At 37.8% G+C, this 72,089-nt stretch overlaps 3 protein-coding genes across 3 annotated transcripts; 2 read left to right on the forward strand and 1 right to left on the reverse strand.

The window, feature by feature from the left end:
• Positions 1–20,103: 20,103 nt before the first annotated feature.
• On the reverse strand, positions 20,104–21,320 carry LOC110899947. The gene is made up of 3 exons (XM_035981689.1): positions 21,290–21,320; positions 20,734–20,821; positions 20,104–20,338 (listed from the first exon to the last, which is right to left on the reverse strand). The coding sequence occupies exons 1-3, from the start codon at positions 21,290–21,292 to the stop codon at positions 20,112–20,114; spliced, it is 318 nt and encodes a 105-aa protein (XP_035837582.1). The 5' UTR covers positions 21,293–21,320; the 3' UTR covers positions 20,104–20,111.
• A 4,522-nt stretch (positions 21,321–25,842) lies between these two features.
• On the forward strand, positions 25,843–26,502 carry LOC110902105. The gene has a single exon (XM_022148840.1). It carries the CDS (start codon positions 25,843–25,845, stop codon positions 26,500–26,502), a length of 660 nt encoding a protein of 219 aa, XP_022004532.1.
• Positions 26,503–66,821: 40,319 nt separating this feature from the next.
• On the forward strand, positions 66,822–67,289 carry LOC110902106. The gene has a single exon (XM_022148841.1). It carries the CDS (start codon positions 66,822–66,824, stop codon positions 67,287–67,289), a length of 468 nt encoding a protein of 155 aa, XP_022004533.1.
• Positions 67,290–72,089: the final 4,800 nt, after the last annotated feature.

Genomic DNA, 72,089 nt, shown 5'->3' on the forward strand with positions numbered 1-72,089 from the left:
ATGAGGAGGAGCCAGCAGGCGGTGATGGAGAAGGTGATGATGACGGCGGAGATGGTGATCAACCTGAATAGGAATTGAAGGCTTTGTGCCTTGTATTTTTTGTTTAGTTTTTTTGAATGTATCGTGTTGCGCGGTCGCGCTTCACTTAGAATGGATGCTTGGTTTTATGTAACCGTTGCGTGTTTGCGCTTATTTGAATATGATGTTTAGGTTCTTGTTTATTCTGTCCTGTTACAATTATTGCACTGTTGTTAGAAACTTTGGTTAAGTTAGCGCGAATAAATGTAAGTGTAGCTCTTGTGCGAGAGTAACTGCTCGGTCTCGCGCTATGTTCGCGGAGGACCTTATAAGCATAAATTCAAGAGCTGGTAATTCACTGAAGTGTTTTCGTGCTAATCAAAAGTTTAACATGCATTTGTAACTCATGAAGCAATATGGTAGTAGGAAAACATATCGTATGTTTTCATTAATTTGGAAACAGGCTCTTAGGCCAATCATACATTGTGGATAAATACATATAGGGCGTTTAGCCAACATAGGAAATCAAGTAGGTGCGTGGCCCTCATGAGAGGAAGGCGCATGGCCTAAAGTAGTTACATATAGCACTTGCGCAGTTGTTGCGCATTCCACGTGCGCGGGATGATATGGCCATCCAATGTTCGCAATTTGTATGCCCCATTTCCTAGCACTTCATGGACCAAGTATGGGCCTTCCCCATTTGGGTGCTAGTTTTCCTGGGCGTTCGGCGTTCGAAGCTTCGTTGTCTCGGAAAACGTATTCTCCAGGAGTGAAGATACAAATGCGGACTCTCGCATTGTAGTACCTTTCCAGTTGTGTCTTGTATTTCGCTTCCTTAATACGCGCAATCTCGCGTCTTTCTTCCAAGAGGTCCAGATCGAGACGGCGCTCTGCTTCATTATCAACCGTGTTGACTGCTGTCAAGCGTGGTGAGGGGAGTCCAGCTTCTGCCGGGATAACTGCTTTCGAGCCGTATACTAGGCTGAAAGGAGTTTCGCCGGTGCTTGTCTTTGGCATGCTTCGATGAGCCCATAGGATGCTTGGGAGCTCATCTACCGAGCCTCTTCGCTTTGTGCCCAATTGGGCTTTTATCCCCTCTACAATACTTTTGTTGACGCTTTCCACTTAACCGTTGCCTTGAGGATGCGCAACGGACGAGAAGGTATGCTCGATCTTCATTTCCTTCATCCAGTTTTGGTGATCCTCCGAAGCAAAATTGGTACCGTTGTCTGTGACGATTTTGAGTGGAAGACCAAATCTACAGATGATGTGCTCTCAGATAAACTTGCGCACCATCATCGCGGTGGTTGATGCGAGGGCTTTGGCCTCCACCCACTTGGTGAAATAGTCAACAGCCACGATTATAAATTTTACGGCTCCCGGGGCATCTGGGAAAGGTCCTACCATATCAATCCCCCACTGTTGGAAAGGCTAAGTAGTGGATACTGGGATAAGATCATTTTTGGGACGCTGGGTCTTTGGAGAATGCCGCTGACAAGAGTCGCATTTGCGCAGCTCTTTCAGGGCGTCGATGTGCATCCCTGGCCAACAATATCCGGCGTTCATAATCTTCGCAACAACCATGCGTGGTCCTGCATGGATGCCACAGATCCATTCGTGGATTTCTCTGATTAAGTAGGTCACGTCCTGGGGGTCTACGCAGCGCAGTAAGGGCCCCAAGAAGGACTTCCGATATAGAATACCATCATTCATTTCATAATGTAGGGCTTTGTGTTGGATTTTCCTTGCCTCTGCTTTGTTTTCCGGGAGTATCCCTTCCTGCAGATACTGGATTATAGGGGTCATCCAAGATGGCTGCCCTATTTCGATCACATTCACCTGGCGCAGCAGGACTGATGGGTTTTTGAGTACTTCAATCCTTACCTCCTTTGCGAGATGCTGAAAGGAAGTTGACGCAAGCTTGCTTAAAGCGTATGCCTGTTTGTTTTCGGAGCGATTGATGTGTACCACCCTGTATGACGTGAATTTCTGAAGCATCTCTTTTGCTTGATCCAGATATAAGGCCATAACGTTGCCTTTTGCATCATAGAATCCGTTGACTTGACTGGCGATCAAAAGTGAATCAACGTGCGCTTGCAGATTTTTAGCTCCCATTTTAATGGCGAGGCGCAAGCCTGCCAGAAATGCCTCGTACTCTGCTTCGTTGTTGGTATTTTTAAATTCCAACCTGATAGCGTATGTAAATTCATGTTTTTCAGGGCTCACAAGGCGCAATCCGGCTCCTGCGCCGTCCTCGTTTGAGGAACCATCTGTGTATAACAACCATAATCCCTCTGATGTATCTTTCATGGGAGTTTCGACAATCTCATAATCTTTGACCTTTTCCGCTGGGACTTCTATGATAAAGTCTGCAAGGACTTGACCCTTGATGGCTGGGCGCGGCCTATACAAAATGTTATGGCCCCCAGCTCGATCGCCCACTTCGCTAATCGCCTGGATGTCTCCGGTTTTTGTAATATCGTCCCAATGTGGAAATTGGTGAGTACGGTGATGACGTGGCGTGTGAAGTATCGGCACAGCCTTCTGGAGGCATGTAGCAACGCCAGTACCAGTTTCTCCATCATTGAATATCTCGTTTCTGGGTCTGTAAGCATTCTACTAACATCGTAGATTGGCGTCTGAACACCATTTCTTTCCACAAGCAATACCGAACCCACTGCCTTGTCTGATGATGACAAGTACAAGATGAGCAGCTCCTTTTCGAACGGTGCGGTCAGGGTTGGGAGTTCGATCAAACACTCCTTCATTTGCTGAAAAGCGCTCTCTGCCTCAGGCGTCCACCTGAACTCTTGCTTCTTCACACAGTTGCGCAAGGTACTTATGAAAGGGTACGACTTTGCAGCGCGATTTGACAGGAAGCGGTTAAGCGCGGCTAAGCGGCCGGCCAACCTTTGCATCTCTTTGATTGTTCTTGGTGACAGCATCCGTTCGATCGCTTGGACCTTTTCTGGATTCACCTTAAATCCGCCATTTGTGACTTTGAAGCCCAAAAATTTCCCTTCCTCCATACCGAAGGAACATTTAGCCGGATTTAATTTCATATTCACGCTACTCAATGAGTTGAATGTTTTCTCGATGTCCTTCAACATTTGGTCCTCTTCAGGACTTTTTACCACCAGATCATCAATGTATACTTCGATATGCTTTCCAATGTCACCGGCGAAGGTCTTGTCCATCAAGCGTTGGTATGTGGCGCCGGCGTTTTTGAGACCGAATGGCATCTTTGTATAACAGAAGATCCCGAGATCGGTCCTAAAAGCCGTCTTGTCTTCGTCTTCAAGCTTCATTTGAACCTGATGGTAACCCTTGTAACAATCCAAGAAGCATTTCCATCTGTATGGTGTGAGTGAGTCTATTTTTTTGTCGATCTCAGGCAAAGAATAACAATCTTTTGGGCATGCCTTATTGAGATCAGTATAATCAACGCACATTCGCCATCCTCCGCTAGACTTCTCCACCATTACTGGGTTCGCGACCCAACTTTGATAACGTACTTAGCGCAAGATTCCAGCTTTGAGTAGCTCGCATACTTTCTCATTCATTGCTTTGGTTTTGTCTGCCCCTAAGCTGCACCTTCTTTGGACTTTCGGCTCAACAGAGGGGTAGGTGTTTAAACAGTGCTCCGTAATGTCGCGCGGGACACCGGTCATATCTGCCGGGGTCCAGGCGAAGATATCCATATTCTTGAATAGGAGTTGCTTTAGATGCGTTCTGATTTCTAGTGAGATTGCGTGGCCTATCCTCATTGTTTGCTCTAGGTATTTGCGGTTTAGCACCCATTTCTCTGGCTCGGTCGCTGAAACCTTCGCCGCTTTTGTTGGGCGCATCTCTTCAGTTGCCATCACTTCTTTCTTGGCATAGATAATTGCCACCCCCGTCTTGGTTGGAAACCCTATCGCTGAGTGGGGGGTGGAAGTTACCATGTTTAACTCGCCATGGGTTTCTCTCCCAATCAACACGTCATGCCTCGATTTGACAGGCATCACCATTAAGTTTACATTTGTTGTTCTTGAATGCTTCCCGTCCGAGAGCGTGACGGGGAAGCTGATTTGACCTAGCGGGAAAACCATTTCGTTGCAAAATCCAGACAGCGGATAATCAACTGGCTCGAGTCTCGCTTTGTCATCTTCATCAAACTGATTAAAACACTGCTCATATATGATATCAGCTGTACTTCCTGGGTCAATGAAGACATATTCCGTTTCTTAATGGCCGATAATACCGGTAATGACGACGGGTCGAGTAGCGCAAGGATCGCCGCGTACTAACGGGAAAATGACCTGTTGCTCTTGCCATGAGGGTTTGTAAGCACGCTTGCCCTTCTCCTTTGCGCTGTATCTTGGTTCGTTGACCATATGGGTTTCTAGGCATCGGACCTTCTTGTGATTTCCCTCATCATGGCGTTGAATCTGTCGAGTTTCTTTGCGCACGTTTTTTACTAGGTGGCTTAGCTTCCCGCTTTTTAGCGCTTTCTCAATCTCTTGACGTAGGCTGTAGCAATCATCTGTCAGGTGCCCCGTGTCTTTGTGGAAGTCGCAGTACAGGTTGGGGTCCTGCCCCTTCTTGTTCGTCATAGGCCTTGGAGCCTTGAAATCATGGTTCTCCGTCATCAACACCTCTTTTGGTGTTTTTATGAGCGGAGTCAAGTGCTTTTCTCGATTATCATCTCTGACTGCTTTTCGATAGCCGATTCTATCGATAGTGTCGTGGGTATCTTCTCTATAGCGCGGCCTCTCTTCATGACCCCTTGATCTTCCGGATTTCTAATCATTTCCTTTGTACTTGTTGCGCTTGTTGTGGTCGCGCGATTTTCCTTTGGAAAATCGGTATCCAGAATAGTAATTCTTGTTTCCGGTGAGTGACTCTTCAGTTTTCGCGACTATCTTTGCGGCTTCCATTAGTTTATCCCACTCTTTGGGCATTCCATCTTTCCGAGTGATAGTTCTAATGAGAGTATCACAGCGAATTGCTTTTTTGAAGTGGCAACGCATGAGTTGTTCTCTTACGCCGCCGATTTCCAAGCACTCCTTGTTAAAGCGAGTGATGAAATCTTCCAAACCCTCACCATCTCTTCGCCAAATGTCTTCTACCTCGGCAGTGTCACGCTGGTAACGTCGTTGTTGATGTTGACTGAAGTAACTCAAGAACTGTGTCTTGAAATCTACCCATGACTTGATCTTTCCCGGAGGAAGGCTGTCGAACCAGGCGCGAGCAGCCCCTGTAAGAGTTTGAATAAACAGATGGCACCACATAGGCATATTCCATCCTCCCATACAACCTATGCTTGTGAAAGTTCTGACGTGATCATCGGGATCAGTCAATCCGTTAAACTTTCCAACTGTCGGAGGTAACTTCTCTCTTGAAAGTGGTGCCAGCGCAATTTTTGGAATGAACTTTGAATATTCTGCAGCCTCAGCTGGTCGATAGGCGAGGCGAAAATCTCTTTCCGCCTCTTCGGTGTACTCGACGTGCTGTCTTGGTTTGAAGTACTCATGGTTTCTCTGCAAGCGATTGAAGACTGACGAACCCTCGTCATCCTGCCAAGTTGGGTCGTTCAGATCAGTATCTTCCCATTCATTGTTCATGTTGCGCGGCATGAGCCGGCTATGAACTGGACCTTTTTGGATGTGTGATGGGTAGTCATAGTAACTCTCTGTCTCTCCCCGTGTATCACGCGTGTCATGCACGCTTAGTCGTCTGGTAGGGGGAGGTCTATTGATTCTGCCTTGGAGATTTGGCTGTGGGGGTATCTGGCGCGCCCCCCGACTCTGTGCTTGAGGAGTGACCAAGGACGGTTCTGCCGTTAAGACTGCTTGTTGTGCGATCAGAGATTGATACGCTGCGTTAATGGTGGCAATATTCTTGGCGTACCACGAGGCTGGCGTTTCGCCCTCTGGTAGCCCTAGTAGCGCCGAAACGTTCTGAGGTGGGGTTGGGTTTGAAGGTCCCTCGCCGTTGTTTCCTGGGGTGACCGTCTGAGTGATGCGGGTGATGCTCCCGCGCGGTCCCCCAGTGTTGGTTACCTCGATTTCACCAATTTCTTCAATGTGTTGGGGTTGGACGTTTTATTTACACTCGCCCAACACCGCATTAGAGTTTGCTCTGAAACCAAACTCGGGAATGATTCCTTGACCACCCATGATCAAATGAAGGAAAAAACGACGAAAATCTCAGACAAAAGAAGATGAAAGTGGTTGTAGAAAAACCGGTGGGCGCCAATGAAGAAACACAGAACTAATTATGGGCCTAATTAGTTGGGTTTATGCTTCTACCATAGAGGTTAATCTTCTAATGATTATCTAAGCCTCGTCTTGAGCGTCTAATCCTGCAAAACAGAACACCGTTACTCGTTAAGAGGGGAATATGGGGGTTTCCCTCTTAACCGGGCTCTGGCGTGAGAATAAGCGACTGTTTCGGTGGAGATAATTAAGTATTAAGAGTGAGAGTAGAGGGAATGGAATGTTTAACCTGTGAAGTGAGGTCTCTATTTATAGCCGGAAAGGTGCAAGAGGATGCGGGCTGATAGGCCTTGGGCCGGAAGGCGACAACATAGCGGATATGCTCCTTGTCTCACTGGTGTCGACCGTTAGTGGCTTCTAGAAGTTCTCCGGCGCTGGCACGCCTTGATTGGAGCCATGTGTCGCTGTTGTCGGCCTTGTTGTCCTTCTGCCATCAGCAGACAAGTGGAAATCATGGGGCAGATGTCTCTGCCCTTTGATTGGTGCCACGTAGGCGTCCTTAGGTACTTTTCGTCTTCTGCACGTCAGACGATCGTGGCGCACGATTGAACAGAGCCTGCAGGATGCAGATTGGCTCCTTTTTCCTGCCACTTGTACCTTTTGTACCTTCCGACTTTGGTCTTGCGCTGCAACCTTTATGCGATTTTTGCTGGGCATGGAACTAGGCTCCACATTTTTACAGGTAGTGAAGACTCTTATCAGATTGCTAAGTGTCGTAATTGTTGTTCTCTTCTGGCTGGACTTCGCGCCTCTTCATGGAATGTGGCGTAACTCGCGCGAGCTTGCCAGTAAGAGAATTGTTGAATAAGGAGTATGGCCTTGCGCGCAGCCTTGATGAAGGCTTGCGCGGCTTTTTTGGGGCCATACCCCTTCAACAAGCAAAGTAAGTAACAACATTAGTAACTCAATGGATACCATACCTTAGATTTGGAATAAGTTTAACGGCAACACAATGGTTCTTAAGCACACCCTTTTTACACAAAGCTCTACAAGTATACCCAAAATGCCCTATCCTAATCTCTTTCCCCAACTCATATTATTCCATATATAAATAAGCAAGTTTCTTTGTGCATAATCACTTGTACCTTGTGTTTCGGGAGTTTTTCAAAAAAAAAAAACTTGATTTTTTACTTTTAAACCAAAAGTTTTTAGCTTTTGTAATTTTAACCATACATAATTTGTTTTTTAACTTTAACCCAAAAATAAACTTGATTTTTACTTTTAACGCAGGGTTTTTAGCTTTTGCAATTTTCTTCTTACATAATTTGTTTTTTTAACTTTAACCCTAAACTTTTCATTATTTTTAATTTAACTTCACAACTTTTGTCACTTATACTTCTCAACGTTTTTACCTTTAATTTTTCATGTTTGATAGGTTCGTCGCAACACTCAGATCCTAGGTCGAGTCAGTGTTGGTGATCGATGACGGTTGTGTGACATTAGTACTATTAGACACCGTTTTACGCCCCACCGCAATGCGGGGTGTGCTCTGGGGGGTTTCTAAAGAAAAAATGGTTATGCATATGGTTGTGGTGACCTTGGTTTTGGGGGTTTTCCAAAAAAACTGATTTTTTCCTTTTCACCAAAAAGTATTTCATAAATTACTTTTAACCCAAAACTATTTGTTTTTTTTTACTTTTAACCCAAAACTTTTTATCTTTTGCAATCTATCCTTGCAACTTTTTTTATTTTCAACTTTGGTCCTTTACAGTTTTCGTTTTCCGCAAATTTTTCGTTTTATGCTTGGTTCTAAATTTTGTGACTTAACACATCGCAACGTGCGTCTTTGGTTTAACGTTTTTACGTTTCGTTCTAAATTTTGCGAGTTAACACGACGCAACGTGCGTGTATGGGTGAACATTTTTACATCGTCTATTTTTTTCTCGTTTGACAGGTTCAACATAACGTACACTAAATCGACTTAGTTATAACTAAAGAATCCCCGCCGCATTGCGGCGGGTCTCAATTCTAGTTTCCCCTTAAAATTCGTCAAAAAACCAAAACTTTTATCCAACGTTACCTCCCCTTCACCTTCCACCTTCCCTTTCTTCATCTCCATCTGTTTCCTTACCGCCGTCATGATCGGCTTTGGCATGGACTTAAACACCCTACTCGGCGTCCCACCTCCCTCCGGCCACCGAATCTGCCATGGACTGCCGGTAAAAGACACCACCAGAGTTTCATTTCCAACACCGTTGAAACACCTGCCGGAGCACCAGTAGAAGGTGGTTTCTGGCGGTGTTTGGTGTTATCTTCTCCGGTGTTTGGTCGTCGAAGGTTTTTGGGGATATTGCTTTTATAGGGTTAATGGAGAGTTCAAATGAGAAGAATTAAAAATTAAGAATAAAAAGAATAAAGGATACAAAGGTAATTTGAACAAATCATTTAATGAGTCTATTATTTATGTTTACTAGTCAAATTAATGAACTCTAATAATTTAATAAGCCTATCTTATAAAATAGTTGTGCACCTTACACAATAAAAATATTCTTGAACAAGATCTTACATTTTCAACGTTTCCTACACAATTAAAACAATATTTTGGTGTAGGATACATAATGTGTAGGACTCAAACACTTTTAAATAATTTTGCGACTCATAATAAAATATGTGCAGGACACAAAATTTTTAAATAATTTTGTCACTTCTAATAAAATATGTATAGGAGCTAATACATTAATGATGGTGGTGAAAGAGTAATTTATGGTTGCATTAATAAGACTTGAGTAACCCTTTAAAATATTTATTAATATTCTATATCAAAATGTCTATACTACCCTTAGTAATTAAAGTATTAATTAAGAGTGGACAAAAATGATATCTTGATTCACAACCATTGATCAAAAAAATATACGGTCTAGATTAATTTATTTTTTCTTCTTTTAAGAAGATTATTCTCAAATAAACCTCCCCTATAGGGTTAAGGGTAAAGTGATATTTAATTTAATTAATAATGTGTTATAACAAATTTATATTAACCATTTTGCCCCTGAGAAAAAGGACAAAATAATAAGATTTTATTAGGGTGGTTTCATTTTTGGACTAAAATGACAATAAAAGTGAAACCACAGGGACCCAAAATTAAAAAGTTTGAGTTTTGGACTAAAGTGGCAAAAGTGATCAAACCCCAGGGACCAAAATGGCAGTTTGCACTTTTTTAACTTTTTTATTATTTATTATATAAAATTACATTTATGCAGTTCGTGTAATACACAGAGTTCAAACCTAGTATTATATATAAAATATTATTATTATTATATATATATATATGGTATAGAAGGGGTTAGAAATAACATTTAAGAAAGTTGAGGTGCATTGGTTATCGGTGGAAAACCCACCACCGACAGTGCTTTTTAAGAATATCTGGAAAATGGTTTATGGAGTTATATTCTAAGAATTTTCAAAAAAAAAAAATACTTTTTAATACTAACAGAAAAAGCTTTTCAATTAACTTTTAACTAGTTATAAAATGTAACATTTCGTATTTTTGTACTTTCTTTTTTTTAGCAAGTCGTATTAAACTTTCTAATTTTAGTCAGTGTACTCTCATCTTATCCTATTTTGTAATTCGAGACTTGATCATAATGAAAAAGTGCATTGTTTTGATCATACGTTTGTTTTAATACTATGTTATATTATTACATGTTAAAACACGTTAAACTATGTCAAGCACGTAAAAACAGTGGAAAGATATTCTAATCTTGGCTCTCGAAACAAGTACTAGCAAGAGATTACCCTAAACCAGACAAAATCGGGAATTCGTACGTTAATTCGATTAATAACCAGACTTTTGGGGCTAAATCAAATAATTATATATATATTTTTAGTTAAATATAACATTTATATTAATTTAATTAATTAAATAAAAAAAATTATTAAAAGGTTTACTAAGTTTTTGTAAAGTTGGTTAGTTAAACCTAATCTAGTTAGTTAAAATCCATTTATATGCTAACTAGGTTAGCTATTTTGTAACATAAGGTTAATTATGTTAGTTTTTGTAAAGGAATAACTAACTGAGTTAGAAAACTCAGTTAGTTCAGTTAAGTCTAACAAAAAGAATCAAAAAGGGGGTCTCCTGGGTGAGAACCGCCCTTATACGGATTCGAACTCGGGACCTTAACCTTCACAAACAAACGACTAACCAACCGGCCGGGAATGCCACATCCAAACAAATCAGGAAAGCTATTTCTTTTATGCGCTATTTAGAGTAAATTGAATTTAAATTAACCGCCTAAAACCCAACGCGTTTTCTCGGTCAATCTTTCCTTTTTGGCCACCATTACACCTCCGGCAATCAATCCCGACTTGATTGCCGGTTACCTTCTTTAGACCTCTGTTTCCTTAATCCGACCGACCGTTAACACCCTCCGAGCCTATATAACCCGACACCCTTCACCATTCCGAAATCACACACCTCACATCCTCTCCCTCGCCGGAAGTTAACACTCACCGGAAGTCGTTACTGTTTGCCGGAGAAGACGACCCAAATCGCCGGAATCGCTGCTGTTCGCCGGTTGCCGGTAACCGTCTCCCCCTCCGACTTCCTTCCCTCTTTTTTTTTCTTTTTATGGCCACTGTATATATATGCATATATATATTACTTGTTAATAATATGTTAGTATTATTATATAAACCTAACAGAAACGATATGTATATATTTAATTAAAAAAAAAACAGAAATAAAACTCACACAATTATTAGTAGTATTTTGATCAAAATTAATATTTTTTTTATATATAATCAGATATATTAATTTTACCCAGAAATATTACTAATATTATAATCACAAATTGGTATTAATAATAATCAGAATTTTAATTTCGGAATTCTATATATATATTGTTATAATAAAAAAATCAGCTTGGTTATTAATAATGTTAGTATTATAATTTATAAATTTATACTTCTATAATCGGATCTATATACATATATATATACATATCAAAATTTATATTTTTATATCAGTTTTTATATATTATTTCGGAATAATCAGAAAATTCTGTTATTATAAAATCAGAATATTCAGAATTTTCATTGATATATTAATCAGATTATTCATTACTATTAATCTACATTTTTATTAATATATATATACATCAGAATATAAAATCAGAAAATAATATTATTTTACAATTATTATTATTTATCATTTTAAATTATTACTATTTAATTTCCATAATATTATCATTCAATTTTTATTTTATATAGAATCAGTTATATTACTATTATTATTTACCATTGTTATTATCACTATATATTATAAACTATAAAATCAGAAGTTAAACTATTATTATTTCTCATTATTCCAAACATTTCTATTCTTATTATTATAAATTTTATTATTATCAATTTCACTAAAAGTTCCTTTACCACCTTAGTCGTTTTACCAATTTAACGAATTCCCAAATCAAATAGGGTAAATCTCTTGCAATCTCTTGGATTCAACAATACTCTCGTAATTCCTTACCAAGAAACACGCAACGCACTCTAAGGTGAGTATACATGACCCATTTTCTATTTTCCACTTTTGGGTGCAATATGTATTCTATATCAAACATCACAATCACGTTAAACATTTTATGCACACTCTATCCTTACTCTATGTGATACATTTTAATCATGTTGGACATGTTATGCTATTGTAAACACTCATGACTATGTGTTCATTAACTTTGCAAGCCTCCCCTAACAATGGTAGCGCTATAGGTTGAGAAGCGCCCCTCTCGTTCTATGAACGAGTATTGTTAGGTCAAACTATGTTAAAACCACCCTGTAGACTTTGGGTTGGACACTTTAATTGCGTTAAACTTTGGTTTGGACACGTAGAGTAACATCGTTTCGAGTATATACTGTCAATATGATATTGTATTTCACATTTGGATATGAGCAACATTTTAAACACGTACTATGCTATGTATGAAAACTTGTATACTCGCCAACATGCTTTTGTTGACTTTATTTTAATACATATTGCAGGTTGATGTTCAAGAAATAAAGAAATCAAGCTAGGATGGAATTAGAAACCCATTTTAGCATTTTAGTTAATGTTGGAATTTATGTTTACTATTTGAAACAATGTATTATTCTTTAGTTTTAATAAAATGATTAAATTCATATTGTCACATTTAGTGTTATGTTGTTTTGAGCAATTTGTACGTCTCATCCCGATGTTTCCGCCATCGGTTGGGGTGTGACAGATTGGTATCAGAGCCATAACTATAGGGAATTAGGTAGGATTGCCTTACTTTTTCCTAGTCTATAGTAGGAATACTCTGATACCAGATTGGTATCAGAGCCATAACTATAGGGAATTAGGAATGCCTTGCCTAGTCTATAGTTTAGGAGCTTTCTCACTATGTGTTGCTTAAAACAACTTCCTTTCTACTTCACTTGCTTCTCTCTACTTTCTTTTGGACTCTTAATATACATGCCTTTCCTAAGGCTAACACAATACACACTTGGAGACTTTGAAGACACTCTTACAACACAATCGAAATGACTTATCAAGATAGGGGTGATTCCCATACTTGGTGATGATTTTCACTCAGCTATACTTTGATTTTGCACGAAATCTACCCTCAAGTTAGGAGTGATATCCAAACCTTGTTGGGAATTTTCCATTTCATATTCTAGTGGACCCTTATCTTAGGATAAGTACTAACCACATTAGGGTACGATGTTAACAAGTTAGAGGTGATACTCGCATCTTGTTAACTAGTCCCACTCCTCGATTTTCGCTCTCGCCAAAGTCTCGATTTCCCAATCGATTAAGAACGTGTAGTAACTGGAAGGGTTAGGTACCGGTAGTCGGGGCGTCCTGTCTAGGCTTGGCATTCGTATAAATCCATTAAGGACCCGTTGCCTACCTGGGGACCATCGATGAGAGTACTAATACCTATTAGGCCAAAGCACGTTTCCTTAATTCGAGAAAGTCTTCGATTCACTTTGGAAGTGTCGTATGTTACGTTCCGTGACAATCCATATTTTACGTTAAATCTCTTTTATGTTATCTCAATTTCTGTGTGATTTTACATTGAACGTTATCTTCATTTCAAGCTAGGAAGTCACAATTTACACTATTGTCGCAATCTAAAACGATTAATGATACTCTTTCATGAACAAATTAAATTTATTATGCTTTTATCATACATGTTACCCTATGTGAAAAATTTCATGTCACTTTATTCATGTTATATACTATGTGAAATTCTATGTGAAACAAGGTGCTATATGGTGCATTCACGAAAACAAGTTTTTTTTTTTTCCTAAACAAACATTATGATCAAGGTCTTATCTATTCTCGTTTAAAAAAAAAAAAAAATATTTCTAAAGTCTTTCCTCTAAGATTTCGAGGACGAAATCTCCTAAAGTAGGGGAGACTGTAACATTTCGTATTTTTGTACTTTCTATTTTTTTAGCAAGTCGTATTAAACTTTCTAATTTTAGTCAGTGTACTCTCATCTTATCCTATTTTGTAATTCGAGACTTGATCATAATGAAAAAGTACATTGTTTTGATCATACGCTTGTTTTAATACTATGTTATATTATTACATGTTAAAACACGTTAAACTATGTCAAGCACGTAAAAACAGTGGAAAGATATTCTAATCTTGGCTCTCGAAACAAGTACTAGCAAGAGATTACCCTAAACCAGACAAAATCGGGAATTCGTACGTTAATTCGATTAATAACCAGACTTTTGGGGCTAAATCAAATAATTATATATATATTTTTAGTTAAATATAACATTTATATTAATTTAATTAATTAAATAAAAAAAATTATTAAAAGGTTTACTAAGTTTTTGTAAAGTTGGTTAGTTAAACCTAATCTAGTTAGTTAAAATCCATTTATATGCTAACTAGGTTAGCTATTTTGTAACATAAGGTTAATTATGTTAGTTTTTGTAAAGGAATAACTAACTGAGTTAGAAAACTCAGTTAGTTCAGTTAAGTCTAACAAAAAGAATCAAAAAGGGGGTCTCCTGGGTGAGAACCGCCCTTATACGAATTCGAACTCGGGACCTTAACCTTCACAAACAAACGACTAACCAACCGGCCGGGAATGCCACATCCAAACAAATCAGGAAAGCTATTTCTTTTATGCGCTGTTTAGAGTAAATTGAATTTAAATTAACCGCCTAAAACCCAACGCGTTTTCTCGGTCAATCTTTCCTTTTTGGCCACCATTACACCTCCGGCAATCAATCCCGACTTGATTGCCGGTTACCTTCTTTAGACCTCTGTTTCCTTAATCCGACCGACCGTTAACACCCTCCGAGCCTATATAACCCGACACCCTTCACCATTCCGAAATCACACACCTCACATCCTCTCCCTCGCCGGAAGTTAACACTCACCGGAAGTCGTTACTGTTCGCCGGAGAAGACGACCCAAATCGCCGGAATTGCTGCTGTTCGCCGGTTGCCGGTAACCGTCTCCCCCTCGGACTTCCTTCCCTCTTTTTTTTTTCTTTTTATGGCCACTGTATATATATGCATATATATATTACTTGTTAATAATATGTTAGTATTATTATATAAACCTAACAGAAACGATATGTATATATTTAATTAAAAAAAAAAACAGAAATAAAACTCACACAATTATTAGTAGTATTTTGATCAAAATTAATATTTTTTTATATATAATCAGATATATTAATTTTACCCAGAAATATTACTAATATTATAATCACAAATTGGTATTAATAATAATCAGAATTTTAATTTCGGAATTCTATATATATATTGTTATAATAAAAAATCAGCTTGGTTATTAATAATGTTAGTATTATAATTTATAAATTTATACTTCTATAATCCGATCTATATACATATATATATACATATCAAAATTTATATTTTTATATCAGTTTTTATATATTATTTCGGAATAATCAGAAAATTCTGTTATTATAAAATCAGAATATTCAGAATTTTCATTGATATATTAATCAGATTATTCATTACTATTAATCTACATTTTTATTAATATATATATACATCAGAATATAAAATCAGAAAATAATATTATTTTACAATTATTATTATTTATCATTTTAAATTATTACTATTTAATTTCCATAATATTATCATTCAATTTTTATTTTATATAGAATCAGTTATATTACTGTTATTATTTACCATTGTTATTATCACTATATATTATAAACTATAAAATCAGAAGTTAAACTATTATTATTTCTCATTATTCCAAACATTTCTATTCTTATTATTATAAAATTTATTATTATCAATTTCACTAAAAGTTCCTTTATCACCTTAGTCGTTTTACCAATTTAACGAATTCCCAAATCAAATAGGGTAAATCTCTTGCAATCTCTTGGATTCAACAATACTCTCGTAATTCCTTACCAAGAAACACGCAACGCACTCTAAGGTGAGTATACATGACCCATTTTCTATTTTCCACTTTTGGGTGCAATATGTATTCTATATCAAACATCACAATCACGTTAAACATTTTATGCACACTCTATCCTTACTCTATGTGATACATTTTAATCATGTTGGACATGTTATGCTATTGTAAACACTCATGACTATGTGTTCATTAACTTTGCAAGCCTCCCCTAACAATGGTAGCGCTATAGGTTGAGAAACGCCCCTCTCGTTCTATGAACGAGTATTGTTAGGTCAAACTATGTTAAAACCACCCTGTAGACTTTGGGTTGGACACTTTAATTGCGTTAAACTTTGGTTTGGACACGTAGAGTAACATCGTTTCGAGTATATACTGTCAATATGATATTGTATTTCACATTTGGATATGAGCAACATTTTAAACACGTACTATGCTATGTATGAAAACTTGTATACTCGCCAACATGCTTTTGTTGACTTTATTTTAATACATATTGCAGGTTGATGTTCAAGAAATATAGAAATCAAGCTAGGATGGAATTAGAAACCCATTTTAGCATTTTAGTTAATGTTGGAATTTATGTTTACTATTTGAAACAATGTATTATTCTTTAGTTTTAATAAAATGATTAAATTCATATTGTCACATTTAGTGTTATGTTGTTTTGAGCAATTTGTTCGTCTCATCCCGATGTTTCCGCCATCGGTTGGGGTGTGACATAAAAACTGTCGGCGCGTTGCGGCGAACTTATTTTGTTATTTAGTTTGTGTTTATATGTGTTTGAAATTAATACAAACGCATTACACACGGAACCACTGACAATAATAAAAAGAAAATGTAGAAAAAACACTAAAAAATAACCGAAAAAAAATCAACTAAATAGTTGTATGGTAATGATGTTGTTCGATAAAAACTGTAGTCAGAGATGAGCAAATAGTAATGGGTACCGGTACCGAATTTCCTGAATCAAAAGATCCTAAGTACCAGTTCGGTACTGACGTTTGGTGTTCCTGGTACCGGTTCGCTACCGGTTTTTACATTCATATACCGATACCGTAACCGGGGTATCAGTTGGCACCGAGCTCATCTCTACCCCTGAAACTAAAAAAAGGTGTACGATACACAAGTCATTTGGAATTATAGCCAGACCTCTGAATGATCTTATGAAGAAAGATGGGTTCAAGTGGAACAATGATGCACAAGTGGCATTTGATCAGTTGAAAAAGGCCCTAACCACTGCTCTTGTTTTGGCTCTACCCAACTTTTCTAAAGAGTTCATAGTTGAAACTGATGCTTCAGCTAAAGGATTGGGGGCGGTATTGATGCAGGAAGGGCACCCTATAGCTTTCATAAGTAAGGCTTTGTCTATCAAGCAACAGTCTTTATCCGTGTATGAAAAAGAACTATTAGCAATTCTTATGGCAGTCAAAACTTGGCATCATTATCTGATAACTAAGAAATTTCTCATTAAGACTGATCAGAAGAGTCTAAAGTATTTGCTTGATCAGAAAATCACCACTCCTTTACAGCAAACATGGTTAGCCAAGTTGATGGGGTATGAATATGAGATATTTTATAAGAAAGGGGCTGAAAATGTGGTAGCTGATGGGCTATCCAGAGTACAGGGCTTGGTACTGTCTGAGTTAGGAATGAGTTCAGTCAATCCACTGTTGTTGGACAGGATTAAAGGTACATGGCAGACTGATGAGAAGTTACAAGATATCATTAAACAAATTGACCAAGGCAAAGTAATTCCTCATGTCACGTGGGATGGTCAATTGTTGAAAAGAAAGAATAAGTTGTGGGTAGGCAATGATGTGCAGCTGCAGAATGATATAATTCAATTGTTTCACTCATCTCCTATAGGAGGGCATTCTGGGTATTATCCTACTTTGCAAAAGATAAAAGCTTTTTTTATTATTGGAAGGGATGCTATAAGCAGGTGTTTCAATAGGTCAAAGAATGTTCTCAATGCCAGCAGGCCAAGTATGAACCAGTGGCTAGCCCTGGCCATTTGCAACCACTGCCAATTCCAACACATGTTTTTACAGATGTGTCTATGGATTTTGTGTCTGGACTTCCTAAAGTTCAGGGAAAAGATACAATTTTCGTGGTGGTGGACCACCTAACTAAATATGCTCACTTCATGCCTATATCTCATCCTTATACAGCTTCTCAAGTGGCCCAGATTTTTACAGGTAACATTCTTAAACTGCATGGTTGTCCTATGACCATAGTATCAGATAGGGATCCAGTTTTTCTAAGCAGTTTTTCGAAAGAGTTTATGAGATTGCAAGGCGTTCAGTTGGCCTATTCCACTGCTTATCACCCTCAAAGTGATGGTCAAACAGAGGTATTGAACAGATGTTTGGAGACTTATCTGAGGTGTATATGTGTGCATTCTACCAAACAGTGGTTGAAATGGCTTAGCTTGGCTGAATGGTGGTATAATACGACCTATCACTCCGCAATAAAAATGAGCCCTTTTGAGGCCTTGTATGGATTCCCACCTCCCACTCACATTCCCTATATTCCTTATGATACAACAGTGGATGCAGTGGAATTTGTATATAGGGACAGGGAGGCCATGATTAATCTTTTGAAGGAGACATTAAGTCAAACAAGAAATAGAATGAAGCAATACGCTGATGCTAATAGGAGTGAGAGAATATTTCAAAATGGACATTGGGTGTATCTTAAATTGCATCCTTTTGTGCAGAATTCACTGCGAAATCAGAAACATTCAAAGCTTGGACCTAAATATTTTGGGCCATTTTTTGGTGATTGAAAAGATTGGAAAAGTTGCTTACAAATTAGACTTACCAACTGATGCACAGCTTCATCCTGTGTTCCATGTTTCCTTGTTGAAGAAAGCTTTTGGTCAACATGCCCCAATTGTTCCTCTGCCAACCGATTCTCGCTTCCTGTTACAACCCAGATCAATTGTGGATCGGCGTTTGGTTCGAAAGGGTAATCGTATGGTTAATCAGGTGTTGGTTCATTGGCAAGGCTTACCGTTGGAGGACTCGTCATGGGAGGATTTAGCTGAATTTGAATTGAGATTTCCAGGCTTTAATTCTTGAGGTCAAGAATTCAGAATAAGGGGAGAGTATTGTTAGGTTAATAATGAGTCAGGGACTGGAAATGTAATATTGTGTTAGTAAAGGGTCTTAGTGTTAAATAGTTGTTAGAAGTTAGTTAGTAACAGTTAGTGTTGGTTAGCTGCCTATAACTACTTGTAATCATTGTTAGAGGAGATTAGCTATGATATTGTTGATTCTTCCCTCTCTTTCGTTTCTTCTTCAATTTGTAGCTAACACTTAACAAGAGTTGGAAGAAGCCCATCTCCATCACATGTTATGATTTTAATAGATGATTCAAATAAAACTTTTGACTTTAATTTAATAACATCGATGATAATAACTATAGATTCAACAAAATATACCTAGTGGTATACATGTACGGTGGACGGGTATTTTTTTTTTATGTTGTAAAGACGAGTTTTTATTTACATTTACATGTATAATATGAACTCATCATCAAATAAGTTCACTGACATGTAAAATATGCATAAAACGAAAAAGTTAGGTTGGAGACAATCTAAATAACTAAGATTCCAAGCCGATATTGATCTGTCACCAGCCGATGTGGGAATTGTGCCCTCATCGGTGTTCACCTCTCCTGTATAAATGACAAGATCCATCTCTTCTTAATTCTCAACAAATGGTTGAGTTATTAAAAAAACATTACAAATAGAAAAAAAAAAGTTATCGGTAAGAGAATATCTGCACAATGTTTAAAAAAATATAATTGTTAGTAACAAAAAAAAATATAATAACCTATTGGAATAATATTCTTTTTATTGGGAATAATATTCTTTTTATTGGAAATAATAAATCAATTAATAAATGTCAACAAATGATCAAAGAAATTCAACACAAATGCTTTATAATTGTCTGTCTGTACTGGTCCAAAGATTTCATCTTTTGCTGTTAGCATGTCATCCAGCTTAGTATATAAAGAATAAGATTATCTACATTTGATTAAAATTTAATAAAAATGACGCGTTTTTGTTCCAGTGTGGTTGAAAATGTTACCTGAACATTTGAGAAAACAGTTGGTTGGATATAATATTCATTTGAGCCAAATCTTTGGCCTCCAGTTTCAAGAGTAGCACCACTATCAACCCTTTATCTAATATCTTATCAAATTGCTCCGAATCAACCTGGCAATAATCACAAAAATAAATCAAATTTGTTTTTTTTTTTTTTTGAGAAATTACTATAAATCAAATTTGTTTTTTTTTTTTTTTGAGAAATTACTATAAATCAAATTTGTTTTTTTTTTTTTTTTTTTTTGAGAAATTACTAATAGGTAATACCTGGGAATCTACTGACCCAACTTTTTATGCACCAATTGACGTTTCTTCATATGCAGTAAACAAATTAACCAATTAGAACTTTACGTTCTATTTGATTATTTGGTTTATGTGTCGGATGCAATAGTATGGTCGATGTTACGCCTAGTGGCATCACCAAATCCAATGTTTGAAGAGTACAAAGGATTATCCAAATGTCCATTGGCAAACACAATATCTGTTCGATGTGCCGTTCCAGCTCCAGCTTCTCGCGGTTAGACACACAAACACCGTCCTTCTCACAATCACAGTCATCTACATCCACAATCACAAATATTGATCTGAAACATGATCCACTAATAAGATTGCCATATAGAAACCAATACATGTATTTACAAGAGTTAGTTACTGTTTTCATCCCCGTGGTTTGTCAAAAATCACTATTTTAGTCCATTAGTTTAAAAATTGTGATTTCAGTCCCCGTGGTTTCACTTTCATAACCATTTCAGTCCACCTCGAAACCATTTCGGTCCCTGTACTAACAGAATAAATGGATTGAAATGGTTACGAAAGTGAAACCACAGGGACTGAAATCGCAAATTTTGAACTAATGGACTGAAATAGTGATTTTTGACAAACCAAGGGACGAAAACAGTAATTAACTCTATTTACAAAAAATACCATTATCAAAATGACATTCTTGTTTATACCAAACCATGTAAATGACATTCTGCTGCAGCTCTCGGTATCTGCCTCACAACGATTGCAACATCTTTCTCTGTGTAATGACTTCCTTTCCTGAAGAAAAAAACATTTAATATGTTGGTCTTGTTTATATGGTACAAACAAAAACAAATATATGATAATGTGTCCCATAGTATCAAATAATGGCGATAATAGTATTTTCGAATGGCGCCTAAATATCCAGATTCAATATCACATATCTTTGCATAAACATTCATTTGACTTATGAAGTCAAACAGAGTGGTGTTCAGTTTAAAAAGTATACATTTGCCAAAATCTTTTCACAGAACTTTCAATACCATGTGCTTAATCTAAACGAATTACAACTAAAATAAGAGCTCTAGTTTTAATACTCTTGATAAATATGTATTCTTTCTCAATCTGGGAGATTAAAGTCTTGACCTCAAAAGTCAACACACAGCATAAGAAATATTAGATTGTATACAAATATAAATATATACATATCTTTGTGATTATTTCATCGATTGGATGTGTTGTCAGTGATCATACAATACAACTCACCATAGTTAGACCTGGCAAACGGGTCGGTTCGGGTCATGGGTCAAAATGGGTTCGGGTCAAAACGGGTCAATTACAAAAAAGGGTTGTTTTGGTTCGGGTTGAAACGGGTCCGGGTCAAAACGGGTTTCGGGTCGGGTTGGTTAAAAATTGCTTTCTTTAAAAAAAAACCAGAACGAAACAAAAAACCGAAAGGATTGAAACCGATCCGAACGAAACCGGAAAGACCATCAAAACGAAACAAAAGATCAAAACCGAACCGAAACAAAACCGAATAAATGACCAAACAGAAACAAAAAAAACCGAAACCGAAACGAAACACAAAAAAAAACTGAAAAGATCGAAACCGATTCGAAATGAAACAAAAATAATGACAAAATTGAAAGCAATCCTAAACGAAACCAAAAAAAATGGATCAAAACGAAATAAAAAATCAAAACCGACCAAAACGAGACAAAAGAACCGAACTGAAGCGAAACAAAAAACCGAAAAGATCAAAACCGATCCGAAATGAGACAAAAAAAAACTGATTAAAACGAAACTAAAAATCAAAACTCAACCGAAACGAAACCGAAAAAACCGACCAAACCGAAACAAAAACCGAAATCAAACCGAAACCCGTCCCAACCCGAAACTTGTCCCGTGCGGAAACTCGTGTTCGCCTAAAACCCGTTGTGATCCGAAACCCGTCCCTTGCGGAAATTCGTGTCGGCCTAAAACCCGTTGCGATCCGAAACCCATCCCGTGTGGAACCCGTGTCGGCCCGAACCCGATCGGAGCCGACCCGTTCCGATCCAAAACCCGCCCCGTGCCAAAACCCTTCTTGGTCCGAAACTCAATTCGAACTGAAACCGTTCCGATCCAAAAGTTGTTTCTTGCCATAACCCGTCTTGTGCGGATTCTTGTGCCGGCCCGAAACCCATTCTGATCCGAAACCTGTCCCGTTTTTTTAAGGTGCTAACCCACATCGACCCATTTCTTTAAAGTTGTCGACCTGCTTTGACCCGAAAATAACAAGATGGAATTTCAATTGACCCGTTGTGACCCATTTAGTTAAAATATCTTACCCAAACTAACTCATATAATTTTAAAAGCAACCCAAATTAACCCACTTGAAAGCCTTTGGGTCAAGATTGCCACCTCTAAGTTAAAGAATTGAGTAAACTGCAATTTTACCCCTGGGATTAGAGCCCATTGGCACTCTAACCCCTACCAGGAAAATTTTGTTGTATGACCCCCCAACTAATGAAAAACTCTGCAATATTACCCCCTGCTGTCAAATAACTTAACAGTTCTGTTAAATGGTATGTTAAATGACTATATTACCCTTTCATATTACCCCCTATGCTTTGTTGTAAGCAAACATATTACCCCCGGTGTTAAATGACTATATTACCCTTTCTTATTACCCCCAATGCTTTGTTGTAAGAAAACGTATTACACCCCTCATCCCCTCTTCTTCTTCAAGCCATCACCCATCATCCTCCAACCCTTCTCCGGCGACCTTCTGAACCGACCAGCCAAGAACTCAGGTCACCACCAAACCTACACCTTCACCATCGCAACCGTCGTTGCCGCTGATGTCTCCCTTTCTCTGTTCAAGTGTCGCAGATCTGAATCGTTAGTGTCTACAGAGCCGGAGTCGTGTTTTCTCTGTTCAGAGACAATGCTGCTTTAGAGACCATGGATCAGAAGATTTATGTTCTTCTGTTCAAGACTGCTGTTCAAAGAGCACACTGATGATGAAAAAATAACTTGCTTAATAGAAAAAAAAAAAAAAAAAACTGTACAATTTTTGTTGTAGCCAATTGTATCTGATGCTTCAATAGTTGTATTTTATGCCTCTGAATGGATTATAGCATGCATGTTTCCACATCACTCAACAATCGGTGCCATAATTTCAGTTTCAGGGTTAAACTTGGTATTTAACATGATTAATGAGAGCCTTAAGTTTAACCTCAAACATCATTTCAATTCTTTCTAATATTGAATTTGAAAAGTCTTCCCTTCGACTAACAGAATTTTATAGCAATTAAATTAAGAACTGAAATGAAGCAAAACTTCCTCATAATGTGCAAGAACATATGTTGAATTTTATAGTCAAAAGTTTTGACTCAAAACTGACGTTAGGTCCTTATCAACTATCCCACATGTTGTGACATACAAATCTGGTTTGATGATGGAAAAACTACATTGTTTTACAAGAATTCCAACAAAAATGTCTCAACCTCAAGGAATAATTTCCTGGGCCGCTGAGGTAATAGGGATGAAACCCGATGGTGATACTAGAGCATCTATGGAAACATCACTTGGGGTGAGAGGTATCACACCATCTTCTAATATCTGAACCGAATAAGATAGCGCAACCAAGAGGATTACAATTTGGTTGTCAATTTGCGAGAGATGACATTATACATACATATATAATAGGGAATATGCTCTCAAAATATACACTTATGGGTTATAATCATTTATGGTCCCTTACGTGATTACAAACCGATAACACAGTGCCTTAATATACAGTCGTGTCTACGGAGCCGGAGAAAAGTCGTTGTTGGATCGCCGGAGAAGAAGCTGTTGGTGTCGCCGGAGAAGAAACAGAGGAGAGAAGAAAAGGTGTGTGGGGGGGGGGGGGGGTAAGGTTGCAGTGAGGGTGATATGTGTAGGGCGTAGTGTTGAGGAAGATATATTACTAAAGTGGAAAAGACGATTATATCCTTTGACCGTTAAAAACTTATGTTGACTTTAAGCAGCATTTGACAGCAGGGGGTAATATTGCAGAGTATGGTAAGGGGTCAGAGTGCCAATGGGTTCTAACCCCAGGGGTTAAAATTGCAGTTTACTCTAAAGAATTTGAAGGAAGATAAGACATAAGAACGTGCTAAGATATTTTTGATAATACTATCATATTTACATTACCTAAAACCCTAAATTCTCAACATCATAATAAACCTTGTGTGTAACATCAATTGTGATCAATCGAAGAAAAACTTAGTTGCAATTAGGATCAATACCTTACGAATTACAAAATCCCTAAATTTTAGAATACCAAAAACCCTAAATTCGCGTTTCTTTCAATTGGCCACCCAAATCAATAAAAAGTCTTAAAATACATTACATTGGGTCATCTTAGAGGTGTATAACCTGAATTGGTTGTTAATTTGATCATACAACACGCGAATTACAAAATCCCCAAATTTAACGTTACTGAAACCCTAACTTCATGTTTCTTTCAATTGACCAACCAAATCAATTCCAATGGCCATGATATCACAGTAGGGTGATAATAACATACCTTAGAGGTGATTCGAAGCAAAAGCCCCAAAATCCAATCTCCACAACTCCTTCAATTCGTCACATACGAACTTCACCCTGAACCGTAAAAGGTGCATCAAAACTAACCCTAACCCCTTTCAACCGACCAAGAACCGAATCAAATCACTATTACCAACCTGGAATTGAAGTTCTGCAGCCTTGATTTCCCTTGAGGTGGTCAAAATTGTGAAAAGAAGGGGGAGTGAGTTTTAACAATGACAACTAGGCCCTTCAACTTTGAGGAACATAAGATTTTTAACAATGTGCAAACTATACACGGTGAGTCTTCACGTCCCGAGAATTTACGGGCGTTACAAAACCATTCCACCCATAGTGTTAACAATTAAAATGAACGTCTAAATTATCTTCAAACTTCGTTTGATCTTCAATCTCTCGATCTTCTCATAAACATCTAAATAAAATGAAGTGTTAACAATTAAAAAAAAGGAAAAGAACAGAATTACCAAAATAATAATATTACCTTTTGTGAACTCATGAAATCTCAGATTCCTTCTTCGTATATATGTTTCCTCCCGGTTCGAATCCAATCATGCGTGCAAATTAACGCCTCAACAATGATAGAGAATAATGAACTTCTATATGACTCAACTACACATTCGTCCATATGGAAAGCAAACTCTGAAGCTACGATCGAAACCGGAATAGCCAAAACATCAACAATTATCAAATAATGGACAAAAGTATGTTTCATTAATCAAGTTTAATTCAAAACAAACCCTAATACAAACCAAAATCAATAGCCATTGTCCTTTCACAATGTATATGATTCAAGAAAACCAGTAACAATCATGAATTCATAAGAAAACTAACAAGTGATTTGTATCGTTCTTACAATCAAAAGACTATCTAAACGTTTCTATCAAAACAAACATGCAAACAAAACCCTAGACTACTTACAATCTTCACCCGGGATGATTATGAGGAATTAGCCTTGCATTATATTAATGTGAAATCATGTATATTAGGAATGCTCAATTATAGGGATTATAATTTTGATAGAGAGTATTCCTCGGTCCATTAGTTTAGCCATTGGACCCCTATATAATCTTGTACTACTTTGTGAATATTCAATCAAGGGGAACAATTCATTTATCCAAAACATATACGTATGTTTTCATGGTATTAGAGCTTCTTCCACCTAACCTCCTAAGCCCCTCTTCTTCTTTTTTATTCTTCTTTCACCTTCTATTACAATTTTTTTTTCTTTTCCCTTCGATACCATGGCTGACCAACAACATCAAACACCTCCTGCCTCTGTTAACTCCGATCACAAACATCTCCACCCAGTTTCCTCGGTTACAAACATACAAAATAAGATTCGTACCCTCGATGGTGAGAAGGTCACGTACTCGGCATGGGTCAAGCTTTCTAAGCTCCATGCCAAAGGATATGACGTTCTGCCACACATCGATGGTACCGAACCACCAGCCGTTTCTGACCCGCGTTTCGACGAATGGGCCAAAATTGATTCCATTGTACTTCAGTGGATTTATGCTACCCTATCGGACAGTCTCCTTGTTCGAATTCTGGAAGATGAAACAACCGCTCAACGAGCGTGGAACAAACTTCAGTCCATTTTTCACAACAACAAAAACTCTCGGGCCTCTTCTTTGCTTTGCGCCTTCACCAATACGACCCTTGCCTCTTGCTCCTCATTGAATGACTATTTTCAACGATTGAAAGATATTGCCAACCAACTCGCGGACGTGGACCAACCGGTCACCGAATCAAGATTGGTCCTCCAAATGGTTCAAGGCCTTCCTGCGGAATACGACACCACAGCGTCATTCACCTACCAATCCAACACCTCTTGGGATGATGCTCGTGACATGGTTGAACGGGAACAACGCCGCCAACTTGCTTGCCAACAATCCGCCTAAACCATCCCTCGTGGCACCTCCCAAAACCAACCAACTCAACCCGCCACCCCCACCTCGAACACACAGAACACCACACCACCATCCTACAATCCGGCCCAACACTTTGACTCGTACCAAAACCATTCCGCCTCTCGTGGCCGAGGCCGTGGTCGTGGATCATTCCGTGGTCGTGGCCGAGGCCGTCCAACCTCTTACCCATTCTACCCATCCTACCCGAACCAAACCACATACCCACCAAACTACTCGCAACCTTCCTGGTACCCAAGCCCACCCCCATGTCCCCACCCAGCCCAGTCCCTATGGACTTCATCATGGACCAGACCTGCACCACCCCAACACCTAAATAACACACTACAATCCCCTGCCCAACAACCTGCTAATGCCTACGGGCTTGCGGCCCAACAACCCTTCGATGGGTATGGCCTCTTAGCCCAACAGCAACCAAGTCCAAACCATTTCAGCACCTACGGCCTACCCACTAACCAACCATCTACACCCGTGGACCCTCTTCAGCCCACTGAGCTTGGCGCGACATTGGCTACACTCACGATGAATCAACCGAACCTTATTTGGAACATGGATACGGGTGCATCGTCTCATGTCGCTGCAGATCAGGGTAAAATTAGTTCTCCATTATCAAATTCTATTAACACTAATATACTTGTTGGCAATGGTCAATCTTTACAGATTTTGGGCTCGGGCGATGGCTTTCACCAAACCGATAACCAATCTTATTTGCTTAAAAATATTTTATATGCCCCAACCGTTGTGAAAAACCTTATTTCTGTTAGAAAATTTACTCGTGATAATCTTGTTTCTGTTGAATTTGACCCTAATGGCTTTACTTTGAAGGATTTCAAGACTGGTCATCCTCTTTCACGCCATGACAGCACCGACGACCTTTACCCATTCACTCCACCAACTCAAGTACTTTTGACATTTTCTTCCAATAAATGGCATGATCGCCTTGGCCACCCAGGCCCTCAAGTTTTAAAATTTCTTTCCAGTAATTTTAATATTTCATGTAATAAGACAACTTTTTGATTTTGTGACTCATGTCATTTATCCAACAGCAAACGATTGCCTTTTCATGGTTCTAGTTCATTTACATTTGCAACTTTTGATATAGTCCACTGTGATTTATGGACTTCTCCCATTCCTAGCAATAATTCTTACAAATACTACATGGTTCTTGTTGATAATTATTCCAATTATGTGTGGGTTTACTGTAAGGACCTTCAAAAAAAAAGTCCCTAACCAACCTATAGATGTAAACCCAGACCCCTAAAACCCTATTGTGCATGAAAAACCAAGAAAACAAGAAAATTGGGTTTCAGACGGGCCGCGTAAGGGATAACTTAACCTTACGCGGGCCGCTACAACTTAATGATCAAACCGGATAAGTTTTAGGGTTCTAGGCGGGCCGCGTAACACTTAAAGGATGCTTACGCGGGCCGCATCAACTTGAAATTCAACCAGATAAGTATCTGGGCCACGTATAACCCATCTGTCCAACCTAAGCCCATGACCCATCAACCCTACGCCTAGACTAGGCGGCCTCGCGGGCCGCGTAAGTGATACCCTTAGGTTTACGCGGGCTGCGTAAAACCTAAATTCAGGCTATAAATAGCCTAGCTCAGGGGCTTTCATTCTGTGTCGACAAAACTTTCCAAAAATGAAGATATACTGTCTAAAATTATAATTTCATATAGTGAGGTGCTGCTACGATACCGGGTATTAACTCGATCGCTATTACGATTCAACGTCCGATCGATTGAAACTATCCAACGAATGTTTAAGTGCTGCTCAAATTGGGTTTATACTTTGTCATTCGTCGTTAATTCGATGGATGTTTAAGTATCGCACTTTGTCATTTGTTGTGAGGGTTTAATCTCGTGAACTGTCGTAAATGATCTATTAGTTACTAACCCAGTTCGTGTGCATTGTTATTTAAATTAGGTTAAACAGGCTTATCAGTAGATTAAACTCCGCCCGTATAAATCTGCAAGGTGAGTCATTCTCTTTTTATCAAATTATTTCCAAAACTCTATTTATTTCAAAGTTATAATTACAGGGATTAAGTCTTTGTAATCACCAAGTTACAGACGCTATGTGGGGTTTTGTATACATTACTTGATAACCGTCACCATTGGACAACGAGTTAGCCAAGGGGTGATATGACCATAGTCACAGACACCATTGGACTCCGAGGTTACCAATGGATGGTCGAGTGACAAATACTGTGGGTATATAGTTGATAAACAGAAACATTGTAATCGCTCTTAATACTGTAAATTATAACAAAATGCCGTTTTAACAAAAGAATGATTCACTCAGTATTTCCCGCTGACAAAACCTTTTTCAAACATGTTTCAGGTTATCTGTTGTGATCCAAGAAAAGTGCCGTGAAGCACTACAAGCTTAAGGAAGTGGCTCAATATAAATAAATAAAGAAACATGTTTTGTGAAATAAGGATTTCCCAGTGAAATCACTTTATTGTAAATTACAGGGTTTTATCCCTAAATTATGTAATAAAGTAAACGGGCATTTTTAGTATTAAAAGATCCTGTATTAAAGACTTCCGCTGTCGCCTAAATTAAATACCACGGGGTTCCTGTCCCGCGGCTCTTGATCGGGTCAAACCGGGGCTAGGGCCGTGACAGGAAAAGGTGGTATCAGAGCCACTGATTTAAGCTAATTAAGTATTCAGCAAAATACTTAATTTTACTAATTGCCATTCTGTGATTATGTGTTTTATTAACTGACTATTTGTTAGTTACAGTATGGGTAAACAAAGACTTTCGGCTATCTATCATAAATTAGATACTTCACCTAAAGAAAAAGGAACTTCCTCAAAATACGCAGCAGATATGGAGGAAGGAATATTTGTCCGTAAAGCCCAGTTTGAAAAGCCACTTTCTCCCAATAAAAGAAGTTTGATTATTAGGAAAAGTCAGGAGAAAGGAAAGAAATCACAACTAAAGGAAGTAAGGATTAATCCGGAAACCCAGGAATTAGGCAATAATCCACATTGGGAAGACAAATTAGATGAAAAAATGGGCAGATCTTTATATGTTAGCAACGGTAGCGGTAAATACCAACCTTTAAAATTATTAGGACCCTGAATCAGTATTAGCACCTATATTACCTACAAGCCAGAAGCTCTAAAGAAAAGTTATCCCGTAAATAAATAAATCACGATAAACCCTAGTGTGTTTCAAATTTCAGTTGTCCTTTGTATTAAATTAATCACCTGGTATGCAATAATACTTAAATGTTTATTTGTGAAATTTTGTTATAAAATTTTAACTTAGCATTTTTGTGCATTTTGCATATATGCTAAACAGCATGAATGAGTTATCTGAAGCCCTTCAGAATCTCAATCTCTATCTTGTACCAATAGAAGTTTCCAACGACTTCACTAGTTACATTGATGATTTGGAGGAACCTATGGAATTTCAAGCTCCACCTCCGGAGAAAGTAAAGCCTAAGAAAAGAAGAAGATATGTAGGATGGAGGAAAGTGCGCAGAAGGAAACCAGCAACTAGGAAAATTCCCAAAATAGGAAATCCTATGGATAAAGGAAAAGGGATCGAGATCGGAGATAGTTCTAGGCCAGCAGAGATAGAAATCAGGGAAAATGTTAGGCAAACAAAAATAGAAATCGGGGAAAGTTCTAAGCAAACTGAAGAATTTCCATTTCAGGTGGAATTAGATCATCTACTGGCAAGCTGTGTGTTGGGATTGAACCCTACCAGAGGAACAGATAATGAAAGCCAAAACCGGATCACAACAGTGGACTCAAAATAAGCAGTTGTTTACACTAGGCATTCCCCTTGACAGTGGTAATCTAAGAGCTGATGGATCTTAAGTACTGCTCACTAGAACAACTGATGAACCCCCAAACACTGATGAAACTCCAAAGACTGCTGAAGACAAACACTGTCGCTCTATCTACTGTCATTTCCTAAGTACTGCTGAAGACACAAGCATTGCCCATTCAAAAGACTGATCACTGTAGGTCCCCTTGATGTGTATGGATCTTTCACAAAATTTTCAATCTAATCAAGAGTGCGGAATCCTCTTGATCAGAATATCACAGAAATGAGTAGAAGAACATAATTCCAATTTAAACCGGGTTTCTATTGATTATCAAACTGAAGTATTACAATCAACCTAAACCCTACCACACACAATTTCGTCCAAGACCAGTCTCTCTCACGAAATTCCTCACACAAACTATTTTGGCTGATTAACCTAAACCCTAATGTCTAACCTTGTTTATATAACACAAGGTTCACAACTGGGCTAGGTCAAACACTCTTGGGCTGCGAATTGGACAGGCCCAATTCGCCCCCATACACCCAATTCTTTGGGTTTAGTTAGCCCAAACATTACAACTAACTATTACAAAGCTAAACCCGCTAACTGTTTATCGTTAAACTAATTACAAGATATCCAAAGACTAAATCTAAGCTGTTGTCACAGAATATGCACCAACAAACTCCCCCTTGACAATAGCTTCATAAAAACTTTGTCTTCAGTCAAAACTTTGTCTTCGGTCTTCTTGCAATCTTCATGTAGTCTTGCACTGTCTTTGGTCTTTGGATAGCTTCAGCTTTAATAGCTTCTGTCAGCAACAGACTCCCCCTAAGCTGATGCATCCAATCACTAAATCTTCAACACGTTAGCGTTTGAGTAAACTCCAGTTTAGCATTTGCAAAGCAATCTTCAAACTCTTCAATCTTATCTGCAATATAGAAAGGAGGTTCTACCATGCATCCAATCAAACTCTCATCTTCTCAGCAACTTCTCAGCAACAAACTGCTTCAATCTGTATACTATAAAACAAACATCTCAAGAAACCATAAGATTTTTTCAGCAAAGTTAAATAAATTATTATTGTTCAAGAGATAGTTAAACTGTATTCAGATTAAGCATTTTCAGTTCCATCACCAACAAGCAAAACTTTTGTTCAACACACAAGAACCTGCATCATTTAAAAATTTTGAACTCACTTTCTAACACCGTCTCCCCCTATCAGTAACAATTCCTCCAAGAATAACAGTTTTCCGTACGTTAAGAATTTTAAACAGAAAAAGACACTATTTTTGGATTTTGTATTTTCTGAAAGCAAGTAAATACAAAAGCAATAAACACTCTATTTTTGTGAGAATCACTGGTAAGAAGATCATATAAGCACAATCAAACTGTTTCACACAATTGGATAATTCTTTATTTAATTTTTCATGAAAAGTAGTCCAAGACGATTACCAGTATGTTTGTCCTCTTAAACAAAATGCATGAACATTTCAAGTACCATTACCGTATGATACGTTAAGGTAATTTTATTATACTGAAATACGAGCGTGTCCCACTTTAGGATATACCCCCGCGATCAAGGTATGCACAAAGATTCATCGTAGTAGGTGAGTATACTGAATTCATCCATTTTATTTTTCAACGATAGATAATTGGTGAACAGGTCAGTACTTTCGTACAGCAGAGAGACCAAAATATCTTATCGAGGGCTAAGACAGATAGCATTTTTGGTACGAATTATGCATTTTGCATTTTTGAATGACTCTCAATGAGAGCTTCTTCATTTTCAAGGTTTTGGCATTTTTACCTCTTTTAAGATATCCTGGGTGTGTCTAGGTCAGCATGTATCTGGATGCAGCAGAAGGACACCCCTGATATCCCCAGATGAAATAACAGTATAAAGACCCAAAACTTCAGATTTTGGCAATCTATCAACGCAAGAATTAAGGTCATTAAACCATACACCACTGATGTGTTCCCCACTCATACACAGTTTATTTAGGTTTATATCACATTGGTAAGTTGATTATTTCATGCTTTTTGCCTACTGGTACATCATATGATGAAGCTGCTATCACACTTAAGCAATTTAGGTTCAATTTCAGTGTGACAGTCTAACTTGCTGATGTACTATCATTTCTCCTTTTTCACACAGTGATAACTCATTTTTGATTTTCTATTTTTTTATGTTTTTGATTTTTTAAAGTTTTTGTATTTTTGATTTTGAAGAAAAGCAGTAAACTATTTACAAAATTCTTATGAAAAACCAGTTATTCAGGATTCCTCATCCCGTTGAGTTCGACTAAGTGTTCAAAGCGAGCCCTGTCAAATGCTTTAGTATAAAGATCTGCCAGGTTATCTTCTGTGTCGACTCAGCACTTTGAACTTCAATTTAAATCATTTAATATACATATATATCAACAATCTCACATCCCCTTTCATATGCCTGAAGCAGCCACTATCAACATAAGTTGATAATCCTCCTTAGCAGCTCCTGCACACACCAACTAAGAAATTAGTTAGATTGGGGGACCCAAGCCTTAATGGTCTTGGGTCGTCCAAATTCACCAACAATTGGAACATCCATCCAATATCCATTACTCCTGACAGGAGTCTTGGATCTCAGACCTGTTGATGGAATTTGATTTTGATTTCCATAAGGTCTCAGGTCCTGAGGGTTCCTATATACATTTGGACTATTTGACCTTTGAAAATTTTGGTTTTGAAACCTTGAATTTTGATTCCAAGAAGCATTATTGTTGTAATTTCTAAAGCCATTTAATAAAAAGTTCGACCACCATTATTCTGGTATCGATTTTGATATTGACCTTGACTTCTGAAATTATTTGAATTATAATTGTTCATTCTAGGTGAACTGCTTCTAGGTCTCTGATATATGCCTGGTGGAGATCTAGGCTGAAATCTAGGTTGATTTCTTTGAAAACGTGGAACTTGTGGAGTTCCATTTTCAGCCTTATCTACACCAACAGCAACATTCTGTGGTTGCTTAGGAGCAAATTTCTTTGGAGAATTTGAACCTTTCTCCTCACTATCACCACTCTTCTCTGGTAATTTCCCTCTCTGTTTGTCACTCATTTGTGCTTCACTATTTTTGTTAGGACAGCAACTAGCTACATGTCCCTTTATATGACACCTGAAGCACGATCGCATTTTCAAAGACCTCTTTGCTGGAGTCTCTGAGGAAGATCCCTTATCAGAAGGTGATGATGCCTTCGAAGAATTTTGTTCAGTTTGCTTGGATTCAGATGTTCCTTTGTTTTTATTTTTAGCAAACTCTACATTTGATTCATTTTCAATAACAGTGGTTTCATTTTTCATATCACTACCTTGAACAAAATTAATCTTTTTAACAAAAGTTTGATTTTTGCTCTTAGTAGGTGAATTTTTCTTTTTCAAAGGTTCCCTGTTATTGTTCTTCTTGGTGCGGTTGACATAAAGTCTGCTAGCTCATCTTCATCCATGGTTGTAAAAGTCCCGCCTAGGCTCCGAGTACTCCCCGAGTACTCGCTACAAGGTAGGCTGCCGAGGCACGAGTACTCTTCTCCCAGGCCAATTACTCCCCGAGTAATCTCCGCCTAAGCCGAGTACTTCCCGAGTACTCCCTGAATCCGACTAGGGAGCGCCTAGCGACTTTTGCAACCATGTCTTCATCAGGCAGGAAAGAATAGTCATGAGCTAAGTCTATGACTTGAATTTTTTCATTTAATTTGCAGGTTACGGCTTCAATTTCACTTTCATAACCTTTTATTTTCTTCAAGTATGATGTTTCATTTCTTTTAGCAAAAAAGTTTGATTCTTTAATGTTAGACATCTCACTTACCAAACTTTTGTTTTGTGTGGACAACCTGTCAACCTCACCCTGTAGTTCACGACATTTTAAACACACAGAATTGGACTTTACCTCTCCTGTTTGTTTATCAAGGTTGGCCATTAGAGCCGCAAGTTGAGCTTCCATTCTCTTGTATTTTGCATCCTTTTCTTCAGCTTCCTTTTCATGTTCAGACTTTTGCTTTTCATCTTCAGCAACAGTTGTCTGATCATCCTTCTCTTCTGCAGCTTTATTCTCTACCTTCACCTCAGCATCATCTACTTTAGCTTCACCATCATTGACTGGGGTAATCTCTGCCATGAATGCTTGAGTGACATTGATATTCTCATCATTTTCTAGATGTACACTCCAATCATAAGAACCCTCTCGTGCTGTAGAGATTAAAGCCTTTGAGCTAGAGCTGTTTGATGCATTCCTGTTGTTTGAACTCTGACTCAAATTCTCTTGTTTTTGTTTCTGACCTTCCCTAGCAAAATGCCCATAACTTTGACAGTTAAAGCACCTCACCTTGGTCTTGTCAAAACCAACAGACCTTCCCACAAACTTCCTGCCTGTTTTGTTCATGAACCTCTTCACTCGCCTAGAGATCATGGCCATTTGCCATTGCAAATCCATCTCTTCTAGATCATCAGGGTCAATCTGATCGTAATCTTCATCCAGAGTAGCAGGATCGGATATCTTCCCCTGAATGTAATTCTCATACGAAGCAACAAACGAAGCAAGTAGTGCGAGGTGTTCTTCAGCAGACTTCACACTCATAGGCATTGACTTTGCACTACTACCTTGCTTTGAAGCTGATGTTTTCTTTGCTCCTGTTGATCCTCCTGAAGCAGCCACAAAACACACGTCACCATCCTCATTCACTGTAACTTGCTCATTATCACATGAAAGAAACGCAGTAGCGGAGTCGCTAGAAGCGTTGTGAGATGAAGAAGATGTAAGCCCATTGTAAACCCCTGGATCTTGAACCTGATCGTATCCAGTGTCTTTCTTCTTCATGCTGAGCTCATAAGCTCTCAGCTTGCCAATGACTTCTTCTAACTCTTTTGTCTCATAATCAGCTTCTCCCTTGATCATGAGAGTGTATATATCCCACTTGGTAGGTAAGGCATCGAGCAGCTTGTCATTCTTCTCTATGTCAGTGTAGCAATCAATCTTATAGTTCTCCATTTCTGACATCAGATGATAGTAACGAGGGATGATGTCCTCAAGTGACTCATGCTTCATGTGCTTGAAAATAACAAACTGCTTCTTCAGTAGATCAATCTTGTTTTTCTTAACATCTGCATTTCCTGCATATCGTTTTTCTAATGCATCCCACATATCTTTTGAATTTGTGTACTTTGTGAATGTATGCTTGATGCTATCAGGTAACAACATTTTAATTGCAGCCAATGCTCTCTTTTCAGCCTCATACATCTTTTTATCATTCTCTTCCATGTTCACATAGGCTGTTCTATGCGGTCTGCCTTCAAAGTCGTGAGTAGGGTTTGTGTACCCATCTTCAATACATATCCACATGCGCATGTCTTGATATTCAATGAAGGATTGGAAATGATCCTTCCATGTCAAATAATTTTCCACCTTCATCATCTTAGGCGGTTTGTTGGTAGTGCCTACCTCATGCTCCATTCTCAACAACTCATTCAAACTAGACATGTTCGACATTTTTAACGTAACAGACTGATAAAACCGTACAAAATTTTCCGAAAACAGTGGTTACCAAATTACACCGTTAGAATCGTCTCGAAAAAAACGAGTCCAATGATATATAATGTCAAAAACCGATTTCGGGATTTTCCAGAGAGTTTTTTTTCTCCTAAAAATCACACGAATTCAACGGTGCAGACGGTTTTGTCAAACGAGCTACGGGATCAATTTCTATTTTCAAAACACTGAAATTTTTTCGACGCTTGCCAACTAAAATTCCACCCTTTTAAATTTGCTGGTTTTGTTAATTTCGCTGGGAGGCGATGAAATTCGCTGGTCGGTCAGTTAAATTTGCTGGTCTATTTCGCTGTCAAGTTCAAGTTCGCTGATAAATTTGCTGCCAAGTTCGCTGATCAATTTCGCCCAAATTTGTTGTGTAATTTCGCTATTACGACTACCAGTAAAGTTGCCGAAAACCGTAACAATTTCGCTGTGGAAAATTATACGGTTACCAAAGTCGCCTTTGGATTTAACTTCGCCGGTCACCGAGTAATTTAGTCACAAATTCGCTGGTGTGTTAATTTCGCTGGTCAGTCAGCAAAATTAATCAAATTCGCCAATTAAGTTTAGAAACTTGATCTGATTGAAATTCTGAAGATTTTTCTGATTCTCACACGAATCTGCAAAATCAAAACACCAAATCAGCACAATAATTTCGAAAATTATCAAGAACTGATCTAAAAACACGAAGAACACGAAGAACAGTCTTCAAATCTTCAAGTCTTTCAGCCAACAATAATTTCCAGAATCAACAAAATCTTTCCAGAAAACCTGCAAAATACCAAACAAACAAACCAGAATATCAAAACAGCCCAAAAATTCGAAATTTTTTTATCAAATCAACCAAAAATTTCGAAACCCTAATTTTTCAGGTTTCAAGATTTCGAAAATTCTTCCTGTTTATGCAGCAACAATTCTGAACCGAGCCTTCAAGAGCCTATCGCTCTGATACCAATTGTAGGTCCCCTTGATGTGTATGGATCTTTCACAGAATTGTCAATCTAATCAAGAGTGCGGAATCCTCTTGATCAGAATATCACAGAAACGAGTAGAAGAACAGAATTCCAATTTAAACCGGGTTTCTATTGATTATAAAACTGAAGTGTTACAATCAATCTAAACCCTACCACACACAATTTCGTCCAAGACCAGCCTCTCTCACGAAATTCCTCACACAAACTATTTTGGCTGATTAACCTAAACCCTAATGTCTAACCTTGTTTATATAACACAAGGTTCACAACTGGGCTAGGTCAAACACTCTTGGGCTGCGAATTGGACAGGCCCAATTCGCCCCCATACACCCAATTCTTTGGGTTTAGTTAGCCCAAAGATTACAACTAACTATTACAAAGCTAAACCCGCTAACTGTTTATCGTTAAACTAATTACAAGATATCCAAAGACCAAATCTAAGCTGTTGTCACAGAATATGCACCAACAATCACCTTTGAAGAAAGCACTGATGTTCAACATCAGTGCTCTGGCTACAACAGTGGAACGTAAAGCAGTAGTTTTCTCTTGTTTTTTATTGTACTTATAATCAGTGGTTAAACATCAGTAGTTTGTATAGAACAGTGTTTATAGGTTGTTAGATGTCACTATCATGGTGACTTCAGCTGAGATGCCTCAGTGGTTTGGTTTGCCTATAAATGGAGCAGTACTGTGTACTGTTACATTTGATCGTTTTGGGTGAGTTCTTCTCCTCAATTCAATCCTTTCATCTTGTGCAACCAACCTTGGGGTATCAGGCTGAGGGAGAGTTTAGTATTGTAAGCATGCTTTGTAATCATTTGATTTACTTTGTAATCTTTCAACTAAAGCAAATCATGTGTTTCCCAAATCTATTTTCTCCTTTGATTGTGTTAACAAAGTTTGTTGTTCATTTCCGCTGCACTTAAACTCTGTTCATTACTATTGATTTGTTCAAATTATACAAACAAACACAATCATGACAGCCTCCGATCCTAACAATTGGTATCAGAGCCCGGACAGTCAAATTCAATCTAACAATCAATTTGACGTAACAGTTCAGCTCACAATTCATTGATACTAAGGTTGGGTGTATTTAGTTGAAAAACAGAGCAATGAGAAATCATGTTCAAAGTGACTATTCTAAAAGCTCTGTAAAACAACCAAGATGTTATAAGATTCACAAATTTCAAACAACAAAGTGATGTCATGCACAAATCACCCATAGTTTTCAGATCTGGAAACATGTCTGGTAACTATGGTATGATAATCTTCAGTCAAAATTGATTTCAATTGTTGTTATGAAATTGGTGATGATTTCATCATATTTTGTACTAAAGTATGGACCTCAGATTAATGAAACCTATGTTCATATAGATATGGGTGCTTTTGTTAACCTAAGAAGAGGAAAACCAAACTTTAGTTAATTGAATCTTATGTATTGAAAAACAGGTTGAGGTTTCTCTAAAAGAACCAAAATCAATTATGTTAAGAATACATTAAGAAAATCAGCTGTCAAAATAATCCAGATCATGAGTAATGTGAAATTTTGGCATAAGCATGTGCAAAAATGTCCAAATCTCTCAAAACATTACTGGAAAATGATTCAGGATTAAGTATTTCCAAAATAAAATCTCCTAGTAAGTATTTTTGTACTTATGAATGAGAAGGATAAAAAGGGAAGAAGAAAATGAACAAAACTCAAAAGTGTGTTTATCTCAAAACTTTTGAAGCCAAAAGAAAAAGAGTATAAACATAAAACACTTATGAGTCCAAAGTTGGGTAAACAATGGTCATCATGCAACTGTGTGCATTCATTAATGCAGGAATAGTTCAGGTAACCATGGGATCTCCAGTGATTGACCTTAAAAGAAGAATTTGCAATCAATTGACAAGAAAATGATCCTAAACAATGGTCATAATAACATGAGATTAATGTGATTATGAGCTTATTTGTAATGTCACCAGATCCTTTTGATGTTATTTTCAAAATAACCTTTACTTCTTTTAAAAGGTGTTTTTCTCAGATAAAACCAGATATATTATTTTTGTCTTCTATATAATATATTTTGAACTTTTACTCATTTTTGATGGTAAAAAGTTCATCTCTGGTTAGGATGTAATTTCCTTATTTTTGTGTGAAACTACTATTCCTAAAACTGATCAAAAGGAAATGGTGCACATGTCAAGGTCATACTAAGCTCAAGTTCGTTTATCACAGATCAAAAATTGATTGCAAATTGATTTTAAACTACTGAGACAATCATGTTCTAGTTTAAATAACTAGACACAAAATGAGTTGCCTTAGTAAAGAAATTCTCATCATCTGGAATGCTAAACCACTGTCAGAAAATAGTGAACGTGTGGTAAACCTTGAACAAAATTTCCTAGAAAAACTGCTGCACTAACAGTTGTTATGATAATGGTCTTTCATTTTGTTATCAACCACTGTTTTACCTTAAAACTGCTGTGGTGCCTCAAACATCTGCTCTCTAAAGTCTGTCCACTGCTGAAAGTCAACCTCTGTTCTCTCACTTTCATGATATGCACTGTTGTTCAAAATCAGTGTTTTATCCACTGATATGCTATCCACTGATGTAGTAAAAGCATTCACTGATGGTAAAAATCACCCACTGCTTCATTTATTACCATTGTAACCACTGATATTTGTTTCATCAGTGGCTCCCAAAACAACTGTCCTCCATTATTTACTTTTCCATCAGGGGTTGACACGTGGTCAGCTTTTTAGTTGTCAGGTCATTATAACCGCTGCCACGTCAGTATTCACTTTTTCCCTAAATAAAACCCTGATCAAAACCCCAAACAGGGTTTCACTGTCGAATTGAATTCCAAACATTCTCTTCATAAAGCAGTTTCCCACTCATAACTCCAAAACATTCTTCGATCTTCTCATCAAAAATGACGAAATCAAAATCGAAATCAAAATCATCTTCTTCCTCTGCTCCCACTGACGCCACTCAAATGGCCACTGAAACAACAGAAATTCGTTACAAATCCCCTCACAACTATGTGGGTATACTCACAAAACCCACAACCAACAACTCCTTCGACTCCATCATCGACATCTTATCTGCATCAAAGTACAAAACTTTGATAACAACAGACGCTCCCATTTATCTACAAACCCAGAGAGAGTTCTGGAACAAGGCTACCCTTGAAAAACAAGGAGAAACTGTCACAGCCATCAACTCCTCAATACAGGTTAAAAAGATCCAAATCTCTCCACAATCCATTTAAGAAGTCTTCAAACTCGATGATTTGAAAGGTAAAACCTCATTTTCTAAAACCGAGTTGAAAAAGGATTTCATGAATAGGGGTTATGCAGAGCAACCAAAAAGGGATACCTTACAAAAGGGTTTTTTTTCCCTTCTTCACCAAGCTTTTTATTTCACACTCTGTTGATGTGTGTTTCGAATAAAACAACTGCTTTTAACGAAATACCATCAAAAATTCAATGCATGGGATATGCAATTTTAAACAATGAAAATTTTAATTATTCCCAGGAAATTTTTGATGATCTGGTAAAAAATGTTGATAGCAAAGCATTTCTGCTCTTTCCAAGGTTTTTAAGCTATTATTTCGAACAAAAATTTGTAAAAGAAGATGCAGAATTGCCCAAACAAGGTGCTCATTTTAAAATACACTGTTTAACGCCTGAAACATTCTCTAGAATGTTGGCACCTATAAAAACAAAAGCAGAGGTACCTGAGTAGAATTTAGCAGATGAAACTGCTCCTCAGGTATCAGCTGATGAGCCCACTGCTCCAGGTGATCAAAGCAGCACACCCACTGTTTTGAAACCCACACCTGCTACCACCAAAAAGAACAAAAAGAAAATATCCAGAAAGCCCCCCAAACCCAAAACAAAGGCACCTCTGGAAGATGAGATCCCAGAGCAAATGCCTGTGACAACACAAATGTCACCAATAACCACTGCTGCTACTTCCTCACAGCAGTTGGAAGAAAGATCTCCACCCTTGCCTCAAACTCCTCATGCATCCTCACAAAAGGATCAGGTTGTAAACACAGGGACCCCACAATATGAAGCTCTGGACCACTCGGATCCATCTTCCACAGTCTTGATCCCAAGGACATGTCTCTTTCAACTCCCTTACCTTCACCCCCACATTACCACCATCCATAAAACCTTTGTTGCATGCAATGATATTACTCAGACACAAACCAGTTCCTCTCAATCACCTATCAATGAGAGTATACTCCCACAAGTGACTGGGTCTGATGCTGATATCTCTGTTATCCCAGCAACAACTGAGGAGGTTACACTGCAGGAGTTACAAGTAATTCCTGTCAGTAGTTCAAGTGGATCAGCCACTACAAATGTTGAACCCACTGGTTTACATTTGGACAGTGGTTACATTCATAAGACTCCCTTGAAGGCAATTTCTTCAATAGCACCTCTGAGAACCACCAGTGAGTTTGTTATGCCCATTGGTACCTTTACAAGGTTAACAAGTGCTGAAGGAAGAAGTCCCCAGTACCAAGAACAAGGGGCATCAATGAATGAATTTTGGGATTCAGTTCCTAAGTCATACATTGGTAAAACCACTGCTGGTGGGGATTCAGATGATCCCGTTAACTCGGGTGATGATTCAAAATATCAGGACTTGACGGGCAGAGTTGAAAATCTGGAAACCTCAGTTGCTGAAATAAAGGATATGGTGCAGCAGCTGTTAAAAGCTCAGAAAGCCCAATCCACTGCTGCTCCAACTCAAGCACCTGCACAACCAGCACCTGCTGCAAATCAGTTATGGAACATGTTCCAACCACTGCTGGAAAGACAAAAGCAGATGGCTGATCAGCAGCATGCTATACATGTATAAAAGCTGACAAACATGGTGGAGTCAAGATTTAAAGATACCCAGGCAGATATTAAAGCTATCAAGTCTCATATCCAAAGTGCCTCTGGAAAAGTTCCTCCCACTGTCCTCTTCATGAATGAACCCTTCCCAGATAATGCCAAAAAGGGGGAGAAGATCAAGTGGAAGAAGAAAGGAATTGATAATGGCATCTATATTGAGCCAGAAAATAGCCAAACCAAAGCTGCTGTATCAACACACACCACATCACCACACACCATGTTGGTGCATATTCGGTGACAACAGCTTAATAGTTTGATTATTTAGTCTTTGGATATTTTGTAATGGGCTTAGTTTATTGGTTAGGGAGTTATTTGTTGTAATGGGCTTGGAAAATGGCCTAGTCCATGTAGGAAGCCCAGTTCACAAACATGTGGTATATAAACATGTTTTTATGATTAGGGTTAGAGGAGTTAGAGAGTTTTAGAGAGAGAAAACGAAAAAAAAAACGTTTTTGAGTGAGGCAATATCACAGAGATAGGCTGTGAGGTTGTGAAGGTCTTGAATTGATTGTAAACTGCAAGTTGGATAACCAATAGAAGACCGTTTGATTGAAATTCTGTGTTTCTACTCGTTTCTGTAACAAATCTGATCTAGAGGATTCCGCACTCTAGGTTAGATATACAATTCTGTGAAAGATCCATACGAATAAAGGGGACCTACAATTGGTATCAGAGCCTTAGGCTCTTGAAGGCTCGGTTCAGAATTTGTTGCTGCAGAAAAGGGTGGATTTTCGGGTTCTTTTGGATTTTTTTCGAAAATTTTGAAGGTGGTAGACCTAGGGTTTCGAAATTTTGGAGGAAAATTTTCGAAATTATTAGGGTTTTTTTTGTTGAAAATAGGCTGTTGTTGGTGTTCAGCGAATTTAATTCTGCATATTTGGTGTTTTTGCTTGAAGGAAACTTGAAGATTTGAAGAACTGTTCTTCGTGGTGTTCATCATAATTTGCAGAAAATTACTGATAATTTGCTGTGTTGATTTGCAGGAAACTGTTAGAAGGATCTTGAAAATCTGAAGAAGATTCGATCAGATTGAGTTTCCAAAGTTTTCTAGCAAAATTAACAATTCCGCTGACAAATCAGAGGAATTATCTGATCTAGCAAATTTAACCTCGGTGACCGGTGAAATTAAATTTCCCAATTATCTGATCCAGCGAATTTAACTTCGGTGACCAGTGAAATTAAATCCAAAGGCGACTTTGGTGACCGTTTTAATTGTCCTCAGTGACATTATTACGGTGATCGGCGAAGTTACTAGACGTCATGCTAGCGAAATTATTTACAGCGAATTTGATCAGCTAGCATAATTACCCAGCGAATTTAAGTGATCAGAGGAATTACCCAGCGAATTTAAGTGATCAGCTAGCATAATTAACCAGCGAATCTGTTCCAGCGAATTTAAAAAGTCAGCATAATTATATCTACTCTATCAGCAAAATTATAATTACTCTATCAGCATACTTAACTTGGCTTGCCAGCATAATTAGTGTCACCTGGTGAAATTAAGTTGGTTTGCTAGCAAAATTAAAAGGTGGAGTATTTATTTAGATACCTATAGAGGATTTAACTGAAAATAGAAAGTGATCCGTAGCTCATCTCGACAAACCGTTTGCACGGTTGGACTCGGTTGATTTTTAGGACCAAAAAAAAAAAAAAAACTCTGGAAAATCCCGAATTTGGTTTTCGACATTATATATCATTGGATTCGTTTTTTTGAGACGATTCTAACTCTATAATTTGGTAAAAACAGTTTTCGGAAAAATATTGTACGGTTTTATCAGTACGGTTATGATAAAACTTGTTTTAAGATGGTTAAAATGGATAAGGTCAATGAGGCTGTTAAGAATTGGCCAAAGCTGAGAAACATCAAAGAGTATTCTGACTAGAAGGAGGAATTTGAATCGGTTGTGAAAAGTGAGGATTTCAGAATGTGGTGTTGTATGATTGATGGATACATTGCACCTACACGTCGTGTTGAAGGAAGGGTTAAGGTGATTTCTTATGAGAAAATGGATGAATCTGAGAGACAGGTGGTTGATGCTGAGAAGAAAGCTTTAGCTGCAATAAAAGTGTCCTTACCTGATAGCATCAAGCATACCTTTACGAAGTACACTAATTCAAAGGATATGTGGGATGCATTAGAAAAGCGATATCAGGGAAATGCAGATGTTGTGGTAGAAGAGAAGAAGAAAGCTATTGAGAAGAAGGAGGCAGAAGTTTCAAAGTGCATGAATGGTGTGAATGAACTTACAACAGAGGTGAAGGTAACATCAGAACCTGTAAGTCATACATGTCATAATTGCACTGAACTTCAAGGTAAAGTTAACAGACTATCGGAGCAGAACAAAATTTTGTTAGCTGAATTGGAAAAACTGAAAGAGTCAAATGTTCTTTTGATTAAACGAGAGTCAAATTGTTTAAACAAACTCGAGTCAAATGAACAGGAAATTAGCAGTTTAACAAGCAAAGTCAATGAACTGTTACAGGTCATTGATTTGGCTCGTGAAACTGTGAAAGATAAAACTAATGAATTTTCTGATAAGTGCAGGGAATTGGCCGTTGCACAAGACCAAATTGTTGAACTTAAAGGAAAGTTAGACAAATTTGTAAATTCTTCATTAGTTAGGACTCACATTCAAAAAAGTTTGAAAAAGAGTAATGATAAAAAGGGTTTGGGGTTTAGTAAAGCCTCATCTTCTGAAAATCAAGATTACTCGTTTTTACCTGATGAAAGTGAACTAATTGATTTTGTGCCTACTACACCAGCTGTAGTGGATCCGATAGCTGTGGACTTGCCAAGTAGTCCAGAATCTTTGAAAGAATTTGTTGAGTCTAACAGTACATCTCATAAATCGGATGAGGATACTGAAGACGAAAAGAAGAAAATATTTAAAAAGAGATTTAAGAAAAAGAGAAATTACAAGACAAAATCTTGTTTTAGATGTCACGTCAAAGGACATGTGGCGAGTTGTTGTCCTTTGAAGAAAAATAAGCAAAAAGTTGATGAAGTTAAGGATGGGAACAGGGTTGGTTTGAATAATAATGTTCAACAACATTGTCAACGTAATCAACAAAGATTTCAATCTAAAACTTCAACAGCAAGACGATTTGATAGTTCAAGAAGCAATTCTACACAATTTAGTCATTTTAATGGTAAATAAAATCGGTTTCAAAATCAAAGTAGAAATTTTGGATATCAAAATCGATATCAGTCTTCTGGTAATCGATATTTTCAAAGAAGAAACGAACATAGGGATTTTTGTAACTCAAATGTTCAACAACATCCAAAATTTTTCCGTGGGAGAAGTAGGTATCAAGATAATAATTTTCAAAGGTCGGAAAATCTGAGATTTTATTGGAATTCTCGCGATCAAAGAGCTAGTGAAAGTTATAAATCTTATTCAACAACGAGTACAACATCCAAGACACCAGTAAGGTGTGATGGATATTGGTTAGAAGCATCTTATGTGGATTTACATGGTCAACCCAAAACCGGTCAGGTTTGGGTTGTTAAGTCTAACTAAGTTGTTGAGAATGTGCAGGATGACCAAGAAGGACTGTTGATGTGTTCGACAGTGGTTGTTCCTGTAAAGCATTTGAGGTGAATAGTAGGTTAACATGGGTAACGAACTATTTACATCAGTAAAGGATATGATTTTTCTAAATTTCAAAAGTGAAAACCATATTGTCAGATTGAAGTAGGAGTCTGTTTGTGTTTAAATTTGTGTTTTCAAAACTTGCTCCATAAAAACAAAAATTTAGGGGGAGAAATTTCCCTAAGCCAAAAAGAGTTTAGTTAGTGCGTGTGTTTTGGGGGAGTAAGTTATAAATTAATAAAAATCAAAAATACAAAAAAAAAAAATTGAAAAATCGAAAACATAAAAAAATAGAAAAATCAAAAATGAGTTATCACTGTGTGAAAAAGAAGAAATGATAGTATATCAGCAAGTTAGACTAACACACTGAAATTGAACCATAAATTGCTTAAGTGTGATAGCAGCTTCATCATATGATGTACCAGTAGGCAAAAGCATGAAATAATCAACTTACCAATGTGATATAAACCTAAACGAACTGAATATGAGTGGGGAACACATCAGTGGTGTATGGTTTAATGACCTTAATTCTTACGTTGATAGATTGCCAAAATCTGAAGTTTTGTGTCTTTATACTATTATTTTATCTGGGTATATCTTGGCTGTCCTTCTGTTCCGAACTAAAATTGTACATGACCCCAGGAAAGAGAGTCACTTGGAATTAACTCATTTCTATTTGAATGTCTGTATGTTGTCCCGATACACACAATTTTGATCTGATTCTGAAATCTTCTCTGAAAAAAGTCGTGTACCTCCTCTGCTGCATCCAGATATATGCTGACCTAGAGGTGCTAGGCAACGACAGCTTCTGCTGCATCCAGATACATGCTGACCTAGCTATACGTTGTCGCGCTATAGATCTAATACACCCGAAAGAGGCCCTCAAGTGCCCAAAAGAAACCCAAAAACCTATATCAAACTGAGAAAAACTCATTTGATCTATATATTATACCATCTCTGCTAAAGATCTATTCTGTTCTCTTCTCAACCTATTCCTAGTTAAGATTTCAGAACTCTGGATTGGACTTGTGAAATATGTGGTAGGGAAGGATACTTGCATGATAGAGTGTGTTGTTTATATTTCCAGGATTTGATTAGTATTTATTTGGGTATTCATAGTTAAGCAATCAAAACATGATAAAACAGATTATATGCAGACCTAGACACAGTCAGGATATCTTAAAGGATGACATCAGTATACTCACCTACTATGATGAATCTTTGTGCATACCTTGATCGCGGGGGTATATCCTGAAGTGGGACACACTAGTATATCAGTAATAAAATTACCTTAACGTATCATATGGTAATGGTACTTGAAATGTTCATGCATTTTGTTTAAGAGGACAAACATACTGGTAATCGTCTTGAACTGCTTTTCATGGAAAATTAATTAAAGAATTATCTAATAGTGTAAAACAGTTTGATTGTGCTGATATGATCTTCTTACCGGTGATTCTCACAAAAAAATAGAGTGTTTATTGCTTTTGTAAATAGTTTACTGCTTTCTTAAAACATCAAAAATACCAAAAATATTATTTTTAAAAAGACTTCCATTTTGAGCTGACAGATTGTCGTTTTTGCAAACTAAGATAAAATATTGGTTTATCTTTAAATGTGAAAAAGACTAATGGTTTTTCGAGATACTTGCTTGTGTTTCTAAACAGATTGATGCAGTTATCAAAATGAAGTACAGAATACAAGTAAAGTGCAGATTGAGATTAAAGTGAAGAATGTGTGAAGATGCATGGTAGGATCCTTCTACTACATTGCAGAAAAAGAAAGTGATATGAAGAGTTGGAGCTTACTTGCTTAACCAAGGATTGCTAGCTAACTGATCTACAAAAGAATGAAAGTTTTGGAGATTGGAAGCATCAGCTAAGGGGGAGTCTGTTGATGTCAGAAGCTGTGTAGCTGACGTTATCCAAAGACCAAAAGACCACAAGATGTTTGAAGACGAAGTTACACTATGAAGCTATTGTCAAGGGGGAGTTTGTTGGTGCATATTCGGTGACAACAGCTTAATAGTTTGATTATTTAGTCTTTGGATATTTTGTAATGGGCTTAGCTGATTGGTTAGGGAGTTATTTGTTGTAATGGGCTTGGAAAATGGCCTAGTCCATGTAGGAAGCCCAGTTCACAAACATGTGGTATATAAACATGTTTTTGTGATTAGGGTTAGAGGAGTTAGAGAGTTTTAGAGAGAGAAAACGTAGAAAGAGAGAGAAAAACGTTTTTGAGTGAGGCAATATCACAGAGATAGGCTGTGAGGTTGTGAAGGTCTTGAATTGATTGTAAACTGCAAGTTGGATAATCAATAGAAGACCGTTTGATTGAAATTCTATGTTTCTACTCGTTTCTGTAACAAATCTGATCTAGAGGATTCCGCACTCTAGGTTAGATATACAATTCTGTGAAAGATCCATACGAATAAAGGGTACCTACACACCACCACAACCACTGCTCCACCATCATCTGTGATCACATCACCAACAACAAATTCACCATCAAAAACAGCCACCCCATCATCACCTCCTGCCAAAAAGCAGAAGACAGCAGATGTTACAACATCTGCTGTAATGACAACAGTGGTTGAAATACCAGTTGTTTCAACTGCTATTAGTCAATCACTCATCACCACTCAAACCACTGCCATCACAACCCCTGCTCAAAAGCAGAAGACATCTGTTGATACATCAGTAGTTGTAATGACAACAACTGTTGGAACACCAGTTGTTTCAACCACTGTTAGTCAACTATCCACCACTGCTCTCACCATTCCTACATCACAACCAAAGCTCTACACCAGAAAAAGAAAACCAATCTCTGCCGATGAGGACATACATGATCCTAATGCTGCAAAATATCCATTGGAACTAGAAGCTGTAAAAAATGAGATGAGACAATTCTACGCAGAGGAAGATCCTTCAAAAAGAAGATTCCCCTCACTCATAGGCTTTATAGCACCAGAGGACATGGATGAATATCTCAAGCTCAAGGCAAGGCAAGCTAAAATAAGAGCTAAAGTTGAAAGTGAAGGTCTAAGTGACGAGGCCATTGCTGAAAAACTGGAATTCTTACTCTCAAAAGTGAAGCAGATGGAAGAGTTTGCACAAGAACTGAACAAAGAAAAGGCTGATCAACGAAATAAATTAAGAAAAAAATATCTAGCCTATATCATGAAAGAGAAATTCTATCCTGCTGAAGAAAAACAGTTTGAAGAATGGCCAATAGTTGCTCTAAAGCATGAGGCAGATAGGATTGATAGAATCAAAAACAATCCTAGAAAGAAGAAGACTGCTCCAAATTGGAGCAAGTACAAAAAGCTCATTACTGACCTAACATCTGAGTACCAGGGAAAGAAACAGGAGCTGGTGCATGCAAATGTGGACAATGCCAAAGCCATATCAAAATGGTCAAAGCAGCATACTGATGAAGCCTATGAAAGGCTGAAGAAAAGAAAGATAACTGTTTCAGGCACTTCAAAGAAGCGTGAACAAATGATGAAGCTTGAACAACAGATTGAAAACCTCAAAACACTGTTCAAATCAGCAGATATTCCTATTCTTGTGTCAAACCAAGAAGAAGGAAAACAACTGTCTGGTGAAGAGGTAAAGGAAAAGGAAGCTGAGTACTTCAAAGAAACCATCATGAAAATGGGTCTAAAAGAAGAAAGCTCGGCAAAACTTCAAAACTTATTTAAGAAGGTGTTAACCAAGCCTACATCACCAAACACTTCAGAAGTATCAAACATGGAGCCAGATCAACAAAAGAGACAAGAGCAAATTGAAAAAGAAACTGCAGAAGACATAGCTGCAGCAAATGATGTCATTGAGAAGGCCCTCAAACAAATGTCTGATAGCTTACAACTTTTCACAAGGCCAACATCTCCAAACTCATCAGGAAATAAATCTCTCCCAAGAAACCCATTAGGATTAAAAGTACTAAAGTGGATGTCTGATCAAAAGACCCACGTATTGACTTTGGTCAGATCCAATGGTGAAGTGAAGTACATATCAAGGAAAGAAGCACTAGGCCTTAGTGTTGAAGATTTGCAGGATCTCCTTAAACTTACACTGTGTAGGGAGGAAGATGACACAAGTTCCAAGGATTTTGAAGAAGAGTTTAAAAGGCAAGCTAAGGAACTTCTGATGAGGAATAAAGGTCCAGAATAATGAAGGGTTTTGGCATTATCTGTTCCAGGGGGAGATTGTTGGGATTGAACCCTACCAGAGGAACAGATAATGAAAGCCAAAACCGGATCACAACAGTGGACTCAAAATAAGCAGCTGTTTACACTAGGCCTTCCCCTTGACAGTGGTAATCTAACAGCTGATGGATCTTAAGTACTACTCACTAGAACAACTGATGAACCAAACACTGATGAAACTCCAAAGACTGCTGAAGACAAACACTATCGCTCTATCTACTGTCGTTTCCTAAGTACTGCTGAAGACACAAGTACTGCCCATTCAAAAGACTGATCACCTTTGAAGAAAGCACTGATGCTCAACATCAGTGCTCAGGCTGCAACAGTGGAACGTAAAGCAGTAGTTTTCTCTTGTTTTGTATTGTACTTATAATCAGTGGTTAAACATCAGTAGTTTGTATAGAACAGTGTTTATAGGTTGTTAGGTTGTTAGATGTCACTATCATGGTGACATCAGCTAAGATGCCTCAGTGGTTTGGTTTGCCTATAAATGGAGCAGTACTGTGTACTGTTACGTTTGATCGTTTTGGGTGAGTTCTTCTCCTCATTTCAATCCTTTCATCTAGTGCAACCAACCTTGGGGTATCAGGCTGAGGGGGAGTTTAGTATTGTAAGCATGCTTTGTAATCATTTGATTTACTTTGTAATCTTTCAACTGAAGCAAATCATGTGTTTCTCAAATCTATTTTCTCCTTTGATTGTGTTAACAAAGTTTGTTGTTCATTTCCGCTGCACTTAAACTCTGTTCATTACTATTGGTTTGTTCAAATTATACAAACAAACACAATCATGACAGCCTCCGATCCTAACACTGTGATATCATTAGACCTATCACCAACAATCTCTACCCTTATCCTGCTAAAACCCAACTTCCAATGAACTCGGAACCAGCTATTCCAGACCCTCTAATCCACATCCAACCTTTAGGAGAAATGGACGAGTGGTGGACTAACGACTGGCAGTTGCAAAACCTTCTCAATAACCCTTATGACTTTTTCCCTCAGTTCGACCCAGAACCTATACCAAACCCACCGATGAGTTATGAAAACTTAGCTGAACTCCGCCATTTTGGCGAGGAGCTGATAGGTACAGGGAATAGGATCCGGGAAATGGGAGAACAAATCTCCTGGAAATACGACAAGAGGGAACGTCGCTACTAAAATGCCAGCTGACAAAAGAATAATGGGGATGGGAGGCTGTGTTTGTATAATAACAGTAGTAACAAAAATATAACTCTGTAAAAAAATAGAAATAAAACGTTGTAAAATAACAGTGTGTACGGATGCCTAATACAATCTATAAAAATGAAAGTCGAGAAATCGACAATTTTGGCTATACGTGTGTTGTAAAAAAGAATTGTGTGCTTATGTGCAATTATTTTGTTATATTCAATTATCGATTATCTGACACTAATAATACCTATAATAATTACCAGATGGAAAAAACTGGTAATGAACCAGTTAATGAAGTAAATCAATCTGAGCAAAATCAGGAAAATCAATTTATGACTAGACAAAATATCGAGAATATCGTTGCTCAAGGGATAGCCAATGCTATTCCAGCAATTCTGGCTGCTGCCCCGAAACCTGTTGAACCTCAACAAATCATTCCTAGTAAACGTACTTAGGAAGATAATTTCAGTAATAGCGTAAACAGAGGCGGCAATCATGATAATCATAACAATGATCCACGGCAAGCCCCACTTCTTAAGAAAATGAAAGCTGCAACGCTTGGTTGCACTTACAAGGAATTTGTTGCTTGTAAGCCAGCTGAATTTGCAGGCAATGAAGGGGCAACTGCGACACTGCGTTGGTTGGAGAAAACCGAAGCAGTAATTATGATAAGTAAATGTGCTGAAGATGACAAAGTTATGTATGCTTCGCATCTTTTCAAAGAAGGGGCACTAGAATGGTGGAATACGGTACTTCAGTCCAAAGGAAGAAATATGGCCTACGCCATGAATTGGGAAGAATTTAAGCAGCTAATGGAAAGAAAATTCTGTCCCGAATATGAAAAGGAACAAATGGCAAATAAGTTCCTGAGCCATCGTATGGTGGGTGTAGATTGTCGAGGATATACTTCAACATTCTTCGAATATGCGAGAGTGGTACCAACCCTGGCTTCGCCAGAACCGGTACTCATTTCCCGTTATATTTGGGGATTAATTGGAGAGATCCGTAATATCGTTAAAGCTGCGAGACCACGCACTATTGATGATGCGGTAGAATTAGCTAACACACTAACAGCTGCGAGACCACGCACTATTGACGATGCGGTAGAATTAGCTAACACCCTAACTGACGAACTGGTACGTACAAGAGAAGAAAACCGGAAGAAAGAGTTAGCTCATAAAATTACCCAAGGATTTCGTATGGGTAATAATAGAAATTCTAGGAAAATAGGAACGGGGCAATCCTCAAATCCGCCTTTTTGCAGGAATTGCAGAAAGAAACATTTTGGAAGATGCAATGTAACCTGCAACTTTTTCAAAGTTGTAGGACATCGTGAAGAAGACTGCAGAAAGAAAACAAGGATCTGCTATAACTGTGGAGAAACTGGACATTTCAAATCAGAATGCCCTAAGTTAGCCAAACCAGCAGACAATAAAGCCAAGACGACAGACGGAGCTACTAAAAAGAATGCCAGAGCATTCCAGCTGACTACTCAAGAAGCAGAACTCATTCCAGATGTGATAGCTGGTACGTTCCTGGTTCACAATGTGTATGCAAAAGTATTATTTGACTCTGGTGCAAACCAAAGTTTTATCAATACTTCATTCTGCCAAGCTCTTAATTTACCATTGACCAATCGTAGGTAGATTTTTACAGTCGAAACGGCAGATGGAAATTCGGTTAACATAGATAAAGTTTTGCAAGAAGGAAAGATAGAACTTTTAGGCCATAAATTTTCTACAAACCTGTTACCTATGAAATTAGCCGGATTCGATGTAGTATTAGGAAGGATTGGTTAGTAGCCAACCATGCTCGAATCCTTTGTGATAAGAATTCCGTAGAAATTCGTACCCCCATAGGAAAAGTAATTTTAATTACAGGAGATAGACCTCGAAAGCCACTGAAATTCATTTCAGTAATGAAGTTGGCTAGTTATTCAAGAAAACAAGGAATGGTGTATATGATTTCCTTAATCATTAACACTAAGAGTAAGGAACTTCAGGAAATCCCAGTAGTCTTAGAATACCTCGATGTATTCCCAGAAGAATTACCTGGATTACCACCCGACAGGGAAGTAGAATTTAGGATTCATCTAATTCCTGGAACTACACCGATTGCTAAAGCACCTTACCGGTTAGCACCCACAGAAATGCTAGAATTGAAAAAGCAATTAGATGAATTACTAAGTAAAAGATTCATACAACCTAGTTCATCCCCTTGGGGAGCACCAGTGTTGTTTGTGAAAAAGAAAGATGGATCGATGAGAATGTGTATCGATTATAGGGAACTGAATAAGGTTACAATTAAGAATCGATATCCATTACCTAGGATTGAGGATCTTTTTGATCAACTCCAGGGAGCTAGGTATTTTTCTAAGATAAACTTACGATCCGGATATCACCAATTGAAAGTACAAAAAGAAGACATACCTAAAACTGCTTTCAGAACTAGGTATGGTCATTACAAGTTTACAGTTATGCCCTTCGGATTAACGAATGCACCTACAGCATTCATGGACATGATGAATAGAATCTGTAAACCATACTTGGATAAATTCGTAATTGTCTTTATTGACGATATACTTATTTATTCCAAAAGTCAGGAAGAACATGGTGAGCACTTGCATGCACTCTTAACTTTGTTAAGAAAGGAAAAGCTTTACGCCAAATTCTCAAAGTGTGAATTCTGGCTACAAGAAGTGCAATTTTTAGGTCATATGGTGAATCACGAAGGTATTCATGTAGATCCATCTAAAATAGAAGCAATCACCAAATGGAAGGTTCCGCAAACAGCTATGGAAATTAGAAGCTTTCTAGGTTTAGCTGGATACTATAGACGATTTATTAAGGATTTTTCTAAGATAGCTGTACCCTTGACTAAACTAACCTGTAAAGCAGTTAAGTTTGAATGGGGACCTAGGCAAGAAGAAGCTTTTAAGATTTTAAAGCAAAGATTGACAAATGCTCCAATTTTAGCCTTACTAGAAGGAACCGAAGATTTTGAAGTATATTGTGATGCTTTAAAGTTTGGATTAGGATGTGTGCTAATGCAACGCAAAAGGGTAATTGTGTATGCTTCAAGACAATTGAAGAAGCACGAGGAAAACTATACAACTCATGATCTAGAGTTAGGAGCCGTAATATTTGCCCTTAAAATTTGGAGACATTATCTGTATGGAAGTAAGTTTACTCTTTATACAGATCATAAAAGTTTAAAGTACATATTTGGGCAAAAAGAATTGAACATGAGGCAAAGAAGATGGATGGAAATCCTAAGTGACTACGACTGTGATATTCAATATCACGAAGGGAAAGCAAATGTAGTCGCAGATGCTTTAAGTCGTAAGTATCATGAAAAACAAAAGCAAGTCCGTGCTCTTAGATTAAATCTGCAGTTAGATTTAATGGAACAATAGAAGGAAGTTCAAGAAACAACAATCAAAGATGATGCTGAAGGAATGAAAGGATATATAAAAGAACTAGAGCAAGGAAAGGATGGAATTTGGACATTCCATAAGAAAAGAATTTGGGTACCTAAGCAAGGAGAATTAAGGGATCAGATTTTAGAAGAAGCTCATAAATCTAGATATACCATGCATCCAGGAAACAATAAGATGTACCAAGATTTAAGAAATAATTTCTGGTGGATAGGAATGAAAAAGGACATAGCTAAATATGTATCTAAGTGTCTTACTTGTTCGCAAGAAAAAGCCGAACATCAGAAACCTTCAGGACTCCTACAGCGGTTAGAAATGCCTGTATGGAAGTGGGAACTCATAACAATGGATTTTGTTACTAAGTTACCCAAAACCAAAAAAGGAAATGATGCGATTTGGGTAATTGTGGATCGATTAACCAAATCAGCTCATTTTCTACCCATGAAAGAAACCTTTAGCATGGAAAGGTTAGCCAAGTTATATGTAGACAAAGTAGTATTTCTACATGGAATTCCGATCTCCATTGTATCGGATCGAGATAGTCGTTTCACTTCTCATTTCTGGACTAGTTTTCAGAAAGCAATGGGAACCCGACTAAATTTAAGTACTGCATATCATCCACAAACAGATGGACAAAGTGAAAGAACGATACAAACTTTGGAAGACATGCTCCGGGCATGTGTGATAGATTTCGGTGGAAACTGGGATGATCACCTACCCCTAATTGAATTCTCCTATAACAATAGTTATCATTCAAGCATCGAAGCTGCCCCATTTGAAGCACTATATGGACGTAAATGTAGAACTCCAGTGTGTTGGGCAGAAATAGGAGAAAGTCAATTATCAGCTCCTGAAATTGTGCAAGAAACCACTGACAAGATAATTCAAATCAAAGAAAGACTGAAAACGGCTCGAGATCGTCAGAAAAGCTATGCAGACAATCACCGCAAGCCGCACGAGTTTCGAGTCAGAGACAAGGTACTTTTAAAAGTTTCTCCTTGGAAAGGAGTCGTACGATTCGGTAAGAAAGGAAAGCTGAGTCCAAGGTACGTAGGACCATTTCCAGTAATTCAACGAATAGGACCAGTTTCTTATCGTTTACAACTACCAGAAGAACTAGCTGGAGTACATGATGTGTTTCATGTATCCAATCTCAAGAAATGTCTATCAGATGAATCCCTGGTAGTACCTCTTCAAGATGTAGAGGTAAATGAAAAGTTAAAATTTGTAGAGAAACCTCTGCAGATAGAAGATAGAAAGATCAATTTTCTTAAACATAAACGGCTGGTGTTGGTCAAAGTCAAGTGGAATTCGAAAAGAGGACCCGAATACACCTGGGAGCTGGAATCAGAGATGAAGCGCAAATATCCACACTTATTTCAATAAATCTAGAGGACGAGATTTTAATTAAGGTGGGGAGGATGTAAGGACCTTCAAAAAAAATGTCCCTAACCAACCTATAGATGTAAACCCGGACCCCTAAAACCCTACTGTGCATGAAAAACCAAGAAAACAAGAAAATTGGGTTTCAGACGGGCCACGTAAGGGATAGCTTAACGTTACGCGGGCCGCTACAACTTAGTGATCAAACCGGATAAGTTTTAGGGTTCTAGGCGGGCCGCGTAAAACTTAAAGGATGCTTACGCAGGCCTCGTCAACTTGAAATTCAACCGGATAAGTATCCGGGCCACGTATAACCCACCTGTCCAACCTAAGCCCATGACCCATCAACCCTACGCCTAGACTAGGCGGCCTCGCGGGCCGCGTAAGTGATACCCTTAGGTTTACGCGGGCCGCGTAAAACCTAAATTCAGGCTATAAATAGCCTAGCTCAGGGGCTTTCACTCTGTGTCGACAAAACTTTCCAAAAACGAAGATATACTGTCTAAAATTGTAATTTCATATAGTGAGGTGCTGCTACGATACCGGGTATTAACTCGATCGCTATTACGATTCAATGTCCGATTTTCGATTGAAACTATCCAACGAATGTTTAAGTGCTGCTCAAATTGGGTTTATACTCTGTCATTCGTCGTTAATTCGATGGATGTTTAAGTATCGCACTTTGTCATTTGTTGTGAGGGTTTAATCTCGTGAATTGTCGTAAATGTTGTATTAGTTACTAACCCAGTTCGTGTGCATTGTTATTTAAATTAGGTTAAACAGGCTAATCAGTAGATGAAACTCTGCCCGTATAAATCTGCAAGGTGAGTCATTCTCTTTTTATCAAATTATTTCTAAAACTCTATTTATTTCAAAGTTATAATTACAGGGATTAAGTCTTTGTAATCACCAAGTTACAGTCGGTATGTGGGGTTTTGTATACATTACTTGATAACCGTCTCCATTGGACAACGAGTTAGCCAAGGGGTGATATGACCATAGTCACAGACACCATTGGACTCCGAGGTTACCAATGGATGGTCGAGTGACAAATACTGTGGGTATATGGTTGATAAACAGAAACATTGTAATCGCTCTTAATACTGTAAATTATAACAAAATGTCGTTTTAACAAAAGAATGATTCACTCAGTATTTCCCGCTGACAAAACCTTTTTCAAACATGTTTCAGGTGATCTGTTGTGATCCAAGAAAAGTGTCGTGAAGCACTACAAGCTTAAGAAAGTGGCTCAATATAAATAAATAAAGAAACATGTTTTGTGAAATAAGGATTTCCCAGTGAAATCACTTTATTGTAAATTACAGGGTTTTATCCCTAAATTATGTAATAAAGTAAACGGACATTTTTAGTATTAAAAGATCCTGTATTAAAGACTTCCGCTGTCGCCTAAATTAAATACCACGGGGTTCCTGTCCCGCCGCTCTTGACCGGGTTAAAACGGGGCTAGGGCCGTGACATTTACCCTTGAAAATTCAAGTCCGACACCTTTGCCACTTTTGCAAAATTTCACAAGTTTATTCAAACTCAATTTCATAAAAATATAAAAACTTTTCAATGTGACCTAGGTGGCGAGTTTGATAATCATGCGTTCAAAAGCTTTGCTAACTCCACCGGACTCACCTTTCGTTTTTCTTGCCCACAAACCTCTTCCCAAAATGGTCGCTCAGAGCGTATGATACGTCGTCTTAATGACATTGTACGTGTTCTCCCAACACATGCTCACATTCCCCCGACCTTTTGGGTCGAGGCCCTTCACACGGCCGCCTACCTAAACAATATCCTACCCATCACTCGTCTTAACTACAACAACCCAACCTTTGCCTTATACCTATGTCACCCCACTTACGAACACCTACGGGTGTTTGGCTGTGCTTGTTACCCAAATGACTCTGCCACCCAATCCAACAAACTCCTCCCACGTTCTCACCGGTGCATATTTCTTGGCTATCCCCCAGATTTTAGAAGTTACCGATGTCTTGATCCTTCAACAGGAAAGGTCCATATCTCTAGACACGTGGACTTCAACGAAGACCACTTCCCCTTTACGAAACATATCCCTGCCGAGGCATACCACTTTCTTGACGAGGAACCTATTCCACCTCTAAACTTTATCTTTCCCATACCACCGACTACACCTTCGAACCTACCTCCCACTCAACCACCACCACCCCCACCAAATCAACCTCCCCACATCCACCATCGGCTCCCACACCCCCTACCCATGGCCCAACCACCAACGACCGAGAACACCAAAACCATCCCCACCCATAACTCTCATCTGATGTCCACTAGATCAAAACATGGTATTTCGAAACCAAACCCGAAATACACCCTTTACACATCGACCCCTTCCCTTATCTCACCTTTACCCACTTCACATGTGAAAGCCTTGGCCGACCCAAACTGGCGAGACGCGATGCTATCCGAGTATAACGCATTAATAGGAAATGGTACATGGGAACTAGTTCCTCGCCCATCATCCCACCCCGCCATCCGGTGTATGTGGCTTTTCTGTCACAAGCTAAAAGCTGATGGTACACTAGATAGATATAAAGCGCGACTTGTTGTGAATGGAAAGTCGCAAACGGTTGGAATTGATTGCACCGATACCTTCAGCCCGGTTGTTAAACCAGCCACAATCAAGATCATTCTGTCCATTGCTATTACTCGAGGGTGGCATATTAATCAGCTAGACGTTAAAAATGCTTTCTTACATAGTGATTTGCAGGAAACAGTTTTCATGCACCAACCACCCGGCTTTGCGGATGACACAAAACCCGGCTTTGTCTGTCGGCTTCGGAAGTCCTTATATGGACTCAAACAGACTCCGCGAGCTTGGTACAGTCGGTTTTCTAACTTTATACTTTCACATGGTTTCAGGGGGAGTTTATGTGACACATCTCTTTTTATTTATCGCCACCGTGATAAGATTGCTTATTTATTATTGTATGTGGACGACATCATTTTGACAGCATCCTGCAAAGAATTAATACAGTCCATTATCAATCTCCTCTCTAAAGAATTCGCTATGACCGACCTCGGTGCCTTACATCACTTCTTGGGTATCACCGTGCAGCGAGACTCCAATGGTTTATTTAAGTCTCAGTCACAGTATGCCCGTGACATTCTTCCTCGAGCCAACATGACCGACTGCAAACCTTATGCAACCCTGGTAGATACCTCGTCCAATCTTAGTGCATCTGATGGTGAACCACTTCCCGATGGCACTTTGTATCGCAGTCTTGCAGGCGCACTACAGTATTTAACATTCACCCGCCCTAATATCACTTATGCTATGCAACAAATATATCTATTCATGCATTCTCCACGTGAGCCACATTTTGCTTTTCTCAAAAGAATTCTGCGATACATCAAAGGCACTCTTGACTTGGGATTACGCCTCTCTGGTGCCCCCAGTGCTTCACTCACTGCCTACTCTGATGTTGACTGGGGGGATGTCCAGACTCCAGACACTCCACCTCCGGGTACTGTGTTTATATGGGCAACAATCTTCTCTCCTGGTCTTCTAAACGCCAACCCACAGTCTCAAGATCAAGTGCTGAAGTCGAATACTGAGGGGTCGCTAATGTTGTCACCGAAACCACTTGGTTACGCAATCTCCTACTCGAGCTACATGTTCCCATACAACAAGCTACTATTATTTACTATGACAATGTTTCTGCCATATATCTTTCTGAAAATCCATTTCAGCATCAGCGAACTAAACATGTGGAGTTGGATATACATTTTGTCAGAGAAAAGGTTCGTCTGGGTCAGGTTCGTGTATTGCACGTACCGTCATCCTACCAGTATGCTGATATTTTCACCAAAGGCTTGTCTCAACAGCTATTTGAAAATTTTCGCTCCAGTTTGACCGTTTGTTCAAGACCCCGCTCAAACTGAGGGGGAGTATTAGAGGAAATAATATCAATATTAATGTGAAATCATGTATATTAGGAATGCTCAATTATAGGGATTATAATTTTGATAGAGAGTATTCATCGGTCCATTAGTTTAGCCATTGGACCCCTATATAATCTTGTACTACTTTGTGAATATTCAATCAAGGGGAACAATTCATTTATCCAAAACATATACGTATGTTTTCAGAAATCATGTTTACATCTTTAATTCTCGATGTTGTTTCCTCAATAGGATGATTAAGAGTGTTTAGATATGGTCCCAGCTTATGGAGAATGAGTGGGAATCAGTCCTAGGTCAAAGATAATAAAAAATATGTGTAATTCACTATTAATATCAAAATTAAATGGCCAAAAAAAATCTCTGGAACTCGTTAGGTAAGGCATCGCCACCTCGTCAAGGGGTGTCCCTGACGCCCTTCGGTTCTTTTCGACGCGTAAGGATGCTACCTGACGTGAGTTCTGGTGGTTAACGATGCAAAAGGGCATCTCCGAGGCGTGGAGGAGCGTCAATGACACCCTCTCCTGCCTTAAATGTTGGTTTTGCTTTATCTGACTCATTTCGTATCCCGGATTGATCCGTCTTCGATTATAATACTCCAGAAAGCCTCCCAGACGCACCTTAAACCTGTCAAGGCCTACAAAACACAAACCACAACAACATCGTGCCATTTAAGAGTATGTTCACACAATTCAATAAGATTAGACCGATTAAGACTTGGACTATTACCAACCCATCAACCTTTTACTTTAAATAATGACAATTAAACCCTTTTATCTCTATTTATACCATAATAATACTTGTAAACAGTATATTACATGCTTGTGTGTTCGGGCACCCTGCATCGCTATACTTTTTTTTTTTTTTTTGCAAGACCATAATCTATGATGTAAACTTGTTTTAAAATAAAACAAACATAAATATGATATTTAACTAGAATCTCTGAAAGAGTAGATGTTTGACGAGACACTTCTTGTTAACAGGAGATGAAAAGATCGTATATGTGAGGTTGGTTATTTGGTGAGGCTCTTTGTTTTGTTATTGTGGCAGGTAGAAAGTTGTAAGTGTAAAGCACACTAGTTGTTCAATAAAATGCCATGAGACGTGCCTGTTTGTAAAAGAAACTTTAAAACTTTCTTTGAATGCCTTCTTATTTGGAACATAACATGGCTAAAACTTAGGGCATCCCATGTATATATGTGTAGCTTTTAATTGTAAACGTATCACATGGCTAATGAATATACACATGTAGCTGCATCTTATAACCTCATCTCTCTATGGTCATCACGGTACCAATAATCATAATATACTAAAGAGTAAATTATACTTTGTGTCCTTTATGTATAACCTAAAAACATAATTACAAACTGTGTCCAAACTCTAGGTTTACTAACATGTTGTATCCTTTAATATAAACCCAATTAGTAAAGCCAGTTATCCTTAATTTTAACTTAGGTAAAATTGATCCATTCACATGTCATTGACTAAAAACCCCTTTATAACTCCATTTGACCAAAATCCCATCCTTTATCTCTCTAAAGACACACACACTCTTTCTCCCTCTCTCTCTCTCTCTCTCACACACACACACACATTAGTATATACCACACCCTTCCATATCCCTCTTTTTCTTATTCTCAATTCTCAAATAAAGCCAGACACACAACACACACACTCACTTTCCAGTTGCATAAACTAGAGCGAGAAACTATATTAAGAAAGATGTAGATAGAGAAAGTGAAAAACACATACACTCACACACACATACACACACATATATATATATATATTATATTATATATATATATATATATATATATATATATATATATATATATATATAGGGGAGGGTTATCTTGAGAACGCTAAATATTGCGAGAACCGTGAGAACAAATAAAAAACCAATCAAAACCAATTTTTTTTTAATACAAACCTCATTGTAATTAAAATACAACATCAAAAAAGAATATAAAACATCAAATAATTCATTTCTCCTCTCAAAATCATTGTTACTAGATTTTTCACGCATGTGTAAATGTAACAAATTTACACATGTGTAAATGACTAATTTACACATGTGTAACTTTTCTTTATTTACGAATTCACGTAAATTTAAACGTGTAAATTTAATCTCTAACATTGTATTCGAACAATAATGATAAGTGTAAAAAGAAATTTTTAATTTGAATTGTTTTTGACCAAGTTCTTGTGGTTTTTTCATTTGTTCTCACGGTTCTCGCGATATTTAGTGTTCTCATTTAAACCTTCCCATATATATATATATATATAGGGTAGGGATATGGTAAAAAGTGTCTAAAATGTAAGAAGGGTAAGAAGTGTTTTAAACCATTGGATATTTGATCTAATGGTTGAGATCAATAGGGTATAAAATGTAAATTGTGTTTTAATTAGAAGGACCTTATGTAAAAATTGAAGGGCAATAGTGACTTTTCCAACGTTTCAAAATATGGTAACTTTTCACAACCCCCATCAACCTTCCTAAAGATCAGCGAATTATATGGTAACCAGCGAATTATATGGTAACCGTCATCAATCTTCAAAAAATCAACGAATTTCTTCATACTTTATCATAAATAGATCTATAATCAGATTCATGGCATGGTGTTTTAAAAAACTGGATAAATTGACTATGATTCAGGTCATGGTGTTTTATCTGGAGACATTGTTCATGTCGTGGTGTTTTATATGCTTATGATTCAAGTCATGGTGTTTTATCTGGAGACATTGTTCATGGCGTAGTGTTTTATCAATAGAAAACGTTCACAGATTTTAAAACACCATGACTATGATTCAAGTCATGGTGTTTTATCTAGAGACATTGTTCATGGCGTGGTGTTTTAAAACAACTATGATTCAAGTCATGGTGTTTTATCAGGAGACATTGTTCATGGCGTGGTGTTTTATCAATACAAAAACATCCCCAGATTTTAAAACACCATGACTATGATTCAAGTCATGGTGTTTTATCTGTAGACATTGTTCATGGTGTGGTGTTTTAAACATCTATGATTCAAGTCATGGTGTTTTATATGGAGACATTGTATAATCAGATTCATGGCGTGGTGTTTTAAAATAACTGGATAAATTGACTATGATTCAAGTCATGGTGTTTTATCTAGAATCCAGAAAACATTGTATTGTGATTACATCCATGGTGTTTTAACATCTGGACAATCAAAATACAAAACATTCCCATATTTTAAAACACCATGACCATGATTCAAGTCACGATCAGAAATGAGGATGACGAAGATGAAAGATGATGACGGTGAATGATTTGTGGAGATGAAAGAAATTGGTGACGGTGGTCAGAGATGCATGTGTGTTCAAATCGGAGAAGATGACGTGAAGATGATGATGAAACAATCAATCCCTAAAAATTCTCATGGCCAGTTTTTTTTCAGTTATATTGTAAATCAATTAAATGACAAAAATGTACAATTACTAATCTACCCTTTTGAATTAATTAAGAGGAGGGACACTTGTCATTCCAAGATTATTTCTTACACTTCTTACAAAAGATGGACTTTTTACAGGATCCTTTACCTATATATATATATATATATATATATATATATATATATATATATATATATATATATATATATATATATATATATATATATTCTTGTGGTTTTTTCATTTGTTCTCACGGTTCTCGCGATATTTAGTGTTCTCATTTAAACCTTCCCATATATATATATATATATATCAGAGAGAGAGAGTTATATAAGAGAGAGAGAATCGCAGAGAGAGAGAGAGAGATCGAAGAAGGAGGTCGACCATGACCTCCGGTTGACCGTCCAGTTCTAATGGTGGTAAACAAATAAGGCGGTGAGCCATTGATTGATGTAACTGAAAAAAACATTGGTGTGAGCAGTGATCGTTAACGGGAAAAGTAAATGTGGTTGTTAACACCAATGATGATTTTTGATGAAGATGGTGGTTGTGTTTTGGCCATGCGTGATTACGGTAAAAACCAACCTGTGCGTGATTTTGTGTTTTGGTCATGCATGATTTCTTCTTCATGCGTAATTAGGATTTGAAATTGTTACGTGCGTAATTTACAAATGAACATGTGTAATTAAGTCGCGTACCGTCGCACGTTAAGGAGCTATTTTACGTTAACCTTCCCCTATATATATTTCGTATATTCTCTTGTTAATTGCACTACATTCATGGGTGTCGACTGTCGAAAATACCTTTCATTTCTTGCAAAATAGTGGGAACACTACAAATAAAAATCCATTCAATGGCATACAGTAAGTGCCACAAAAAACCAAAAAAGTGCCACTAAAGGCCCCTATTGGAATGATCGGATGACCATCCGAACGGATTGACATCCGATCGGATTGCCATCCGATCGGATTGCCATCCGACACTTATCACCTTTGCACCGTTTTACGCACCGCTCACCGTTTATGCTATCGTTAACTGTTCAGGCTAATCTCTAATCTCTCTCAGCGCTCCCTTCAATCCAAGAGAGTGTTTACTTGTTAAACACAATCTGTAAGTATACTCGATCCCTTTTTGCTTTACGCACTTTTGGGTGTTACATACGTTATCTATATTCAAATAACATCAATCACACAACGCAAACACAGTTTATACGCTAACCGTTATTGCATGCTACGTGTTATTCGATGAATGCTTGTATGTTATGTTAACACAGTGATTGTTGCCTGACACCTTAGCAACAATAGTACTATAGTTTGGACTCAGCACCTGTCGTGGACAGGGGTTGTTAAGGGCTTTACTTCACGTATCCCAGTGGGGATATGTGTTACGCATTCTACAACTCGCAGTCACGTCTGTGCACATTTCTCTGTCGATAACCTACTTGCCTTCACTTTATACATGTTAACATGCTGGTTATGCGTAAACGATTTCGAACTCTATTATGCTATATCAAACTTGTATGCTCACCTTTACACTATGTGTATTGACCTTTATTTTAACGTATGTGACAGGTGTTTAGGATGCTATCTGCTAATGCCTGCTTTAGTGGAATCAAGTAGGGAGGAGTCAAGAAACAAACCAAAAACAATTTATTTATTTTGAATCTGAGTTGTCGGAACATAATTATTTGTCTTTGAATTGTCTGTAATAACTATGCTACTTGTTATGTCATGGTATGGGACGTGATGCTTAAATAATTGGTAATCGTAGTTGTTATGGAAACTCCTGGACAATCTGTTTCACTCAGGGCCATGCCCTGATGTTTCCGTCATCGGCTGGGGTGTGACATGTAAGGGTTATAAAATATGTTTTATCACTTTAATAACTTGGTAAATATTATCAGAATATGTATAAACATGTTTAACCCGACAATTTTGAGTTTAAGCTCGGTTCACAACCGAAAGTCGCAAAACTTGACTTTTGCTTTGACTTTCAGTTTTGACTCGAATTAGCATAATTTCTTTATGTTATAAGGTTCCTTTGTGACCATATTATGTGGTAGTATAACCCTCTGAGGTTATATTACATGTTCACATAGTAATCCGAGTTCGTTTACTTGTTTCCGTTGTTATGCTTAATGTTGACTATTATGCCCTTTTGTTCAAAAAATGAGATTTTAAACATAATCAAGTATGCAAATGAATTACATTCTGATTAGTAAACATATTTAACATATTTTGACATTTATAATCTGGTCATAAACTAAGTTTACATAATTAATCGTAAAATATGCTTTTATAAGGACTAAAATGCCCTTTTTGCATGAAAATTAAGTTTTACACATAATTTTGACATAAAACACATTACCTATTGTTATGATATCATATTTAGGATTAATTGGGATCTCAAGTCAGATTACTTGCTGAGTTTATGCATATGTTTTCATATTATGTTATTAAATGACGATAATGCCCTTTTACATATGAATTGGGTTTTAAACATAATATACATCTAAAACCTTTTTGCTACTGATATGTTATGATAAATAAAGTATTTTGACTATTTAAAGCTTGTCATAATCTTAGGATTTCTTAAACATCGAAATTGTCGTCATTTATCGACTTTTACGACATTTAGTTGCATAGTATGGTTTGAAACTATATTTAGCACCCAATACTTATTACCTACTGACTTTATAAACCATTTTAATTATTTTTACAGTAGGTATAAGTCATAAACTCAGAATCCCAAATAAGTCCTTAAAACTATGTGTGAAATGATCAAAATGCCCCTACGGTGCATAGTTTGGCTGTAAAACATAAACCACACATATATTTGATATCCTACTATTAATATATCATAAAATAAATATTTTTACAGAGTGTTTATGACCTTGACATCAGATTGCTTGCAAACTCCTTTTATTAATCATAAAATGACCAAAACGCCCTTATGAGGCTTAATTCGGTTATAAAATCTTTATGGGCATACATATTGATATCATAACATATTTTAAGCATAATAACATATGGAACTTGTATATGACTCATCCGGTTACCCGTTAATGCCTATATGTGTTCGGTTCGGTTTATGTAACTAGTTTGGATAAACTAACCGAAACGGGTTTAACCTTATCATTTAAACCTCAAAATCCAGAATGTATTTAGTTTACCCATATTATACAAGTCTCCATACTTGTAGGGTCTAAATTACATTCCATTCCAGTCATTGCTTAATCTAGCGTTTTATACCGTAAATCGTCCTTTAAGCTAACCGGTCTAAGTCTATGAATTAATAGGACCCTTTAGCATTCTAATAGGTTAATATTACCTTCATTCCAGACTAGGGAGCCCCAGTAAAAGCTACCTTCACCAGTCTAAGTAAATCATACGGTTAAGTAGTTAACTCTTGCATTAAAATTAAAGTTAAAACTCAGGTAAATACTTTTAGCTTATTTTCCCTTATACGGGCTTGGGATACGGTAAATTATTACCGCTTGGTCGGGTATGGGATCACTTGGTTGGATTGTGACTAACAAATCCGCATAACCCGTTTTAATCCGTATTGTTTGATAACATAAACATTGGGGATTAATGCGACCGTGTCCTGGATATCCTCGGCTCATTTAATTGCAAATGACCACAATCTATGCACGGGGTGAAGGTAATAGATAATATAATTGTAATTATTATAGGAATAGATATTCCAGGATTTGAACCATATCTCTACCAAAGAATAGGAGATATTGTTTTGTAATTATATATACCGATGTTATGAATCAATGAGAATCAAGCAATTATATAAACTCTTTCATGGTATCAAGACCTAAACCCTACTGCCGCCGATCCTAGCCTCCCATCACCTCTCTTCCGTCACAACTCACTATCTCTATCCTTTCACTCTCCTTCAATGGCTTCTAACCTACACCCTGCAGTCACAGTCTTGAACTTCAAACAACTGTTTCCTGTCACCCTAGACATCGAAACCGACCACTACACAACATGGTCGGAGCTCTTCAAAATACAGTGCAAGGCTTATCAAGTTTTTGATCACCTTCAGCCGAAACCCGCAACCTCTTCTTTCGACAAAGACAAAGGCATGGCACAAACTGAGTCTTGGGAGTGGCTCGATTCTATAGTTCTACAGTGGATCTATGGTACCATCTCTACTGATTTGCTCCACGCTATTCTCAAACCTAACACTACGGCTTGTGATGCTTGGATGGCACTTGCCAATCTTTTTCAAGATAATAAAGCTACCCCTATCATTGATCTAAACAACAAGTTTGCTCATACCCGCCTTGACCAGTTTTCTTCAATGTCAGCCTATTGCCAAGCCATGAAGGTCATCTTCGACCAATTAACGAACGTTGTGTGACAACCCGCATAATTACAGGTACTGTACAAATTAGTTAACCCTAATTATGTGCTTAATGATTGTGCTTGATTACATCTGACGCTTTAAACTGCTTACTGATTCATATTACATACATACATGTGCATCCTTTACATATAGTCACTCTTTATTTCATACAGACTCTTAGTGACAAACCTGATGCACAAAGCACAGTTAGCACAGTGAGCGGATAACTCAGACACATGCTGACAATGCCAGCACTTAGACAGATACTATTTTTAGGCCAATATGGGCCAGGGATAAAACACTACACCAATATGGAGTGTAGGGAAGTGAGGACCATAAGACTATGTCACTAGGTGATAGTTTGAGTGCCGGAAAGTGCCTAAAACGCAATTTAATTATAGAATTCCGCATTTTTAGTAACAATTCAGCTTTTAACACACTCATATTATACAGAGTATTGACTAAATGGTCCTGGACACTTTTCTAAGTGTTGGAATTAATTTCGTTACTAAAAGATGCACAGAAGACGCTATACGGTACAATTAAACGCTTTAACGGAACGATACGTAACCGAACAACCAGACATTAACCGAGACACGAAAATATTTTCAGAAATATTATTTTATCATTCTTAATTAATTAACGGTCACAAAAATCCCCATGCACTATAGAAAGATGACATACACCCACTATACTTGAAAATACCCTTAACCTTCTAACTTAATACCTATTAGTTAACAAAAACTTTCACTTTACCCCCCCCCCAACCGATTTCCAGCCATGGGGACCCACCCTAATCATCTTCATCATGCCTCCTTGTTCTATTGGCTGAAAATTTGGGTGTTGCTTGTGGGACTTGCCAAACCATGTAAGAAATCTTACAATTTCCAAGGATTCTCATCATTTCTACAAAAGCCACACTCAACCTTCCTCCTCCTTCTCTCTTATTTCGGCTCACACCCCCCCCCCTCCATAACCGAAAATCACCACCACCATTACTTACACACCTTAATCTTCTTCATACAAGTCCCTCTCCAAGCTTGAAGAACATTCAAAGTGGTTACAAGTTGAAGGGTTCACCAAGAAGCTTTGTTCAAGTCTCTAGCACCACCATCTTCATCATCTTTGCCCTAAGATTACTACCCTAGCCTTGTGCTAGTAGTAAGTCCCTTCACACCCTTGTTCCATTTTGTTCTTGTTATGTTTTGTTTGAATGTTCATGACACACAAAAGCTAAAACACTAAAATGTTGAACTTAAAATTCTGCATAAAAACCATATATAAAAAGGTTGTATGAAGATGAAATCTGGATGGTTTAGGGTTGGTTAAAGCATGATTTAAGTTTTAACATTTGTTCATCAATAAACCATGGTTAGGGTCCTTGTTTATGCATTTTTGGTCACTTCTACAATATAAACAGCTTGCTGAGTTGGATTTCCAGCCAACTTCAACAGGCTGTAACGGGACCATTTTAAATAGAAAAACTGATTTTCTGAAGCCTAAAATATGCATTTTGGAATAACTAAACAAATGGCATTGGAACTTTAATTTTTCGAGACCGTTTACTATTTTTAAAAGACTGTTTTTGGACAGCAGCTCAAGCTGCATTTTTACTGCAGAAAAAGTGTGTTGTTTTCGAAGTCATAACCTGAAACCTGAGTAAAATCGACTCGTGGAATTTTTATAGTAGTTGGTCACCGTTGTCAGGATGACCCTCCAACTGGAATTTCGTCAAACGGACTTACGGTTAATTTTTAGTGAATATTTCCGTAAACTGCAATCAGAAAGTAACAAATCTGATTGCAGTCGAGAAAATGATTTTCTATAAAATATGGGTAACGAACTGGACTCTGCTATTTTTACATAATAAATTTTGGAACATATAGAACCTTCTGTAAAAAATTGAGAATTTTTGGAAAAGGATAACTATTTTATAAAAATCCTTGAAAACAGTCCAGTTTTGATTTATAAAGCTGAAATAAAGTAAGTAATGCTTTGTACGTTTATATGTCGGTTTGATTATTGAAAATGAATTACGGGATATGTGTAAAAGAAAATGATATGTTAATTGAGCATGGACACCTCCGTTTACAAAGGAGACTATGGCGAAATTTTCCAAAAATCCGAACACTTAGTAAAATATTCCAGAAAAATAGATACGAAATAGTTGTCTAACTATTTTTTCTAAGAACGATAGTCAAGTTAAAATAATTACTTTATTCTAACAAAATAATACCAAAGTAACACAACTTGAAACACTAAACTCTAAGCCAAGGCACGGCCCGTCCGTCTAATAGACATTAGTACGTTGTAGGTTGTTGTGTAGCGGAAAGAGTTAAGATTCGAGCCAAGACGCACTACAGTGAGTTCATGACCCCCTTTTCTTTTACTGTTTTCCGTTTTATACTTCGGGGGTGGAATACATGTTACAATTTATTCCAGACATTTTATAATTGGTATGGTTAGCTTAAGGAGGGGTTTTTACTACGCGATCAAGTGAGTGGTGGGCATGACACTTAAGGCCATTAATCCTCATTGTAGGACCACGGGACATGAGTGATAGATCTATTTGGGTGTAGCGAGCCCACACCCATGAGGCCGGGGCGGCCCATAGTGGTGACTATGTCTTCATACCGGAGACAAATTTGCTAGGTTTGAGTCTTCCTGCATCATTCACATATACTATTGGCTTTGCAACCCAATGGTGATCAGTTTTTCCTTATTGCTACATACCAGGGACTATTTTTACTTACAGACATATTAAACGGTATATACAAACAGACTTACACATGAACTCGCTCAACTTTTTGTTGACTTTTTAAACTACATGTATTTCAGGGAATTAATTTGGATCTGGCAAGTGTTGCATGTTAGTCAAGCTGCGTACTTAATAAAGATGTCATCCAGGGTCATAGGTTTGGGAAGTGTAACTCCATCCTGGACGGGTTGCATGTCTCAAATCCTCGTTTCGTTGGTAGCGATTCGTCGAGTCTTATGAACTCCCTTTTAAACAAGTAATGTTTTGTAATGCATTTTGTGGTTGACGTTTTAAGACAATTGTTGTTATGCATATTTCTAAACTATTTTAATGGATGAACATCACGTATTTTATCATATAGCATGTTGTGATTGTTGCTATGGTATTAAAAAGTCACACCAAATAAACCCACGCTTCCGCAAAAGCCAGGGTGTGACACGTTGGATCTCCGATATCTAACAAGCAACTTGTTTTACAGATTCTCACCGGGTTGACTGAACAATACGATGGAATCAGCCTCATCATACAACAAACCAAACCCCTACCAGATTTCTTTGAAACTAGGTCCCGTTTGTGCACGGCCAAAACCCGGAAAATTAATCAGGCAAGACATGCTGCACAGGCAGCAGGTACCGCTCTTAACACCGTTACAGATCGCAATGAATCTTCTCAGCGAACTGATCGGACGACAGATAATGCGGAGCGGGGCAGGGGAAGAGGCCGCGGACGAGGGCGCGGCAAGGGACGCGGGTCTGGACGGCCATTATGGACTATGGACACTGGTGCTTCAGGTACGCTCCCACATCCAGCCCAGTCATATGCCGCCAGTTATGCACCAAGCTACGCTCCAACAGACATTGACCAAGCTCTCCATGTCATGTTACTCAACTCGGCCATTATGGACTATGGACACTGGTGCTTCAGGTCACATGACTCCTAACACTACTCTTTCGTCTAATTTTAATACTAGCATTACTAAAAATATAATTGTGGGCAACCGTAACACCATTCCCGTTTATGGACAAGGCAACCTTACCCTACCACCTCTCCTTCCTCCTTTTAAACTAAACCAAGTCCTATATGCCCCCTCTTTGATTAAAAATTTATTGTCTGTTCGTCGTTTCACCACTGACAATAAACTATTTATTGAATTTGATCCGTATGGTTTTTTGGTGAAGGATCTCAAGACCAAGACCCCTATCCTACAATGCAATAGCTCCGGGGATCTTTACATATTCGATCCGACACAATTTCTCAAGATCACCTCACCTACCGCACTCACCGCTACCACTCAAGACACATGGCACCAACGTCTTGGCCACCCGGGATTTAATTTATTGCATTCTCTTAAAAATTCTTAATTCATTAAGTGTGGAACATTGAAAAATAAGGTTTGCCAATCTTGTGTTTTTGGGAAACATATCAGATTTCCTTTTGTTGATTCTATGAATTTTACTTCCTTGCCATTTGATATCATACATAGTGATCTTTGGACCTCCCCTGTTTTAAGCATGGGCGGTCATCGTTATTATATCTTATTTCTTGATGATTTTAGTAATTTTCTGTGGACGTATCAGTTAAGTAACAAATCTGATGTTTTCTCTACCTTCACTACTTTCTATAACCTTATTAAAACTCAATTTGAACGTCACATTAAATAAAACAGCATGCAATTTAGATTTTCGTGCCCACACACATCTTCTAAAAACGGCAAGGCCGAACGTAAAATCCGAACTATCAATAATATTATTCGGACACTTCTTGCCCATTCGTCATTACCCAACAGTTATTGGCATCATGCCCCGAAGTGGCCACATACCTTCTCAATATCTTACCTATTAAACTTCTAAACAACCACTCTCCCACCCAACGATTATACCAACGTACTCCACATTACACACATCTTCGTGTTTTTGGATGCCTTTGCTATCCTTTACTACCTTCCACCACAATACATAAACTTGCTTATCGTTCCATGCCATGTGTCTTTCTCGGTTATCCCCCTAACCATAGGGGTTACAAATGTCTCGACTTAGCCACCCACAAAATCATCATCA

This window comes from Helianthus annuus, chromosome 13 (genome assembly GCF_002127325.2).
Source record: "Helianthus annuus cultivar XRQ/B chromosome 13, HanXRQr2.0-SUNRISE, whole genome shotgun sequence".
NCBI classification, from domain to species: domain Eukaryota; kingdom Viridiplantae; phylum Streptophyta; class Magnoliopsida; order Asterales; family Asteraceae; genus Helianthus; species Helianthus annuus.

What these genes read in the sequence shown, in the direction of transcription:
- LOC110899947 (XM_035981689.1), bottom strand. An exon ending in AATGTCATTTACATGGTTTG is followed by an intron (nt 20,339 to 20,733) that starts GTATAAACAAGA and finishes TTGTGGATGTAG; the next exon opens with ATGACTGTGATTGTGAGAAG.
- LOC110902106 (XM_022148841.1), top strand. Translation starts at nt 66,822, where the DNA reads ATGGCTTCTAACCTACACCCTGCAGTCACAGTCTTGAACTTCAAACAA.
- LOC110902105 (XM_022148840.1), top strand. Translation starts at nt 25,843, where the DNA reads ATGGCTGACCAACAACATCAAACACCTCCTGCCTCTGTTAACTCCGAT.